At 49.3% G+C, this 69212-nt stretch overlaps 4 protein-coding genes across 7 annotated transcripts in view; 2 read left to right on the top strand and 2 right to left on the bottom strand.

The window, feature by feature from the left end:
• Usp20 (ubiquitin specific peptidase 20) overlaps window positions 1-4150 on the bottom strand; it is a 26515-nt gene extending 22365 nt beyond the window's left edge. The window contains exons 1-2 of one of the 2 annotated variants that reach the window (XM_032902827.1): window positions 3194-4150; window positions 757-852 (exon numbers count right to left, since the gene is read on the bottom strand). In XM_032902827.1, the coding sequence (XP_032758718.1) occupies window positions 757-837 (81 nt within the window). In that variant the 5' untranslated portion in view covers window positions 838-852; window positions 3194-4150. The remainder of the gene's footprint in view (window positions 1-756; window positions 853-3193) is intronic. The other variant, XM_032902828.1, reaches the window with a different exon arrangement.
• A 6229-nt stretch (window positions 4151-10379) lies between these two features.
• C5H9orf78 (chromosome 5 C9orf78 homolog) lies at window positions 10380-18236 on the top strand. The gene is made up of 9 exons (XM_032902830.1): window positions 10380-10548; window positions 10827-10886; window positions 11669-11720; window positions 12410-12480; window positions 13393-13470; window positions 15221-15418; window positions 17120-17256; window positions 17342-17440; window positions 17760-18236. The coding sequence occupies exons 1-9, from the start codon at window positions 10466-10468 to the stop codon at window positions 17849-17851; spliced, it is 870 nt and encodes a 289-aa protein (XP_032758721.1). The 5' UTR covers window positions 10380-10465; the 3' UTR covers window positions 17852-18236.
• A 6524-nt stretch (window positions 18237-24760) lies between these two features.
• On the top strand, window positions 24761-31496 carry Tor1a (torsin family 1 member A). Of its 2 annotated transcripts, none has more exons than XM_032902832.1 (5): window positions 24761-25018; window positions 25371-25636; window positions 28211-28386; window positions 28483-28602; window positions 30911-31496. In XM_032902832.1, exons 1-4 carry the CDS (start codon window positions 24838-24840, stop codon window positions 28592-28594), a joined length of 735 nt encoding a protein of 244 aa, XP_032758723.1. In that variant the 5' UTR covers window positions 24761-24837; the 3' UTR covers window positions 28595-28602; window positions 30911-31496. The 2 variants fall into 2 exon arrangements, with proteins under 2 accessions (XP_032758723.1, XP_032758722.1); XM_032902831.1 differs by having other exon boundaries at window positions 24771-25018; window positions 28475-28602.
• Window positions 31497-32878: 1382 nt separating this feature from the next.
• On the bottom strand, window positions 32879-38910 carry LOC116901173 (torsin-1B). 2 transcript variants are annotated; one of them, XM_032902833.1, is made up of 5 exons: window positions 38522-38833; window positions 37757-38022; window positions 35887-36062; window positions 35296-35423; window positions 32879-35058 (listed from the first exon to the last, which is right to left on the bottom strand). In XM_032902833.1, exons 1-5 carry the CDS (start codon window positions 38718-38720, stop codon window positions 34817-34819), a joined length of 1011 nt encoding a protein of 336 aa, XP_032758724.1. In that variant the 5' UTR covers window positions 38721-38833; the 3' UTR covers window positions 32879-34816. The 2 variants fall into 2 exon arrangements, 1 of the variants encoding a protein (XP_032758724.1); XR_004387964.1 differs by lacking the exon at window positions 32879-35058 and having other exon boundaries at window positions 35317-35423; window positions 37709-38022; window positions 38522-38910.
• Window positions 38911-69212: the final 30302 nt, after the last annotated feature.

The following is a 69212-nucleotide window of genomic DNA, read 5'->3' on the forward strand; positions in this document are numbered from 1 at the left end:
CCTTATTCTGGAAATCTCTGGGTATCCAGAGAGAGGCTGAAGACAGACCCAGCTGATCCTCACACTCAGATCCCTTACTTCCTGCTCATTTGAAGAAAAACTTTCTAGTCTGCTCACTTCCTTTGTTTTATTTTGAGACAGGGACTCACTATGTAGCCGGGGCTGGCCTGAAACTCGCTCTGTAGATCAGGCTGACCTGGAACTCCTAAAGATCTACCTGTCTCTGCTTCCCAAGAGCTGACAGCCTAGGGCCTTGCTTTCCCTCCAGCATGGAGTTACACCCTCAGTCCTTGGACTTTTTACAGAATTTCAACTCAGCAATCAGAAGGCAACAGTGGCTATGTGTGACTTAGGGAGGAAGCTCATCTTCCCCTGCAGATGCCCCAAGCAACGCAGGGTCTACATCTGTACACATGGAAGGCTGGGTGTGGCTAGGCAGTACTGCACTTGCCCAGAGTGCAGGAAAAAAAACAAGAACCACCTCTGTGCACTCTTCGATGCCTTAGGAAGGCTGTGTACCCAGCCAGGGGAAATGGATGGAGCCATTAGTGGCCCTCAGGGGGTTTTATCTAAACTGATTAATGGTAGCAGGACCCAGTGTCTGGAAGAAAGCTTCAGAGCAGATGCCAGCAGGGCCATTACATAGAGAAGGCTCTGCAGAGCTGGGGGCAGGGCCATACTGCCCTGCCTCATAAAGGTCCCCGAGCACAAGACAGCCCTAGGCTGGGCGCTAGATCCTGAGGACTGTTCCTCTACCTTAGATTTAAGCAGCAAGTCCTCTTTGGTCACCTCCCCTATGGAGTCCAGGTGAGGGCAGATGTCTCTGGCGTCCCCCATTCTGGCCAGCCTCCCCTGTAAGGAACAGAGCAATCCTAAGTTAACAGCAGCCCGTGTTGATGAGACCACAGGGGATGGGATAAGAGGTTCCTGGCATGGCATGGTTGGCTTGGTCTGAGGGTCCACAAGGGTAAAGGGTGTCAGAGCTGGACTCGGCTCAGCAGACAATGTACTGGACCATGCTAGGTGTGAGGCTTAGACTCGCTGGTGGAGAGACATTGGAGTCCTGCCCATCCCTCAGGAACTCCAAACCACTTTTCCAGATCTGGGGGGAGGTGGGACTCAGGTGTTTTAGAAAGAGGTCAACTCCACCAAGTGGACAGGCAGAGGTATAGCTGACTCTCCATGCTGCCTTCTCTGATCAGGGAGTCTGAGGGTCCTGAGCCACAGTCTCAGGAGAATCATAACTATAGGTCACACACCAAAGTGCACTGCCTTCAGGAACCTCTGTGGACAATGACTGAAGTGGCTGAGCACTGACAGACTACTTGTCCAGGAAGCAGGGTGAAAGAGGTCACCAAAGTGTCACCAGCAGGGGATCTGGGTGACAGATGTCAAAGGATAGAAAAAACTTTGCTGCTTCAGTTTAAGTGACACTCATGAGAAAAGCAAACTGGGATATTCTACAAGTACTAGTGCAGAGTAGCGAAGTCCCTCCACATCTGACAGATGTGATGCTCTTCTGTTTATTCTTTTTCCTAAATTATTTTCATCCCAAATACTGTCCCCTCTCTCAACCTCCAGTCCTTTGTTTCTTTGTCTTTAAATCAGAAAAGGAAAGAGCCAGGGCTAGAGAGATGGCTCAGGGGTCAAGAACACGGACTGCTCTTCCAGAGGTCTTGAGTTCAATTCCTAGCAACCACAGTGGCTCACAACCATCTGTAATGGGATCAGATGCCCTCTTCTAGTGTGTCTGAAGACAGCTACAGGTACTTATATACATAAAATAAATAAATTTAAAGAAAAAAAGGAGAGAAAAAGGGAAATCATCTGGGAAAAACCAATGCTTTCCTGAAGGAGGGGTTGCACTGTGACCACCCAGGCTATGATCTGGTCACTTGGCACATGTGCTACACTGGGCAGGCTGGGAAGGGAACACAGGACATTCTAGCACATGTTTGCAAAATTCTGGGAATCTGGTTATTTTAAAAGGAGACGCCAGGTCTGTGTAATCCAGCACTTGGGAAGCAGGAGGATCATCAGGAGTTAAAGGGGCTGGAGAAATGACTCAGCAGTTAAGAACACTGGCTGCTTGCTGGGTTGGGGATTTGGCTCAGTGGTAGAGCGCTTGCCTAGGAAGCGCAAGGCCCTGGGTTCAGTCCCCAGCTCCGAAAAAAAAGAACCAAAAAAAAAAAAAAAAAAAAAAAAAAAAAAAGTCATGCCTTAAATCCCAGCACTGGAGGAAGAGGCAGCGGATCTCTGAGTTCCAGGACAGCCAGGGCTACACAGAGAAACCCTGTGCTGAAAAACCAACAAAATAAAATAGAGGCCAGTAAATCTCTATGATCACTACGATTGGAGGCCAGCCTGGGCTACAGAGTGAGCTCTAGGGCCAGCCAGGGCTACACAGAGAAACAGTGTCTCAAAAGAAAGGGAGGGAAATAAAAAAGGAAGGAAGGAAGGAGGGGGAGGGAGGAAGAAACAATTCAAAGTAAATAACACAAAGCCCACAGAACACCCGCCTCTACTCCACCATTTCAACAGACTCGGTTTGGGAAGTCGACAGCTGACTCTGGCTCAGCCGCTGCCAGACCAACCAAAGATGCACATGGAGCTAAGCGCGCCCTCGTGGACAGCCAGATACCCTGGATGAAGCACCCACGCGCTCAGCCAGGCACCATGCTGAACAGCTCAGTAAAAGCCCTTCCTTCCTGTCACCTCAGCTGCTGTGACGGTGACAGCAGCACAGAGCAAGAGAGGGTTCTTCTGTGTCAAGTCTTGCCAACAGCCATCTCAGAGTGAGGGCCGAAAGGCAGGCCACAGGCGTCAGGCCTCACTCCCTTGCTCACTTTGAGTTTCACTCCTTGCACTGTGTGGGTCCCCAGGTGGGAACTCGGGTGACTTGGCCCGCAGAGCCACTGTGCTGGCCCTGGCTCTCTAATTCATAGAAAAAGTGAACAAAGGCAAAGCTTCGCTGTGAACTCCACCCCGCCACCTTTTATCCAGTGGGTTCCGGGGCCCCTGAGGCTTCACCCTCTTCTGTCTCAAATGGCAAATGCCCAGCACAAGAGTCACGCGTCATTAGCAAAAGCAGCTGTAAGTATAACCGGTGGCCTTCTGGAGAGCCTGCTACTCCCCCCACCCCACCTCCCGGCAGCACTTGAGGGGTGCATCTTAGAGGAGGAGGTGGGCCTACCTGACTCAGCAGCACACAGAGGAGGCCGATGAGTACATTTTCTGTGGACAGTGACCGGCTGACAAGGGGCTCAGCAGTAAAGCCTCTGGCAAGGCACCTGGGGGTAAATAGAACATTTTGTACAGAATCTACTTCAAAAATTGCTCAGATGAAACCATCCCCATGCCTCCTAGGGGAAGTCATGCATAACGGGCTATCTGACAATTCCACAGGCTTTGCGTTCCTCATGCACAGTGACACCCTGCTTCTAGGACAGGTATTAAACTGGCAGATGGCCTTCTGGACAAGAACACTTGACATCTCTGCGCTTGCCACCGAGTCCCTCGGATCACCTTTTAAGCCTTTCCAAAACCCTGAGCTGCTCAGAGCACCAAGTCTTCAGCCACCAGGGGCTACAACACTACAAGTTGACTGACTGAGTTGCCTCTTCCCTCCCTAGGGTGGGCCACAGTCTCCCAGATGCGGGCAGTTCAAAGAGGGAGGGGCAGTTAGAAGGTAACTTTTAAAATGGCCACATGACAACAACAGGGTTCAAAGTTCTAAATTCCAAACCTGACTTGAAGTCAGGTTTTGTTCCTCAGTCGGGAGGCCAAGTGCCTGCTGGCACTGGCCCAGGGTTATTTTGGGCAGGGGTGGGGTTTAGAGCTCTTGTCACAGTACCACCATTCCAGAGGGATGAGATGAGGTTTGGGGAGCCTGGTTATGATTCTGGCGATCAGAACTGAAGGGCAATGACAGGTTTTTTTTGTCATACAAAGTCTCACTATGTAGCCTAGGTTGACCTAGAATTCACTGTACAGACCAAGCTGGTTTCAAACTCACCTCCTGCCCCAGGCCCCATGGGAGAATAAAAGCCCAGTGGCTAAGAAGCCTCAGAAGCTACTCTAGAAGAGACAGGAGAGGCTTCATTGAGTTTGTCCATGGCCGAGCACCTGGCTGCTTGCCTGGTGGTCAGCTTCATCAACACACAGGTCAGCATGGAACCGGGCTTAGTCATCGGGCAAACTGTCCAACAGAGCCGACATGAGGAGCTTGGCCTTTCCTGGCCACATCGGGCTGCTTCGTTCACAGATCCTGCAACCCCACTGCATCTGTTGCTAGCACCTGTTGGTCGTTACTATGGCATCTGGTATGGAGGATGGGCATGCGGTCCACAGCCGCACACGAGGAAGTTTAAATGAGAGTCACCCCACAAGTAATGGCGCACGCCTATCACCTCAGCACTCGGGTTACTAAGGCAGGAGGATTTTGAGTTTCAGGTCTGTCTGAGCTACAGAGAAGAGCAAAAGAAAAAAAAACAAAAACAAAAAAACAAAAAAAAAACAAACAACCAAAAACCCAGCCGAGAGGGCAAGAGTTATGGCTCAGCTGGCACAGGATACACATGCTTGCCTGGCATGCCTGAAGCCCTGGGTTTGAGTCCCAACACCGTGTAAAACTGGGCATAGCGGCACATGCTTTAATCCCAGCATATGGGAAGTAGAGGCTGGTAGATTCTTTGTGACTTCAACGGCAGCCTGGTCTACATTGCAAATTCCAGGCCAGCCGGATTAATATCGAAATCCTGCCTCAAAAATAGACAGACAGGCAGACAGACAGACAGAGGCTAGGGATATGTCTTAGCCATTAAGAACCCTTGCTGCTTTTCCAAAAACCCTGAGTTCAGTTCCAACACTCACAACAGTGGCTCTCAGCCACCTATCACTCCAGCTCCAGAGGAATGCCACATCTACCTAAGAGTGTCCAAACATACACACAGATGTATGCAAACATGCATGCATGAATGCATACACACACATACTTGCACACATGGGTGTGCATACATACGCACACACACACAAAAAGCCAGGAGTAGCGGCATATGTCTTTAATCCTTGAGGTTTGGGAAGAGGGCAGAGGCAGGTAAAACTCTGAGTTTGAGACCAGTTTGGTCTACAAAAATGGATTCTGGTTAGTCAGGATAAACAGTGAAACCTTTTCTCCAAACAAACAAAAATAATAAATAAAAATAAATCTTTAAAAAATAAAAAAAAGCACGCTTTTTTCCTCTCTTCTCTTGCTCCTTATTCTTCCCCTTAGTTCCTTCTCTCCCCGTTCCCCTCCCCCTTCCCTCCACATGCTCATGGTCGGCCTTTACTCCCCTTCTCTTCTACTCCCCTTCTCTTCTACTCTTCTTCTCTCATTAAACCTTTCCACATGGAAAAAAATTTTTAAAAATTAAAAATTAAAAAGAGAGAAAGAAAAACAGCCTAGTGGTGGTGGTAGTGGCCCCTGCCTTGAATCGCAGCACTCGAGAGGCAGAGGCAGGTACGGCTCTGAGTTCCGGGCCAATCCGGTATATAAGAGGTCCAAGAGAGCCAGCCTTACACAGAGAAACCTGTCTCAAAAAAACCAAACCAAACTAAAGAAATCAACCAACCAACTGAACAAACAAACAACCAAAACCCAGAGAAGTTGGGCATGGTAACACATGCTTTAAAACAAAAACTAAAACCCGAACATAGAGAAAGGGAGAGAAAAGGGAGGAGGGAGAGGTAGCCAGCCCTCTTCTCTTAAAAGGTGAGCAAAACATCACTGAACAATTAGAAAGCTAGCATATGGTGGCCAGATTAGATAGTCTTTTTAAGAACTTACCTGGGGTGGGGGTAAGGGTGCACGTGTGCTTGTGTGTGTGGAGGCCAGAGGCCCACCTTGGATGTCACATCTATGGAGCTGTTTGCTTTGTTTCCTGAACAGTTTTTCTCACAGAGCCTGAAGCTTATTGATGAAGCTGGCTGGTGAGGAATCTCCCCTTCTCCAGCGCCAGGATTATAGGCATATACCACACACCCACATCTTCTGGAGTTCTGAGGACTGAGTCGGTCCTCACGCTTGCTGGACAAGCACTGTCCTGACTGAGCTCCTCTCCGGCAGTGGCAACAGCTCTATTATCCGGCAGCACCATTCCTAAGCACCCTAGAACGCAGGGGCATTTGAAGGCAAGGACTTGGGAAAGATAAACAAAAATTGGGCCTCTGTGGTGGGTCAAGTGGGACATAAATCTCTGAGACTGGAGCACAAAGAAGCAGTGGAAACATCGGCAAAGCCACATGAGCACAAGGTGAAGGTGCCCCCCTCTGAAACCACCTTCACCTCGAGTTCTGAGCTCCAGAACTTGAGCGCCTTATTTCTGGTTGTTTCAGCAGGCCCACCTGTTGCACAGTGTCACAGTGGCCTTGGAGGATGGTCACTGTAAAGGTTTTGCAGGAGAAAACCCATGCTCTGCCTGTGTATGATGACATCCTCTTTCTGGCGTTTTGATTGCTTGAGATACTTGGGCATAAAGGGGACAGAATGTCTGTGCTTACTTTTCCATGAGTCAGCAGCAGTGACAGTAGGAAATACAGATATGAGAAATGAAGTAAAGAGGCCAATAATCAGCGAAGGGAGGAGAACGAGGGCTCATCTCCATCAAAGTACAGGATGCTGGGTACAGACAGGCCCCTTGAAGAGCAGCATGGCCCATTGTGAAGCTGCTCTCAGGGACTCACCAGTCCACAACCCCACGTCTAGAGCTGTAGAGTAAGGACGGAGGCAAAGCCCACCTCTCCTGCCCAGTGAGACCTGAGTTAAGATGTAGCACCTGCAAAGACAGCTGGCAGGCAACCCCGGAGCCCCACCCTCCAGGGCCAGCTGGGGGCGGGGCCTTGGAGGGCCAGCCGCGACTGCGCATTCACTTGAAGGCCTGACAGCCCCAGGTGCCTGTTACTCATCACTTTCCCCAGAGCTTCTGGTAATATTCCTCCGCCTCCCAGGGAATCGCTGGTCCCTTGGGATCTGAAAGTGGCCCTGCCGAACCTCCACCCACACAGGTTACCCCAGCCATCACTCAGATCCTTGCACTAGCCAACCATAGCCCCTTCCCAGAACACCACGCCCCTTGCGGACACATGCACCTTCCTTTTCTCACTTTTCCCCCAAATTCCAGATTCCGTCTACCTCCTGGTCTTACTTCCCTTTGACTCTTAAGCCGCGTGGCATCCCTATCCCCTTCTGACATCTCTAGATCTTCCTGCCCACCAGGGATCTTCCTGACCACCAAGGTCACCACCTCTCCTAAGGGTGACCTTGGAGGACCCTCGAAACTACCCATCTATCACCAAAGGTGGGGAAAGGGTCCGAGTCACAGAGCCAGGACCACAGAGCCACAACCAAACCCAGGGGTCCTGCCTTGCAGCCAGTGAGTGCTCTAAACGAACTGTGGCTCCAAAATCCCAAATGGGCCAACCAGTAGGACACTGGGCCAATCTTCACCTCCTAGCTCCAGCAAGGCCCTGTTTTGTTTTTTAAGGAAAAGGGTTCTAGGTTTGGGAAGAGCCCCAAACCTAAACGCACTTTCCTTTCCAGTGACTCGGAGAAGCTCCCGGCCCCTGGTCTGAACCTTAAGCAGTGTGGAGCAGTGAACTGCTCTGTTGCGGATGCCTCAAGAGAGGCTTGGAAGATAAAGCTTCCCTTGGAGCTAGGAGATAGGCCTGGCTGACCTGGCGACTTTCTATGTAGACCAAGATGGCCTCAAACTCAGAGGTCTGCCTGTCTGCCTTTGCTCAGACTCCCAAGTCCTGGGATTAACGGCATGATCACCACATCTGTTTGTCTGCTTGTTTGGTTTTTTTTTTTTTTTTTTTTTTTTTTTAAATAACCCCTTGATGCCCAGGCTGTTCTAAAATTCCCTAGGCAGCTAAGTATGAAGCTGAACTTCTGACCCTCCGAAGGGTTGGGATTTTGGCATGAAACAGACGCCCCGTTTATGCAATGCTGGAGATGGATTCCAGGGTGCCCCACACAGGCTAGGCAAGAACTCTAACCGAGCCACATCCCCAGTCCTTTAAACAAGCATTTTTCCTTATTCACTTATTTATTTTTTTTTTGTTTTTTTTTTTTTTTTTTGAGACATGGTTTTTCTGGGTAGCCTTAGTTGGCCTTGAACTCACTGCCTCTGCCTCCCGAGTGCTGAGATTAAAGGCATGTGACACCATTGCCCAGGTCTAACAAGCCTTTTAGAATGTTTACAATGGTCTGGCCATCCCAGATGCGACTGTTCCCTGAACATCCGCCCAGCTCCCCAGGAGGTCAGCACCCATCCCACTTCCCATAACAGACTAAAATCTGAGACTCATCTTTGAACTAGAAAAGGAAACCCCTCACTTTCCTGAAGGCTCCTTCCAGAGCACTCTCGTGTCTAAGAGCACTGCTCAGAGTGGCTGCAGTCTGTGTACCCAACACCTAGGTCAAATTTCCAGCTGCCACATTCCAAGCAATACTTGGGTCAAACGAGAATCAACTCCAGCTGCCACAGCCCAGGGAGTTGGTATCACCTGGCGTTCTGGCTTCAAGGATGGGAGAAGGACAACTTGTTTATATTGGATGTCCCTTCTCTGTATCTTCAAAAGAGGTCTGTCTCAAAATGCTCTTGACTTTCTGATTCTTTCCATGGAGATACCAGAGTGGCCCAGTACCCTCGTGGTTAAGGGGTAAGGCATGGCTAGGCAGGGAAATTAAGAACCACTTCCGAGCCTGTGAAAATTGTACACCCAAATCCCTGGGTTCACACAGCAGATCCTAAGGATTCTCTTTTTCAGCCAACAGAGACATGGTGTCGAGTGACTGCCATCTACATCTGAAGATGGCTGAACCAATCTCCAGTGTGGTCAAGACTTTGATACTTAACACCTCTTTGATTAAAGCCAAAAGGCTGTTTCAAGATATCCTGAGTTTTCTCTTTGTCCCAGTCTCAGAGGAATGTGACAACTTCAGGAAACATTAACAAACAAAAACCCTGCCATGCCCTCCCTGCTTTAGAATAGTCTTCTAGAAAGTCTCCATCAGCCCCTCCCCCAGCCCATAAGCTGGAACACCAGCTGCAGCAACAGCAGCAGCAAAGACCCACAGAGGCCCGCTGTCTCTGAAGCAAACCCTGCAGCTGTGAAAGCTCTGTCCCCAGCCCAGCTTCACCTCGCAGCTGGGTAACTTGAAGCATGGCTTACTTCTCTTACGCCTTGGTAGCCTCGTTTTTTTTGAAAGAGAAACCCAACTGCATCTACTTTGTGGGATTAGATGGGAGGCTTCTAGAAGAGTCTGCTTACCCCAGTGCCAGCCACAGAGTTAAGTGTCGTAAGAAGCGCTTTGCTCCAGAGGAAACTAGTAATTACGGAGTCCCTAAAAGTCCCATGTGAGCCATTAGGCACGCACTTATCCATCTTATAAGTGTTTATAGATACCTTTAAAAACTAACTACCCTCACAATATTGGGGGGTGTAAGGTGCGTATGGCAGAGCGACAATCCTCCTGGCCAAAGGAGTCATCCCAAGCTATCGAAGGGCAGTCTCGGCCTCTGAACGTCAGTGGTACCCCTTCTAGGGACGAATGGCTGCAGGCCAACCTAGTATGGACAGTCGGCACCGGGACTGATATTCAACCCCGGCAAGGCGGTCAGCTTTTGTGAGTGAGGAATAAATATGCATTATCTGAGACCCGGAGCCCGAGAGGCCTCGCGCTGGCCTTCCTAGCGACGTGCGGCCTGCTCAAAAGCTAGGGCCGTGGTGGTTCGGGGCGGGCACAGGATGCGGTGATGGAAGGGTAGGCGGCGGGGACCTCTCACCAGGTCCCGGCCGCCCCGCAAAGCTAGACCACCCCTGCTCCAGCGGTGGCACGATAATCCCTGCTCTAGCGGCCCAGCCCCCGGCAGCAGGCAGCAGCCGTCAGAAACTCACCTGCCGTCGCAACCGCGCCGCCTGTCAGTCAAGCGCGCCCACCGCGGCGATGCGCATAGTCTTGTGGCAATGCTTGCCGCGCCCCGCCTCCTCACCGTCAGAAGTCCAATCGGGAGAGCCTATGCCAGGGACGGGGGCGGTGTCACAGGTCGCGGCCTACTAGAGGGCGGTACCAAGCACGCCGGAGGCGTGGCCGTGCGAGTGGTGAGTGCCCAAGCATGCCGGGAGTAGGGGGAGTGGCCGTGCTGCTAGGGTGTCGCCTTGTAGTTCGAAGGCTGTCCTGCTGGCGAAGAGCTTGGTCACTCGCTGGGGGCGTGGCCGAGGGTGTGGCCACACGGCGGTACTTGCTCTTTTCTGAGTTCCGAGCGGGCGGCTTCCCTGCTGAGGTTTGGGGTGTGGCCTGGCAAGCCGGAGGCGGGTCTGATTCCAGCTGGCGCTCTGACGACATTTCTGTGCGCCGGAAGAGAAAGAGGTTCCTTGTACCTCGCGTCTGGTAACGCAGCGCCGAGGGTCTTGTTCCGCTATGCGGATCACCGGGAAGACATTCCGTCGGCGCCCCGCTGACTCGGAGTCGGAGGAGGATGAACAAGAATCAGAGGAGGTTCGGTACGTGTTGGGTAGGATCTTCACAGGCCAGGAAGAGGGAGACAGGCTGACCCCATTTACTGGGAGCCAAGGTTGTTGTCTTTCAGAGGCTCCTAGGGATAACAGCCACGTTTCCCGGGCAGCGCGGCTGGGAGAGGTGCCCCGGGGTAGCATGGGTCTGACTGCCGATGACCCACCGTGTCAGAGACTCGGCAGAGAGATACGTCCTCAGAACGGAGTTTGGCATTTGAGTTTCGCAGACGGTCTCTCAACCTGTGCATCACTTTATCTTTCTCCAGGCTAAAACTGGAAGAAACCCGAGAGGTGCAGAACTTGCGGAAGAGGCCAAATGGGGTGAGGTGGGTACCACGGGGGTGGTGGCGGCGTCATTAATGACAAAGAAATATTTCCAGCTAGAGTCACAGTCGAAAACCTCTCCTTTGACATAGTCCCTTCTCTTGACATACACTTCCACTGATCGTAGAGGGGACTAAGGTGTTGTTATTGTTGTTGTTGTTGTTGTAGATTTATTTATTATATATAAGTAGCCGACAGAATCTTACACTGTGATTTCCAGAATATCATGGCTTTGCAGGAGTGTGCGACAGCTGCTTCCTTGCCTCTCAACCCCACTCCCATTCACAGCGTGTGGAGCACTGACTTTTTCTTTGGCCTTTATAACTACTTTCCCACTTTTTTTTCTCAATAGTGCCCATCCATCAGTGTTCCAGCCTGCAAACCTGATTGTCCCAGTTTGCTTCCTACAACTGTGACCATGACCAAAACCAACTTGTACCCCTCCTGATCATACTCAGTTATTGGGGGAATCATGGAGGGACTGAGGCAGAGACCTGGAGGAACACTGCTTACTGGCTTGTTCATATGCAGCTGTCTTATACAGCACAGGAGCACCTGCCCAGGGGGAGGGGCACTGCTCACAGTGTCCTTCCCACGTCAGTCAGGGAAAAGAAGACCACAGGCTTGCCTACAGGACATTGATGGAGGCATTGTCTCAATTGAAGTTTCTTCTTCCCAGATGATTCCAGCTTAACTCAGATTGACAAAAAAGCTAGCCAGCACACTGATTTCCTCCTTGTCTTTGTGTTGTTTCTCTTCCTATGGTTTGGTTTCTTTTGCACAGTGCGGCTGCCCTGCTGGTGGGAGAGAAGGTTCAAGAGGAGACTACTCTGGTGGTGAGTGTTGGCTCCTCTCTGTGGCTGCTTTTCTTAAGGTATAACCGTGGTACCAGAGATAGCTCAGAGTGCTTGTTATGTAAGCAGAAGTGTCCATGTTTGGATCCCTGGTATCCTATTAAAACCTAGGCATGGTGGCACATACCTGTAATCTGAGCACTGGGGAGGCCAAGACAGAATAATGTAGCTGGAAAAGGAAGCTAAGAGACCCTGTCTTGCAGTATAAGTCCAAGGGTTGGGGGAATGGCTCTGTGGCGAAAGTGCTAAAGTTCTTGCTGAGTCAGGCTCACTCCTAGCACCCTCATAAAAGCCATACATGAGAGCTTACATCTGTATCCCTACAGGGGGTCAGTGGAGTCCGATGTATTTCTAGAGCTGGCTGGCCAGCCAGTCCACCCAAATCAATCAATAGCTCCTTGTCTCTGAAATTTAAGGTGCAGAGTGACTGGGGCAGATGCCTGAGTTTGACCTCTTGCCTCCACGACCACACAAAATACGTACACAGTTGCATATACATACAGAGAAGTCAAAAAACCATGGCGAAAGATTGATGAGAACAATGGTGTTAACCTCTGGCCTGCACATGTGTGCACATACGTGTGCATGTGTACCAGCACACTTGCAGATGATCACACTAACTGAGCTGCTGCTGTTCTAGATGCATCCTCTAAGGTGTGTGCTTTCTGCAGGATGATCCTTTCCAAATGGCGACAGGTGGCATGGTGGACATGAAGAAACTGAAGGAGCGTGGCAAAGACAAGTAAGTAGAGGAAGTAGGGTACAGACGCCATCTCCTGGGCCTGAATGCACAGGGACTGGGAGGGACACCTTGCACAGAGCTTAGCACAAGCATGCCAAGGGTACAAACAACCCCCACGAGGGCTCAGAGCCAAGGGAGAAGAGTTCTTTTGTAAAAGGGCCTTTACTGTATGTACTCACATATAATAGATAGATAGATAGATAGATAGATAGATAGATAGATAGATAGATAGATAGATCTTTTCTTTAAAAGCATGCACTCATCCCCCAAAGTCTCAGCCGATGTTGCCTTCTTGATCGCATATGTGTGTAGCAGTCTTTCTCTTTACATACCATCCCAGGTCATATGTTTTCATGTGTGTTCATTATTTCAAACACGGGGAGAACATAGTTAGAAAATAATACACTGAAAACCCAGTACCCCGGAGATGGAAACAGAAGGATTAGATGTTCAAGGTCAGCCTGGGCTTTACTAGACCCTCTCTGAATAAAATAAACATTGTAAGTGTACTTAAGAAACTGGGCATAGTGAGTAAAGCAGGGGGCCCGAGGTGAGATCCCTCATCCTCACATAAAAGCCAAGGGTGGCAGCATGTGTCTGTAACTGCAGCATCAGATGAATGTGAATCGGATGACAGTGAATCCTGAGGACTTGGTGGCCTAGACATCTAGCCAGAATAATGAACTCTGGGTTACTAAGAGACATCTCAAGAGACAATGGGGAGACTCTAGAAAGGAGGGCACCTGACACAACCTTTGCACACCCAGGAACTTAACTACTATAAAAGTTTGCAAAAGAAAGCATGCATTTGGGCTGGAGAGATGGCTCAGCAGTTAAGAGCACTGACTGCTCTTCCAGAGGTCCTGAGTTGTAACTTGGCGTCAATGACCATGACCTGCTCCCTACTCTCAGGGTCAGTGAAGAGGAGGATCTGCACCTGGGGACATCTTTTTCTGCAGAGACCAACCGGAGGGATGAGGATGCAGACATGTAGGTACCCGTGAGTCCAGTTGTCTGTAAGTACTGTAACTCAGCCCCGGCCAGACATTCAGACATGTCTGGTCACAGGTGCCTCTCTCATGTTTTCTTGGCTGTGTCCTCCCTACTTCTCAAGTTTGGGATCTGTGAAAGGTTTCAAAGGTGGTTTTCTGTTTGCATTGATATTTCCTGCCCTCTCTCCTACTTATATCCTCAGCCCTTGCCTTTCTTGATTAGTGATATTTCCTTAAAACACAAGGATTAGTATCATGGATTTATCAACCTTTTTCATCAAGGCCTTTAAAACATGGTACCAGAGTATCCTTACCAGAGTATCCCTTCCTTGAACCTTTCCCAACTAGGAATTCTTCCTCACTTTTCCTTTATCTTGGTAAATCTGAGTTCACTTTGAGAAGGGGGTGAGGGGAGAGGGAGAAAAACATAATGCCATTTTTCCATATTCAAAGAGCCTTTGATATGGTCACTCCAGGAGATCTAGTATCATAATCTCCAATGTACATTGGTGTTTTGAGTTGAAATTTTCAGAACTCAAATGCCTGTAGTTCTACACTAAGGAGACTAAGTTAGGAAGACCTCACATTTGTGATCAACTAGGTCAGACAATTGTGAGACTGTCTCAAGAACTCCCAGATATTTTTATTCTTAGTTTTTCCATGAACTGATAATATTTTCACTGAAGGCAGGTTGTTGACACGCATATTTAATCTCAACACTTGATAGCCACTGGCAGTTGTCTGTGAGTTCGAGACCAGCCTGGTCTACATGAGGAGAAGCTATCTCTGATTTTCCCCCACATTTGTAAAATGGCTAGCATTTTAGAACAATAACCAGTTCTTTTAACTCCCACCAGCTCTCCTCCTAGTTTCTGGCCCAGCCCCTTCAAATGGTTCTCCCAACCGTTCTTCCCTCAGTTCTCAGTCGGCTTAAACAGTCCCTTCCCCAGTTTTCCTAACTCAGCTCAGCTTCTATCTCAACTGTCTCCTCAGAATATCTTCTCCCCCAGCTGCCTTCTCTTCTCACTTGCCAGCCCCATCCCCAGCCAGCCTTTTTATATCTTGTTTTGTTCCCAGAAATCCAAGAGGGAGCCAACACTGAAGGTCTTGGGTCTAGCAGTTCTAACACCTAAGAATTCTTAAAGGGGGCTAAAGAGATGGCTCAGTGGTTAAGAGCACTGGCTGCTCTTCCCGAGATCCTGAGTTCAATTCCCAGCAACCACATGGTGGCTCACAACCATCTGTAATGGGATCTGATGCCCTCTTCTGGTGTGTCTGACAGCTACAGTGACAGTGTACTCACATACTTAAAATAAATTCAGTCTTTTAAAAAAAAGAATTCTTAAAGGGACAGTTGACTGGCAACTGGGCATCCTTTAAAGGGCTGAGGCAGGTGCACAAGATAACACACATCGATTGGTGAAATGGGTCAGTGGGTAAAGATGTCTTCTGCCAGCCTCCAGGACTCACATAGTAAAGGGATAGAAGCAACTCCTCTGACTTCACATGTGTTGTGGTACACATGTTCTCACATATTCATAGATGACATAAAATTAAATGTAAAACATTTTCATTAAAAATGCTGATTAGCGGGGTTGGGGATTTAGCTCAGTGGTAGAGCACTTGCCTAGTGAGCGCAAGGCCCTGGGTTCGGTCCCCAGCACCAAAAAAAAAAAAAAAAAAAATGCTGATTAGCAGTTGCCTTGTTATGGCCATGCTGGCCCCTGAGCCTGTATACCCCCTCACAGGATGAAGTACATTGAGACGGAGCTGAAGAAGAGGAAGGGGATTGTGGAGCAAGAGGAACAGAAGGCCAAGCCCAAGAATGCTGAGGACTGCCTCTATGAGCTGCCAGAGAATATCCGAGTCTCCTCTGCCAAGAAAACTGAGGAGATGCTGTCCAACCAGATGCTGAGTGGCATCCCTGAGGTGGACCTGGGCATAGAGTAAGTCTCCCAACCCTGGCTGTGCCCCCATGCCTGGGAAGAGCTGACGCTTTTCCAGTTCGAGGTTACACAGACAAGGCACAGAGCTCTTGCCCTAGCATTCCTCACACCCTGGGTTACGGGACATGGCTCAGCAAAATGCTTGTCATGCAAGCACAAGGACTTCAGTTTGACCCCCAGCACCCGTGCCAGAAATGGCAGGTGTATCAGGGCACGTGGGCAGCTGGAGATTAGAGAGCCTCTGGGCTCATTGTTTAGCCAGCCTAGCCGATTAGTGAGCCTCAAAGAAATCTGGCTTGTGGCTCCTGAGGAACTACACTGAGGTTGTCCTCTGGCCTGCACGTGCACGCAGAAGCACACACATGCTCACAGAAGTTATGGAAATCCTGTTTGGTATCCATGGAAACCTACAGATATGCCCTCTCAGACAAGTTGTCTCCAGGGTTTTCTTGTCACTTGTGGTCCCTGTGGCTGAAGAGACCTAAGGGCATAAGTGTCTCCTTAGCCTCCACAGCCTCTCATTTCTAATGAGATCCCCTGCTCCCATGTGTAAGAGGCTGGCCCACCCCCCCCCTCTCTCTCTTTTTCTAATTTACTTTTATTTATTTATGTGCATTGGTGCCTGTATGAGGGTATCATCTTAGAGTTACAGACAGTTGTGAGCTGCTATGTGGTTGCTGGGAATTGAAGCTTGATCCTCTGGAAAAGCAGTCAGTGCTCTTAACCGTTGGGCTATCTCACTGCCTAACCTCGCCAACCACATGAGGCATGGTTTCTTGTATGTGTGCATTTCTGGGGATTTGAACCAGGGCCTCTCACAGGCTAGGTAAGTTGCTCTGCTACTGAGCTGCATGCCCAACTATAGATTTCCTTCTTAGTTTTGGTTTGTTTTTGCTTTTCAAGACTGGGTTTCTCTGTGTGTACCCTGGCTGTACTGGAACTCACTCTGTAGACCAGGCTGGCCTCTACTCAGAGATCCACCTTCCTCCTCCTCCTTAGTGCAGGGATTGAAGGTGTGTGTTGCCGGGCACCAGTGTTTCCTCTTTATCCATGTTGAGTGCTCCACAGAGATGACCACAGGGTCAGGACAGGTAGGGTGTCTCACACAGTGCTAGCTGACCCTGGGAGGCCAAGGTAAGAAAGGGTGGCATTTGCATTCCAGACCAACAGGGACTGAGGAGAAACCTTGGCTTAAAAACAAAGTGGAAGGCTGGAGAGATGGCTCAGTGGTTAAGAGCACTCTCCTCTTCCAGAGGTCCTGAGTTCAATTCCCAGGACCCTCATGGTGGCTTATGACAACCTGTAATGGGATCTGATGCCCTCTTCTGGCATGCAGATATGTATGTATGCAGAGCGCTCATACATACATAAATAAAGCAAAATAATTAAAAAAAAAAAAAAAAAAGAGGCTGGCTATGATGGCACCCACCTTCAATCCCTGCACTAGGGAGGAGGAGGAGGCAGGAGGACCTCTGAGTAGAGGCCAGCCTGGTCTACAGAGTGAGTTCAGCCAGGGCTACAGAGAAACCCTGACTGAGAAAACCAAAAGGAAAGGAGCAAAGGCATGAGGTAGGCTGGTACACTGTAGAGTGCTGTGCTTGGGACAAGCTTCTCCTGGTGCACTGGGACTGGCCGGCCTCACCAGTCAGTTCCAGAGATGTGATGGCCTTGTATGAGGTGTGGCTCTCTCTCTTCACATAGCGCTAAAATAAAAAACATCATTTCCACGGAGGATGCCAAGGCCCGGCTGCTGGCAGAGCAGCAGAACAAGAAGAAGGACAGCGAGACATCTTTTGTGCCCACCAACATGGCTGTGAACTATGTGCAGCACAACCGCTGTGAGTGCCCTATCTGTCCTTCCCAGGAGCCCCCAGGAGCCCTGACTCCTGCCTCACACACAGTCCGTGTTCTTCCTCTGTTCAGTTTATCATGAGGAGCTCAATGCACCCATCCGAAGAAACAAAGAAGAACCCAAAGCCCGGCCCTTACGAGTGGGTGACACAGAGAAGCCAGAGCCCGAGCGTGAGTACAGCTCTGGACAGTACTCAGGTGGCCCTGGGAGGCAGAATCATGCAGGGCAGGGCAGGGCAAGGCAGGGCTCAGGCCCTGGCAACCAAGGCATCCGACCCAGAACCCTGCTAAGGACATTTCCGTTTCCAAACTGTGGTTCCTCCTTGATAAAAAGTGTAGAGCAGTTGGTTGGTTGCTCTGAGGCCCCCAAGCTGGAAGCTGGTAGAGACTGAGTTTGAAAGTTTTGGTAAAGGTGACTCCAGCCAAGTTCTCATCTTGAACAGTAATATCTGCTAGTTTCACCATGACAGGCAACTTCTATTCTCCTCAGGGTCCCCTCCCAACCGCAAGCGTCCTGCTAATGAGAAGGCCACAGACGACTACCACTATGAGAAGTTCAAGAAGATGAACAGGCGCTACTAAGGCAGTGGTAGGGGCTGGATTAACGATTCACGTACACGCGTGTACACACACACACACACACACACACACACACACACACACACACACACACACGTTCTCTTGCATAGAACCTGCTTATTAGCTCTTGAAGTTGCCCATCAGACAGTGCTTCTGCTCAGCTGCTGGATTTCCGTTTTGGTTTTGGTCGGAGACTGTGGCTCCCATGTATCCTAGGCCTTGAACTCCCTCCTCCCTCCTACTGGGGTTTTAGAGGCCCCACACTCCTGGCTGGCATTTTAAGCACTAACTTTGTAACTTTTGAAAGAAAACAATGTGTCTATGTCTATATTGTTTCCTACCTGGAGCAAACTATCCTTAAGAATGTTATTAAATAATTTGTAAATATGTTGCCTTTGTCCTAATGTCTGTCCAGGCGCAGGAAGAACTAGCTATGTTCACTGTGGATCAATACTGTTAATGTGGGGGTGGGGAGAGAGTTAAGACTCATTATATGTATATGGGTATATCACCTTCATGTATGTCTATAGCATGTATGCATGCAGTGCCCATAGAGGCCAGAAGAGGGTGTTAGCTATCTTGGAACTGAAATTATAGACCCCATGTGTGTGCCAGGTCCTCTGGGAGAGCAGCTGCCTGTGCTCCTAATGGCTGAGCCATCCAGCCTGTTTGTGTTGTATTTTAGGGTTATATACATAGTCATAGCTTATTTAAAATGGAGTTGAAAAATATATCCGTCCTTGCTGGGTGTGGGGGCCCACATCTTTAATCACAACACTTGGGAGGCAGAGGCAGATCTCTGAGTTTGAGGTCAGCCTGGTCTACAGAGAAAGTACCAGGATAGCCAGGAAAGACCCTGTATCAAAGGAGGGAAGGAAGGAAGGAAGAAAGGGAGGGAGGGAGGGAGGAAGGGAGGAAGGAAGGAAGGAAGGAAGGAAGGAAGGAAGGAAGGAAGGAAGGAAAAGGGGAGGGAGGAAGGGAGGAAGAACAAGACAAGACAAAACACATCTGACCTGTTTAGAGAGTACATTTCACAGCAGAAAAATGGAGGGTGGGTTGGAGACACTGTCATTCCCTGACTTTTATAGAACTGTGAAGTTCTTTTGATGAAGAAGGAAGAGCAAAGGCAGGCGGATCTGAGTTTGAGGCCAGCCTAATCTACAGAGCAAATTCCAGGACAACCAGGGCTGCACAGAGAAACCCTGTATTGAAAAATCAAAAGGAACAGCTTAGGGTGGTGGCACAAGCCGTTAATCCCAGCACACAGAAAGCAGAGGTGGAAGACCTGTGAGATCCAGACAGTCTAGGGCTACATAGTGCGAGCCTGCCTCAGGAGTCAGGTGGGTTAGGAGAACTTAACTAGTAACTACAGATGGGGCCAAGCTGGAGCGTGTAGTTCCTGCCACCGGCTTTAAGCTCCTGGTGGACTGCACTACAAGCCCCATCCAGGTTCTCCCAGATCCAAGGATGAAAGACACACATGCACACAGGCTTACTTTTGATATGTTTTAGCTCAATGCTATTGCGCCCTTCTTTTTACTCACAGTGCAGCATCCTAAATCTGCCCTCAGCATTATTTGCTCAGTTACCTTAGTCCTAGCTCTGCACCCTAATGCCCTTGGCTTTGCTGTGTTCTTAGTCTCTTGCCTGCTACCCAGGCCCAGTCGGAGAAGCGGCTATTGGAACCGTAGAGCGGGAGACATGGTTTTCCAGATGGTGTTACAGGCTAAAATGTAAACATAATTTAGGGATAGAATTATAACTCTAAATTAAAAATGATGATAGAGTACTTTATCTAATTGACAAATATGATAGACTTGATGTTAACTATATATCATACTTTGTAATTTACATGATTATTATGGTTTTGTTCAATTTATGTCTGAGAAGAATTTTTTGTTTTTTATTGGACAGAAAGGACAAGATGTAGGGGGTGGTTCTGATACTCTGATCAGGAATGAACGCTAAAGGTTCTGTTCCTCGGGTTGGGGATTTAGCTCAGTGGTAGAGCGCTTGCCTAGCAAGCGCAAGGCCCTGGGTTCGGTCCCCAGCTACGGAAAAAAAAGAAAAAAAAGAAAAAAAAAAAGGTTTTGTTCCTCAATTGGTTCTTGATTGATCAATAAAGATGCAAGCGGCCAATGGCTGGATGGAAGAGGCGGGACTTCCAGGTCCGTCCCGTCCCCTCCTCCCATCCCCCCAAGGCAGGCTAGCAGATGCAGGAGTGAAGAAAAAGATTCACCCTGTTTCGAAGGGAAAAAGAGCCACCAGCCATGTGAGATCTAGGGTGGAGTGGCTACGGTCCTGGGGAGGCAGGCGGGAGATTAGAAACGCAACTAAGCTGAGGGCAGATTTAGAGTGCTGAGCTAGGAGTGAAAAGAAGGGCTCTATAGCTAAGGAAGGCCCGGCCATTGAGCTAAACATATAAAAAATAAGCTAGTGTGAGTGTATCTGTGTGTGTGTGTGTTTGTGTCTTTGTGTGTGTGTGAATGTGTATGGTGTGTGTGGTGTGTATGTGTGTCTGTGTGTGAGTGTGTGTATGTGGTGTGTGTCTATGTGTGTCTTTTATCCTCGGATCTGGGGAAACCTAGGTGGGGCTGGTAGCATGATCTTCCCAGAGCTTAAAGCGGGTGGTAGAAACCACACATTACACCAAGCTTTCCTGCTAGCCGTGTGTTTCCTTCAGCTATAGATGGTTAAGCCAATAGATAGTCTTTCTCAGCTGGCCAGCAGCTACACTGAGTGTTCAGGACCTAAGTACAGGCCTGAGCCTTTCTCAGTGTGAGCTTGTAAGCACAAAAACCATGTTCTGGGTTCACACTTAAATTAACATGAACAGTTAACCAGAAGTGGGGCTACAAAAGGCAAAAGCAAGGTTAAAACAGTAGAGACTCCTAGAACTGCGGGTTTGGATGCATTAGGTCTTGGTTTTCATTTTGGTGAGTGGTGCTGAGATTTGTATCCTGAATGGTACTTATGTTGTTGTAAAATGTAAAAAATAAAAAAGCTGTCTTTTATCTTGCTTGGTTCAGCACCACAATGCCCCACACTCCATTACACTTAAATCTACACATGAAAGAACACACAACACAATAACTTTGGCCCAATTGATAAGATATAATTGCCCACCTAAACATACAAAGCCCAGTACCATCCATCCCTTAAAAACATTTGTAACAACCTGTAAAGGTGCATCGTGGAATCTTAACGTCACCTGCCATATTGTCCTGCCACGGCCTCTCTCCCTGTCCCTTCTGTCTCTTCCTCCTCTTCTGTTCCAGTCTCCTCCTCTTCCTTCAGACTCTTCTCCTGCCCATCCTTCCTTCTCGTCCAATGACAGGCCTCCTTCTATCCTGTACCTGCCTCACCTGTGACATCATCCCACATACTTTCATCATGGAGTCACTTGTGCTAAAGCGTGTGTGTGTGTGTGTGTGTGTGTGTGTGTGTGTGTGTGTGTGTTAGGGGGTGGTCTGCTACACTCCCACTAGCAGGCAGGATTTTCAGATCCCACAGTTCACTGTGTCAGAGGAGCACGTGGGGCCTGGATGTGTGGCTCACTGAGCAGGGTGCTTGCTTGCCTGTCCATCCTAGGTTCAGCTCCCATCACCACAGAAAACAGTTTGGTATTTGTTTGGCAGAAGTTCAAGGACAAACGGGGTTTAAAAAATAAAAAGGGCCTGGCATGGTGTCCTACACATTTAATCCCAGTCCACCAGAGGCAAGTTCAGGTGGATCTGCATGGGTTAGAGGCCAGCCTGGTCTACAGAGCTAGTTCCAGGGTGGGCGGGGCTCTACAGAGAAGCCCTATTGTGGTGTATGGGGAAGGCAAGGAGAGATAAATCTAGCATTCAGAATTCCAATAAGTGTTTTTTTTTTCCTCCTTTTTGGGCTTAGGTGGTCTAACTGAGTGTGTCCTCGAACTTCTGATCCTATATTTGCCTTGAGTGCTGGGATTACAGTCAAGTGACTTGATGCCTGGCACTGGTGATTTCTGTAGATACATTGTGCTCAGCAAGGTAGGGTGTAACTCCCCCCGCCTAAGTGTGGGCCTTGCACACTGACTTACCAAAGACTCTGGTAAGATGAGAGAGGATCCAGAGGGAACATCACAGCAAGGGAACATGGAGATTTCTTGTGCCGATCAGTTTTTGTCAACTTGACACAAACCTAGACATACCTGGGAAGAGGAAAGCTCAACTGAGAAATTCCCTGCATCAGATTAGCCTGTGGGGCTTTTTCTTAATTATTGATTGATGTGGGCAGGTCCATTCTGCTGTGGGCAGTGCCACTCTAGGCACGTCGACAGGAAGAAAGGAAGCTGAGGGACTGGAGAGATGGCTTGGGAGCACTGACTGCTCTTCCAGAGGACCTGGGTTCGGTTCCCAGCACCCACATGGTGGCTCACACCTGTTTGTAAGTACAGGTGTAGATCTGACTCCCTCACACAGACATGAATGTACACAAAACACCACTGCTCAGAAAAGTGGCTGAGCCAGCCAGCGGAAACCAGTCAGTGAGCCGTGTTCTTCCATGGGCTCTTCTTCAGGCTGGGCCCCCAGGCTTCTACGTCGAGTATGTCTGCCTTGACTACCCATAATGATGGACTGTATCCCATGAGATAAATAAACCCTTTCCTCCTGCAAATTAGGACCGTCCCAGCAGGCAAAGTTTAGAATCAGCGATCAAACCACGCCCGACAGCGTGATGCGTGGGAAACTATGATGGAAATAGCACTTCACATTGGCAACCCCTTTCCAGAACCCTAGTCTAACGGTGAGAAATGTCAAATTCCCATAGAAGGACACCTACGAAGATTTTCAGGACAAGGGTATATATAGCTCAGTAGTACAGCTACACGCAAAGGGCCCAAGGTTCAATCCCCAGGAATGGCAACAACAAAAGGCCAGGCCTATGTCCCAGAACTAGGGAGATGAGGCAGGAGGATCAAAAGTTCGAAACCAGCCTGTACTATGTAGCAAGTTGAAAGAGTCTTGAAGATTTTAGCTTAAAACAAAGAGGTTGCAGAGGTGGCTAGCAGGTTGAGAGTACAGTTCTTGAACAGGACCTAGAGCCTAGCTCCCATCCCCCCACCCCCATCCCAAAGAAATCTTAAAATGAAGTCAAACAAGAAACAGAAGGTCTGGGTTGGGATTTAGCTCAGTGGTAGGCGCTTGCCTAGCAAGCACAAGGCCCTGAGGTTGGTCCCCAGCTCAAAAAAAAAAAAAAAAAAAAAAAAAAACAGAAGGTCTGAGGCATATCTCCATGGAGCATTTGCCTACAATGCACGAGGCCCTGGGTTTCATTCTCAGAACTCCCCTTCCCCAAGTGTCTAGTATTTCTCAAAACTCTCAAAGTCATTTTAAAAAGCACCCAAGAGAAGCTGAGGAGTTAGCACTGTGGAGAGCTTAACGTGTTCCCTTTTAGTGGTAATTTACAAATGTTGCAGCTTTCTCTTAACCCAACTAGCTCCCAAATAATTGAGACAGAATTATTTAACAGCTTTAAAGTACAATAACTGAGCAGTATTCATTTATTTTAATCCTCTAAACTAATCTAACTACTTGATAGCCCTGAGATACTTGAATTTTATTGCTTTCTCTGCTCCAGCTGTTCTTTTATGATTATGATGTTGCCTGGACTCCCCCACCTCATAGCTAAATTCTCACTTCCTCCCTTTCTCCTGCTCTGTCATTGGCTGATCAGCCCTTTATTAACCAATCATGGAATAATTGGGGAGCGATGTTTACACAACATTGATGACAGGAGATTCTCAAAATAAGGATTGCAACCAGGTCTGAGGGCACAGTAGTCAGCATTTGAATAATACAAGGACCATCCTTTTTTTGGGGGGGAGGGGGGACCGAACCCAGGGCCTTGCGCTTCCTAGGCAAGCACTCTACCACTGAGCTAAATCCCCAACCCCTACAAGGATCATCCTTACACACTGCTCAGTACCACCATACCTACAGTTTCCTAAGCAAGAAACTGGGTGAACTATGGGCTTTATTTAATAATTCTGGTCATGGATTCTTTTTTTTTAAAGATTTATTTATTTTTTCCCAGCTCCGAAAAAAAGAACCAAAAAAAAAAAAAAAAAAAGATTTATTTATTTTATTTATGAGGACACTGTAGCCATCATACATACCAGAAGAGGGCGTCGGATCCCATTACAGATGGTTGTGAGCCACCACATGGTTGCTGGGAATTGACTCAGGACTGCTGGAAGAGTAGTCAGTGCTTTTAACTGTTGAGCCGTCTCTCCAGCCCTAGTCGTGGATTTTTAACAAGTATAATGTACAGATAATATACAGATGCCTTTTTTTTTTTTTGATTCAGTCTCACTGTAGAGTCCCAGCTGCTCCTAGAATTCCACAGGGTGGCCTCCAATTCAGACATCGAAGACATCCTGCTGCCTCTACCTCCCAGAGTGTTGGAAGGTGCACACCACCCACCGCACCTGGATCAAATGTCAGATTTTAATAATAGGGAAACAAGTTGGGGACCCACTATATTATACTCACATTTTTAAAATTATTGGGGTTGGGGATTTAGCTCAGTGGTAGAGCGCTTGCCTAGCAAGCACAAGGCCCTGGGTTCGGTCCCCAGCTCCGAAAAAAAAGAAAAAAGAAAAAAAATTATTCATTTACGTTTTAATTTATGCATGTGTGTGTGCCTGCAAGTTTATGAGCGCCACATGCATGTAGATGCCTGTACCATTAAAGAAAATGGTTCTAAAACACTCTTATTTGATGGGGATGGGCAAACAGTCATCATCACCTCATTCCTACAACGTCAATATTATTCCTATAACATCGAGGTTCAGAAGCAGAAAGGACTTTGCCCTTAACAAAGATGGTAGCCACTAGCGTTGGGAGACGGTCTGCCCGGGACAAAGAGGGCGGCCCCGCCAACAGGAACCGGAAACACCAGTCTGGGCGGTGCGCGGGGAACGGTGGGCGCTGAGACGCGCAAGGTGCGCGGGTCCGGGCATGAAGCTGGGCCGGGCCACTCTGGCCCTGCTGCTGCTGGTGCCGTGCGTGGTTCGTGCGGTGGAGCCCATCAGCCTGGGTCTGGCCCTGGCCGGCGTACTCACCGGCTATATCTCCTATCCTCGCCTCTACTGCCTCTTCGCCGAGTGCTGCGGCCAGAAGCGGAGCCTCAGCCGTGAGGGTAGGTGGGCATCAGTCAGCGGGGATGCTGCGGCAGGAGGATGGCGCCGCGGCCAGGCCAGACCTTGGTCAGAGGCCTGGGAGGTGAATGGTCGGGGCCAGGGACAGGATGTCAGCCCTGCGCAGAGCTCACCGGGGCGGCCTCACGGCGCCTCTTCCGCTTAGCTTTGGGGCGCAGCCTGGCAGTAGCCCGAGATGTCCCAAGGCCAACCCCTAGGAAAGGGCAGAGTTCGCAGTACCAGGGTCCTTCCGCGCTCTCCAGATCAGGCTCCGCGGGCCTTGACAGCCTAGAAATGGGGCTGCATTTTGCCAGCTTGTTTCCCTCCTGACCAGAGTGATCTTTCTTTTCCCAGCGCTGCAGAAGGATCTGGATAACAAGCTCTTTGGACAACACCTTGCAAAAAGAGTCATCTTAAACGCCGTGTCTGGTTTCCTAAGCAACCCGAAGCCCAAGAAGCCCCTCACCCTCTCCCTGCACGGGTGGACAGGCACCGGCAAAAACTTCGCTAGCAAGATCATCGCAGAGAATATTTACGAGGGTGGACTGAACAGTGACTATGTACACCTGTTTGTGGCCACGCTACACTTCCCCCACGCCTCTAACATCACCCTGTATAAGGCAAGAGCATTAATTGGCCGCCTTCGTGGATGACCCGGGATTGGGGTTTCTCTGTTGTGGGCTGGGATGTGGGAATTCCACGTCAGTGAGTGAGCCTCGATATGGCTCTGTATGTCAATTCCTCTTTAAAAGGTGTGCACAGAACTGGCCGTGGTCATATCCGTGGGAGGAATGGCAGCTGATAGGATAGGTCTTTAGGAGTCGCCGCCCTCCCCTCATTGTGAAAAGGAGACCTAAGTTTGTTTTGACTCAGCTGTTGCAACCTGCTATTGGAGTTTAACTTTGACGGGCTCACACCTGAATTCAGGTCCTGCCCCTTCCTACAGCTGCGCAGTTGGGGCTGTCACATAACCTATGAAGGGACACTCTGTTTAAAAATGGTGTTTCACCCTCACTTGTGTTCGCGCACTCCCCTTTCTGTTGAGCGTCGTTGTTGAATCTGTGTGGCTTTGTGCGGGTCGTTTAATCTCGGTGTCTGAGGTCAGCTGGGTGTTTTCCTACACACCTGTATTCCCAGCAGGCTGAGGCAGGAGGATCACATGTTTGAGGTTAGTCTGGGCTGCATAGTAAGCCTCCGTTTGAAGACAGAAATGGAGAGGGCAGCAGGTGGAGGAAGAAAGGAAAGTAGGGGCCCGGCATCATTTCCTCAGTGGCTTTGGGGAGGAGATTCTAAATGTTCAAGGAGCAATGCTTGGAAGGGTGTCTCGCTGTAGTGGGTGCTGGCACGCAGTCTGTTACTCTGGTAGATTGGGGCAGGAGACTGGGCAAACCTCTGTTGGATTCTAACAACTGAGTGAGTTTATGGAAATGTTCCCTGACCACATGGTGTTAGCCAGCCACTCGAGGTCTCTGAAGGTTCCTCTACGGACGGAGGTTTCTCAACCTTCCCAATGCTGTGACCCTTTAATTCAGTTCCTCATAGAAGGATTTCAGTGTTACTTCATAACTGTAATTTTGCTGTTATGAACCTTAATGTAAACATCTGATATGCGGGTAGCTGATAAGTGAGCCTCCCAGGGTCTCGGCCCACCGGCAGGTTGAGAACAGCTACTGGAGGAGGGAGGTGGTCCATGCTTGCCGAGTGGCTGCTTACGTTAGATACAAATGGAAACCTGTAAGCTGGTCATGGAGCCGATAGAAAACCCCAAGCTGATGTACAATACAGCTTCCCGTGTGTCCTTTAGGAAGATACATAGCTGCCTGCTTTCTCAGCTCACTTGAGGAGGAGGGTGGGTGGAAATACCCACATGTTAGGTAGAATCGGGGCTCAGTTTTCTGAGGAAGATGCTTAAAGAGGTCTATGTGTCTCCCCTTGATGATCTTGTAAGAACCTGGCTGGGGTTTGCTAAGGGCTGGCTTAGGGTCACTGAGGCCCTGATTTCATTCTTTAGCATCTGCCCACCAAACAACCGTGTACCAATAAGGTGGGTTTGTTTGTTTGCTTCGTTCTTGAGGCAGCTGTCTGTGCTCATGGTTGTAGCCTGGGCAGCCCTGAACTCTCATCATTTCCGTTTGGTTTGTTTTTTTAATTCTGTGTTTGGTGTGCTTCTGAGCCTGTGTGTTGATGGGGGCCATAGGTCTGTCTCTAGGGATGTTCCTTGGGGTCTGTCTCCAAATGCGTTAGTAGAGTGCGTTCCTGGTCAGGGAAGCCTCGCCACACCGCTCCCAGAATGCTGAGCACTTGAGCTCAGACTCCCTAAGGGAGCCTTGTGCAGCGCTGTGACTGAGCTGGTGCTTCTCCAGGCTGGACTGCAGAGGAAGGGCTGAGGCGATGGTGCGTTTGTGGGTTTCTGCCTCTCACCAAGAGGCTGTGGTGCCCAGGATATACGTGAGGATAGCTGGGGCCTGACTGGCACAGCCTCAGTGTGTTGTAGTGTAAAGTCACAAACCTGGAGCTTTGGCATAGGGCAGAGCTAGACTGAGATCCCACCCTGCCCAGCCCAATTCTCTTGTCTCAGACAAGCTGCTGAAGTGCTCTGTACCTCAGGGTCCTCCCTGTGGCATGGGTATGATGCTGTCCATACCGGAAGTGCTTTGAGGCCAAAGGCGTATGTGTGTAATGCTCACAGCACAGTGCTCCAGAAGCCCAGCCATTGTCCTGAGGGGGTAAAGTTGTTCTGAGGGTCTGGGCTTGCTTAACACCAGTGAGGCTCTGGGGAAACTGCACAAAAACAAAGAAACCCAAAGCTGGTAGAATTGTCCCCGCTGGGATCTCTGTAATGTAGAGGGAATCTTTTGTGCAGTGTGTGGAAGCATCACCTGTCAATAAAAAGCTGACAGGCCAATGAGCTGAGGCAGGATTAAGGAGGTGGGACAGAGATACTGAGTTGGGAGCACAGGGAATTCGGCCCAGACCGCAGCTGGAGGGAGACACATGAAACTGAAGGAGAGGTCTTGCCGCGTGGCACTCAAAGTAAAGTGGAATCATTGAGACATGAGCGAGTTGGGGAACAGAGCCGAGGCCCTGGGCCTGGGTTACTCCTCTATACTTGAGTCTCAGGGTCATTATTTCAGAGAACTTGGGCGTGGGTGGCAAAGCCCGTGGTTACACTGAATAGGCCCCTTGTCCTTCAGGACCAATTACAGATGTGGATTCGAGGCAACGTGAGCGCCTGTGCTCGGTCCATCTTCATCTTTGACGAGATGGACAAGATGCACGCCGGCCTCATCGACGCCATCAAGCCTTTCCTAGACTATTACGACGTGGTAGATGAGGTCTCCTATCAGAAGGCCATCTTCATCTTCCTCAGGTGAGGCTGTGGCCGGGACATGGTGGGAGACCCTGGAGCCGGGGGCTTTGGGAAGAGTGGTCCCTCCTCACTGCCGCTCTTTCGGCAGCAATGCAGGGGCAGAAAGGATCACAGACGTGGCTCTGGATTTCTGGAGAAGTGGGAAGCAGAGAGAGGAGATCAAGCTCAGAGACATGGAGCACGCCCTGGCCGTGTCGGTCTTCAATAACAAGAACAGTAAGTGTGGCCGTCCTTCGTATTTCCAACCCCTAACTGCGCATCCTTAGAGCTCCCGGGACCCAGCAGAGTCCCTGAGTAACATCTGTTAAGGAGCTGCAGAGGCCTTTAGAGATGAGTTGGTTGAGACAGGGTTTGCTCTACATCCCTTGGAGAGGAAGGGCAGGCAGTTGAAGCAGAAGGCCACCGTAGATGGCTGCAGGGAGGGTGGTAACTGGTATGGCCTCTCTCCCCCTTTGCAGTGTCCTAGAGCTCTGCCCGTGGGCCTTCCCTCTGGAACAGACACTTGACCTGCCTTGTGACTCTGTTTGTTACCATGTGGGGTAGATAGCTGCCTATTGTCTGTCTTTTACAGAGCACACAGGCTCAGAGGAGGAGCTCGCCCAGCACCAGGCAACTGTACTCAGTTTTTAAAAGTCGCTCAGCTGGGTTCTGTCCTGCTACTGTCATGCAGATCTTTGACCTTGAACCCTAGGCAGCAGACGGCCCTGAGGGTGACTCACTGGTTATCTCACCGGTAGCTGAGGTGATGAAAGACTACAGGAAACATGCCCACCAAGAAATCTGCATTCAAGTTAGGAGACTAGTGCAGTGTGTTCTGTTACTCCAGTGCAGATGGAACACTACTGCGAAAAGACAAACATTTTGCTAAATGTTGGAAAGTCTCTCTTGATGCTACAAAGGATGAGCGCACAGAACAGGAAATACAGACTGATGGGCCAGCAGTCCATCAGAACACTGTTGCGTGCGTGCGTGCGTTCGTGGTGGTGGTGGTGGGGGGGGCGTGTTTGTATATCCAAGGCAGGAGGACCTCTCGCAGGGCTGTAGCAGGGATCAGAGGCAGTTGGGAACTGTCATGGCTGGTGGACAGTAGTGCTGGGGTTGACAATGAGAAGAGCAGTCTTGGGAGGAGGGCACACGTGTTGGGCCACCCTGGAAGGAGACATTTCCGAGGACACACATTGCAGTTGGCGGTATATGGGTTTGGTTCACACTCAAACCCAGGGCCATGCACATGCCAGCTAAGTGCCCTGCCACCAGCCTAGCTGGTGCTTTTAAGGCCATGTGACCAACTGAAGTCACTGCTTCTGCTGAGAGATTGGTGGGTCCCGTGGTTGCATTCTTGTCATTGGGGTTGTGCTCAGGGTCACCTCCCCAGCCAGGCAGATGCCCCCAGCCACATCCTCAGGTCTTGGCATCTGGCACAGAGTAGGCCTTCAAGGCAGAAGTTACACTGGTGACTGCTCCACAGTTGGTTTGTTCTTTGCTGTGGCCACAGGTCCTCCCCCAAGTACTGTATGCGTGGAGCACCATTGGGAGAACACAGACCCCGGGCTCTCTGCACAGCTTCACGGGAGCCAGAGCACAGAGATCAATAGGCTAAGCAGGACATCAAGACGTGACCTGGGCTGTCTGGGGCGTCCTGCGGGTGCTGGGTCGAGTGTTCCAGGACGGGGAGGCTTTTGTAGGGAAGATGTCAGAGCCCAGACTTGTGTGGTGCACAGCCTTGTTGGCGCACCTTACTCCCCAGGAGTCTAGGTGTTGCTTCCAGAATGCTCTGCATTGTTTAGGCACTGGCAGGCAGCAGCTGCCGATGCCTTCATGCAGGCTCAGCTGTGGAAGCTCTAGCTGGAGACTGACTGGTGGAGTCTATGATAGCCCTCCCTTATCTCTTCTTTGTGAACCTCTTCCAACCTGTCCATCAGCTTCCCACCACACTGCCTGGGTCCCAGCACACAGTATGGTACATGTGGCCCTCTGGTCTGCCTCCCATCTCTAAGGCACACTAGAGAGGCCTTTCTAAGCCCAGAGCACCCGTTTGAAAGCTTTTTTTGTGTTTTTCATTATTGTGTGTGTGTGTGTGTGTGGTTGTGTGTGTGGTTGTGAGCAGCCTGAGGAATACTGGAACCCAACTCAGTTCCTCTGCAACAAGGAATAAGTGTTGGTGCTATTTTGTATTTGTGTGACAGGGTTTCTCTATGTAGCCCCTGGCTGTCCTGGAACTCATTCTGTAAACCAGGCAGGCCTCAAACTCCAGAGATCCACCTGCCTCTGCCTCTGGAGTTCTGGGATTAAAGGTGTGCACTGTTAAAGAGGTTCTTAATGAACCCCAAAGGTCCCTTTCTGTCCCCCTGCCCTTGCTGTCACAGCTGCAGCCCAAGGCAGTGTTCATAGGCAGTTGTCCGCTCCTGTCTCCCTCGATGTGTGGAGCATGGTCTCCTCGCTCTGGCTCAGACAGGCCCCGTGAACATGCAGTAATCACTCCGTTACTACTCAGTATAACATGGCGCCTGTCTGTCTTTCGCAGGTGGCTTCTGGCACAGCAGCCTCATTGACCGGAACCTCATAGATTATTTTGTCCCCTTCCTGCCCCTGGAGTACAAGCACCTGAAAATGTGCATCAGAGTTGAGATGCAGTCCCGTGGCTATGAAGAAGATGAGGACATAATCAATAAGGTAGCTGAAGAGATGACGTTCTTCCCCAAAGAGGAGAAGGTCTTCTCTGACAAGGGCTGCAAGACTGTGTTCACCAAGCTGGACTACTACCTGGATGACTGAGCCCTGCTGCCGGGTGCTCTGTAGTCCGCTCCTCTCCCCACAAGAGGCTTGGACACTTCCTGCTGAGGCTAGCGGGGAGCCCATCAGGGGCGGTTTCTGCTCTTTGGAGCCTGCAGGTGGCCATGCTGTAGGGACCACAGATGCAACATGGACCTAAAGCTCCTGGAGCCTCCAAAGGACGAAACCAGCTTCCAGCCTGCCCGTTCTGGGCTCATGATTTTCTTAAAATTATGTTTTAATTTCAAGTGTTTCTGTTTTGAGGCAGGACAAGTGAGTTTTACTGCAAATGTGATAACTTTATTTAAAATGGTTTTTAATACTATGAGAAGCCTTTCGGCTGTTGGCTGTGTGTCTTTTGAAACTGTTGGGTAACATCACCAAGCACGGACATCTGTGGCATGGAGTGGTAGGTATCTCAGGAACCAGGGGGCTGAAGGGCCCTGAGGGGTCATGAGTGGTTAGATGAGACTGCACCACAGATGTGCCTGGACTCCTTAGGAATAAGACAAGTGAGCTTAATGGTCCTGCGTGACGGTCAGGGCCACTCCAGATGCCATGCACAACAGGGCTCTGGATAGGTGTGTTTTGTGCAATTCACGGGCGCCTGCCAGAGCTGGGCTGGGCTTCTGTAGCTGTGGTTGTCACTCACAGCCCTCATAGGGCTGGGTTTAGCAGAGAAAAAAGAACCTAATGTCAAAGCTAGGCCAACTGCTGGCAGGACCACACTCTGCCTCTGCTAACAGCCTGTTCAAGGCCCCTTTTCAAGTGGTCCAGGGCTTCCAGCAATGGTTCCTCGTCCCCAGGGGTCATGTCAGGTCTGACCACTCACCTGAAGATGGAGCCCAAGCACCAAGCCCTGAGGAGCACAGGTTCCTGTCTGGCTGAATTATCTTTGTAGATGTGGCAGCATGAGACAGGGTGGGTGCGCTGTCAGGCTCCTAGGACACCAACGAAAATGAAGGGAGCAGCAGTATGTTGGTGCAGAGGCTCACCCTTCCAGACTGTTCTGTCCTATGACAGCCATGTCTCAGTACTGCTGAGAATCGAGGTTAGCATAGTTAAGCCAACAAACAACTAGAACCAGGTTGTCTGTCACTTCCAGGCAGGAAGACCCAGCACGTTGGTCTCTCCGCTGTGGCCAGGTATCAGACCCTGATAAAAAGGCATCTCTGGTATCAAGGTGCAGCTCATTGCAGCATCCAGAACACCAAGGCACAAGGGGTTGGGGATTTAGCTCAGCGGTAGAGCGCTTGCCTAGCAAGCGCAAGGCCCTGGGTTCGGTCCCCAGCTCCGGAAAGAAAAAAGAGAAAAAAGATTCAAGGCACTAAGTGTAGGCTACGGAGCCTGAATTGGGTTTCTGATCCTGACCCAGCAGTTGTGGACAGCTCACCATTAGGATGCTATGTGGTAGAAAGGCCTGTCTCACTGGTTCTCAGCCCCAGAGGTTGTTAGGAAGGTAGAGAACTAAGGAAGGTGCCAAGTTGGCATATGTATGCATGTAATTGTATGTAAACATACCACACAGAAAAAGCCCTTACCTGCCTGATGAAGCTATCCAGCACCTGATACAGCCTTGACCTATGTTTGTGGGTAACAGCATTTAAAGCAAACATTTTTTGTGTGATGGGGTCAGCCTGGCAGGTGTGGAAGGCAATATGTGGACCACTGCCTTGATTCTGAGCTCAGTTTGCTCCCACACAGACGAGGGGAAACTTAGTGACATCTCACCAGTGCACCACTTTTATTGTTTTGTGTCCAGCTCTGTTCATGACTTCTCATGGGCAGGCTGGGGCAGTTCACACCAGGCCTTTCAAAGTTGGAGATCAGTAACAGCAGTCCAAAGGTGGCCAACACGTGTCCGTATTACATCACTGTAAACAGAAAAGCTTGTTTCTTGACCAGGAGCCCAACAGGTTAGAAACGGTAACTTGGCTCAGGTCCAAGAATATGGCATAGGAGTCAGCCTGGTGAGTTTTGTGTGCTTCCTGCTTTGAGACAGGGTCTCTGGGCATAGTTAACTTTAAGCTCTTCTTCCTAAGGGCTGGCATTACAGGCATGCACACCACCGCCTAGTGTCCGCTTGTCTGATCCAGGCTGGCTTCAAAATTGGGACAGTCGTGCCATGGCCTCCCAGGTACAGGGACTAAAGGTGAGCACCACCACGCCCAGCTCACCTTGACACTTTTAAAAGACTAGATGTGGTTCTCTATGAGGCATTTCCATGTTATAAAAAGTCATTCCCCCACGTTCTATACATACATGGCAGTGTTTCCCTGTCTGCGACTGCATTGCGACTGTAAGGCAGAGTGACTGCAGGCTCGGTTCCCTACAGTCAGAGCAGCTCAAGGCGTCATCCTGAGGTTGTACACAGAACTCACAAACGGAGGACTTTGTGGGATCTACAATTGCGCCCATATAGTTCTACACTCTACACATTTAGCAATAAAGCCTTTCTTTTGAGAGTTGTGTGTAGCTCAGGTTGTTCTCATCCCAAGATAGCTGAGGAGCCCTGAACCCTGACCTTCCTGTGGGATCATGGGCATTGTGCCCCTGGACCCAGCCACAATAAAAACCTGAGAATTGGCCTTATTCTACTTTATGTCCTTCCTAGGTTTTTGTTTGTTTTTTTTTTTGTTGTTGTTGTTGTTTTTTTTTTTTGGAAAAAAAAAAAAAAGGTTACTCTGTGTTGCCTTGGCTGCCCTGGAACTCACTGTGTAGACCAGGCTGGCCTTGAACTCAGAGATGCACCCGCCTCTGTCTCCTGAGTGCTGGGATTAAAGGTGTGCACTCATGGCACTTCCTAGGTTTTAAAATGCATGGCATCTTATATTACCTAAGCTTTAGAGGTAAAGACATAACTTTTAAATATGTGCATGTCCTTTTAAAAGACCGGCATCTCTGGTGTGCGGCAGACACTCCTTCCGATGGGGTTTGGCCAGGGCAGCTCCGGCCTAGAGCTCTTCCTATGTGGTTACTGGTTCTGCACAGCAGCGCTTGACCTTCAGAGCAGGTGTAACAGGCAAACAGAACCAAAGACCTCCCTTTAAAATGACAGCTCATCCTGATTGGAGCAGGCATGAGGCTGGGGTGAATCTAACAGAGATAGGGAAAGTACAAGGCACACACAGTAGGAAACAGGAGAGAATTCCACAGCCAGGGCTGTGAGCAGCAGCGAGCAAGGTAGTGTCCCAGTGCTCCAGGGGCCTCAGAGGGAGCCCCCACTGCTCACGCTGACACTTCAGCCAAGGTCAGGCCCACATGCTCCCCTCCAACAGCGAGCATCTGTCAGTACCACCAGCTACTGAGTTCCAGCTCAAGGCAAAAAAGAAAACAGCACAGTAGGCGCCCCTGTCAGGAAACCCTGCTTCCCCAAGACTGCAGCAGGCGCTGCAGGCTCTTAGTGGTATCTGAGGCATGGGCATTGTTGGCCACACAGGACCTTGGCCTGCGTTCAGACGTTTTTTAGGCACTTGATTCACAGTAAGAGTGAATGTTCTAAAAGTTCATCTTCAGACGATACACGGACAACGTCCCAAGTCCACAGGTGCAAATGTGCAAAGCCCCAAGGGGGGGCTTTCAAAGTGCTTCTCCATGGCAAGGCCCTGGTGGGGGTGGGAGGCTCCTCTGAATCATCCCACCTCACTGAGGGAAGAGCTCAGTGGAAATCCAGCCGTGACTGCACTGTCTTGCAGCCCTTGTCCGAGTAGATCTTCTCATCCTTGGGGAAAAAGGTCATTTCATCTGCCACACTGGTGACAATGTCTTCATCCACAGCAGCCCCTCGGGCCCTCATCTCTGCCCGCACACACATTTTCACGTGTTTGTACTCCAAGGGCAGGAAGGGGATGAAGTAGTCGATGAGGTTCTTGTCTATCAGCCCACTGTGCCACAGGCCACCTGGAGAACAAGACACAATGGGTCTCCTGTCACTGCCACCTAGCCAATCCCATCCTTCATGCCTTCACCCTTCCAGAGACTCTCTGTAAAGTGACATGTGCCCTCATAATACCCTAAGGGATTTCCCTATGGCACCAAAGCCACAAGCAATGGTGTGGCTGGCTTCGGAGGGCCCACCGCTGAGGATCTGCTCAACGCCAGCAGAGCACCGGGTCCCCTGCTCCGTAGTGGACTCACTGTGTTTGTTGTTGAAGACACCCACAGACAGCACAGGCTCCAGGTCCTTCAGCTGGATCTCCTCCCTTTTTCTTCCTGCCCGCCAGAAGTCCAGGGCCGTCTTGGTTATCAGGTCCCCTCCTGCATTGCTGAGTCGGCCAGAGATGCAAAGACCAATGTCACATGCCGGTTATGCCTGTCTCCTTGCCAGATGCACCCGCCCACGGCTTTATTCCTGACCCTGGTGTCAGGGCCTGGTAAGCAGGTGCCACCACAGCACTGTGAGACACCCCAGCTCCCAGGTGTGCTACACTGCTAGTGCTCCAAAGCTTTAAGTCAGGACTGATGCAATGTGTTACCAGGCAAAGACAAAAGGTTTGTCTGTCTGCAAGGAATGGAAATGCAGTGTTTAGAACTCAGAGTGGCTGGCAGGGGCACCGAGCTCCGGGCCAGAGGATCACTCTGGCTCATCCCCAACTCCCTTTCTATGACACTGGGAGGTAATAAATGACAAGTGGGCCTATGGCTTGCCAAGCTGGCACTTCAGTCCCCGATGGCCAGGGGAACCTTGTTCTAGCACTTGGAGGTCCCTGAGAAGCCTCGTTGGCTGACCTGAGGAAGATGAAGATGGCTTTGCGGTAGGAAATCCCATCCACCTGCTCATAGTAGTCCAGGAAGGGCTTGATTGCATCAATGATTCCAGGATGCAACTTATCCATCTCGTCAAAGATGAAGACGGAGCTGCCGCACGCGCTCACGTTGCCTCGGATCCACTTCTGGAGCTGGTCCTAGACCAACCTCAAAGAGAGACGAGGCTCAGAAGACGTTCCAGAGGATGAAGGGGAGAAGCTGCCTGGGCCTGGGGAAGCCACCATACTGCATACACAGCAGACAGACACTTTCCCAAACTTTATCACAAGTGGAATGGCACTAGTCATTGAAGCCTGGCCATTTGAGTTCACTCCCTAGGACCCAAATGGCCAAAGGAGAGAACCTACTTCCAAAAGCCACCTGCTGGTCTCCGTATACGTGCCCATAGCATGGCCTGTGCATGCCTCTGCAACCTCAGCCTTCCTGCAGCACAATGGGAAGCAGGGGACTGCCCAGATGCTGGTGGGCCAACTCACCCACAGCATGCAGTACTGAAGCCCCAAACAAGGCAGAAGGAGAGAGCCCCTGAGTAGCCTCTGTCAAGGTATCACAGCAACAGGGAAAGAAACCCAGACACCAGGCACACAGAAATGACAACTGAATTCAGATCTGCACAATGCAGGGGACCAAGGCTCTGGACTGACGTGGTAGGTAAAGATGCTGCCCCGGCTGGCATGGAAAGCCTGAGCTACATCCCCAGGCCCCTTGTTCAATAGAAACACCCAAGCAACAACCTCTCATCCCCTATGGGAAAGGCCACGGTTACAGACCACTCACTGCAAATACTGTATTTCAAGACATCTGTACTAAAATCTGAAAAGCATGGACATTACGTCACGGTGGGCACTGTAGCTTGGCACAGCCCTGCCTCGGCACCATCAAATGAGCCCGTTCTTCCTTCTGGCACTCCTCCCTGCCTTACAACAGACACTCAGTTTCATTTCCTTCTTCCACTGGGTTTCTGTTTGCTAGCTCCATCCACCAGGAGGCCGAGTACCAACAAGCAAGACAGTCATTTAAGTCAGAACGGGCGGATGAAATGTGCAGAGATCTCAGAGGGAGAAACAGTCTGGAGCTTCGCTTCTGTGAGACACGGGCAAAGCCGTGGCTGCCGCAGAGATAGCAAGTTTTAGACAAGGCCATGCCCAAGCAAACTATTTAAGACTGCCCTACCTAACACCCTGTGCCCTGCTACTGGAAATGTAAATCCCTTTATGGGTGCCTAAGACAGAGGCCTGGAGATAAGAGGTGAGGAGGTCGGGCTGTAAGGGATGAGTCACCTTGCCTCTCTTGCCCACTTTCTCTTATTCCAGTTCCCTCCCCTAAACCCTCCCCCGACCCCCACCGCCCGCTGCTAGACTCCATCTTTAAATGCTTATAATATCCCCTACCTCACTGGCTCCCAGCACTTGGAAGGTGAAGGTAAGAGGATCAGAAGTTCGAGGCTAGCCTCTGCTATTTAGTGAATTTGATGCCAACCGGGACTGCATTAGACCCTAAGACCACTCTCTCCCCCACATACCATAAAATGGGCAGATTGGTAGATAGATGCCTGCTAATCTCAGCCCTCAGAAAGTTGGATCCCTAACACCAAAGCCAGCCTGGGCTACACAATAAGTTCTCGACTCGAAAAGCATAAAGAAAGTCTAGGCATTGAATCCCAGCCCCAGAAGGCAGATGCAGGTGGATTTCTGTGAGTTCCAGGCCTGCCAGACCTACACCGTAGAACTCAATCAACAAACACATAGCAGAAAGCAAAACAAAGCAGAGAGACCAGAGCTACCGAGCAGGTGCCCCAGGCATCCGATCAGAGAGCAGTAGGTTTCCTTGCCTGGTACAGTTTTATCTTCTGCTCATGAGGGAAGTGCAGAGTAGAGACGAACAGGTGGACAAAGTTACTCTTCAGGCCTTTTGGATAAAGGTTTTCAGCCACAATCTGGCTGACAAAATTCTTGCCCGTGCCAGCCCAGCCGTGCAAGGATAGAGTCAGTGGTTTCTTGGGATTTTTGTTGTTCCTGAAGCCAGTCAATGCCTTGAGAATCACTTCGGTGGCAAGGTGCTGTCCGAACAGCTTCTCTTCCAAGTCCAGCTTGAGGGCTGCGGAGGCCCGCCCAGGAAGAGAGAAAAACACGCGTTAAAAAAAAGTACCTGAAACTGGTCAGAGGCACAGTTAGCGACCGATCCAGCAGGGAGTCTTGGCCAAGCGTCAGAGCCAGAACCATAAGGATCTACAGTCAGACCCTTAAGTGGCAGTTCTCCTTATATCTAAGTGTCAAACAAGCTACACAGATTCATTCATCCAGGGAAGAACCATCTCGTGGCTGTGCTCCGGACTAGCTTTCCCACCACCCCTGATGGCACGGAAAAAGCAAGAGCCAAGGCGGGCTTTCTGGATGGAGCTGCACGCCTGACACCCACTGACGGGGCACACCAGCTGTCCCCTCTGCGTTCAGTTCTCAAGGCGGCCATCTGAAGGACTGCGAAGGTGTGGCGAGATCCTGGCGGTGTCTGTTTCCCGCGGCGCCGCATCCAGCTGGAGAGAGAGCCGAGCTCCCGGCGCCCTCCCGCCCGCCCCGACCGGCCCGCGGGCACATACCCGACGTGTTGAGGGGCCGTTCCTCATGGCAGCACTCGGTGAAGCGGCAGTAAAAGTCGCTATAGGACAGGTAGCCGGTGAGCGCCGACACAGCCCCGATGGCGATGCCCACGCTCACGGGCTCGAACGCCGCCGCCACGTGGGCGGCCAGGAGCGCCCATAGGGCCGTGGAGCCCCCAAACGCCCCGACTCGTCTCATGGCACTCAACGAAGTCCACTGCCACTGCGCTCCGAGCGCGGGATTTAGTCGCAGCGGAGCAGCGGACCCCACTTCCGGTATGGCGCGTCACTTCCGCTTAGCCAGAAAACCGCCTTGTTGGAAAGGGGCGGGGAGACTATAGGCGCCAACCTTGTGAGTGTCAGGAAACCCTCTAGAGACCATTAAAGGACTTTCACTCCTATCTTTTAGAGGTCTTGTTTGTCTGTCTGTCTGTTTGTTATACAAACACACATATATGTATATATGAGACGGCGGGGGGGAGAAGAGAGGAGAGAGAGAGAGAGATTGCAGAGATGGATCAGTTGTTAGGAGCACTGATTTGCTCTTCCTGAGGACCTGGGTTCAATTCCCAGCACCCACATTCCTGTTTCCCTGTTTCGTAATGGTCTCTAGCCAGTTCCAGGGGCTCTGCCACCCACTTCTGACCTCTGGAAGCACTGCACACACACGGTGCACAGACATACATGCGGGCAAAACAATCATACACACAAAATAATAAAATTATTGGGGCTGGGGATTTAGCTCAGTGGTAGAGCGCTTGTCTAGCAAGCGCAAGGCTCTGGGTTCGGTCCCCAGCTCGAAAAAAAAAAAAAAAAAAAGAAAAAAAATTATTGGAAAAATACACACACATAAAAATCAAAAGCCAGGTTGTACCTCCAGACATCCTCTTCCGGTTTTGTGGGCGCCTCTACATATACAGTGCCTATAACTCAGGCAGACACATACATATAAAATAATACATAAATAAAATCACAATCGCAACAATAAGAACGTGTGTTTGTGGCGAGAGAGAACATGTGTGCACATGTATGTGTGTGTACATAAAACGTGGAGCTAGGGTTGTGGTCCCTGTCTGGAGGAGTGGGTGTTACACTTGGCTATCCTACCTACAGTTTCCTATGGATGCTGGGGACTGCACCTCTGATCCCCATGCCTGTACAGCAAGGGCTGACATACAGGCTGTGGGGGGTGGGGAGGAGGGGAGAGGCAAGCAAGGGGATAAGGACTAATATTGAGTCATCAATGTCCAGGGACCTTTGCCTAAGCTGGAGATTAGAGGTATTATTCAATCAAAAACCTAAGGAGTTGGCCAAGCAAAAAACAAGCAGTGGTGCGTTCTATGTAGAGAGTAGAGTTTGTAACAGGCCAGTCTGGGATGTTGGGATCCCTCCTCCACACACAGCTATTATAAGAACTTGCTATAGAGTTTGGAGCCACAAGCTTTTAACAGGAACAACGTAGCCAACTTAGAGATCATTCCCCAAGGAAATAGATTGTCCCAGTGGTCCATATATACTTGGTCCAGGTTTTGCCAGACTTGGTTGAGTTCCTCCCACAACCATTCTGCAGCAAATAACTCATGAACTCTGGCTGTGCGTGAGACCCAGCACCACATACAGCACACATACCAGGCTTAGAGGCAGGGACAGGGCAGGTGTGGTTCCTGACCTCACAACAGAGCTGCTGACCGTGACTGCCCTTATTTCTGGGGGATGAGGGCAAAAAGTTAAGGTTCCCAGACCCCCAGCAGGCTAATCTCAGTCCCTGTCCCAGTGCGCTAAGCAAAGCAATGCTTTTGAGTGAAAAGCAGATAAAAGAGTTTCCATAAAGGTGTCACATTGGGAGTAGGAGCAGATGGGGGTGGGGGCAGGTGAGCCCAAGTCCATCTTCTGGACACTGACATGAGCTTCAGGTTTATATAGAGGAAGAATTGGGACAAGGGACAAGAGGCCTGCCTAGGTAAGCAGTCCTGGTCAAAGGGTGGTCTGGTTGATCATTATCTCTGTTCGAGTTTTGGATGATGGCTCACAGGAGTCCATACTGATTGAAGAGAAAATCAGTTCTCAGAAGATTGTTCTAGCTGCCCCATCAGAGAAAGCCACACTCACAGGATGGCGTGTTTGCTCGCCCATGCTTGGGGTTGCTGTAGGTCCCTTGTCATGACGTAATTGATTGATCAGTCCTGCTTCAGGAATCCAAGGGGACTGAAGGGTTTTGGCAGTCTGAAATAGGACACTGTGAAAACCGACAGAAAGCACGTGCCTTTAATCCCAGCACTCAGCAGGCAAAGATGGACGGATAGGGTAGCCTGATCTACAAAGTGAGTTCCAGGACAGCCACGGCTAGGCAGAGAAGCCTTGTCTTGAAAAACAGGCCAGGGGTTGGGGATTTAGCTCAGTGGTAGAGCGCTTGCCCAGCAAGCACAAGGCCCTGGGTTTGGTCCCCAGCTCCGAAAAAAAGAAAAGAAAAAAAAAAAAAAAAAAAAGTAGGGTAAGAAAAACAGGCCAACCAAAACAGTGTAGCTACCTGTAATCTCAGCAACTGAGAGACAGGCTACAAGATGGGGGTTAAAGGCCATCCTTGGCTACACAGTGAATTGGAGGCCAGTGTGGGCTACATAAGATCCTGTCTCCATGCGCACAGGTATGCATGCACATACACAAACACACACACACACACACACACACACACACGAAGGAAGGAAGGGAGAGAGGGAGGGAGGGAGGGAAGGAGGGAGGGAGGAGACAAGAGAGGAGAAGCAATGGAGGCAGAATTGTCAGGTTTCACCATGCCTTTAGCTACTTCATGGAACTGCCTCTAAGCAAGGAGACAGTACCTGTTATGCTCTGATCATTTTGGACCTACAATGAGCTAGCAAAGGTCAAGTCCATAGAAAGAAAGGGACCAGTTCTATGGCTGAAACAATGTCCCAGAGGAAGCAGCCAGTGACCTGCTGCTCGAAAGCAATGGAAGGCAAAGAAAGAGACTTGAGAGTGCCCAGATGTGGAGCCAGGCCAGGCCGGGGTGAGATTCCTGAGGGGTGAGTTTCCTGAGGGGCCAAAACACCATGGAGACGGGTGGAAGGCAGGTGGGTGAGGTGTTCAGGTCCCATGGTCTTGTCTGTTTTGGTGGTTCTGGTAGCTAGAGTAACCAAGACCTGAGCCACAGATTCAGCATCAAGTGAGGATGCTTGCTTCCAAGATGGCACCTTCCTGCTGTGCTCTCCATGCAGAAGGTTTGAAAGGACAAGGAGGAGACTCCCCAGTGTTAAGCCCATGTGTGACAGTGACAGCTGTGGAACTAGCCATCCCAGCCATCCCACTTCTTCTCCCTCTCCCTCCCCCTCCTCCCTCCTCCCCCCTCCCCCTCCCCCCCTCCCCTCCCCCTCCCTCCTCTTCCTCTTCCTCTCTCCCCTTCTCTCCCCTCTTCCCTCTCCCTCTCCCTCCCTCTCCCTCTCCCTTCCTCCCTCCCCTCCCTCTCCTCCCTCCCTCTCCCTCCCACCCCTCCCTGTGCATACATGTATCTAAGTATTTGTGTACAGGTCAATAGTTGGTGTCTTTGTCAAGTCCCTCTCCACATTTTTTCAACGCAGCAGCTCAGTACATATCCCTGGCTGCTCTGGAATTAACTATGTAGCCCAGGCTGGTTTTGAGAACTCAGAGATCTGAGATCTACTTGCCTCTTTCTCCCCAGTACTGAGACTAAAGGATGTCACTCCTGTGTCTGGCCTTCTGCCTTCTCTATTTGGGGGGTGAGGGGGGTGCTCCACCTTTTCTGTCCTTTGTCTTCTATTTTGAGACAAGAGCTCTCTCAGACTCTGAAGCTCATCAGTTTGACTGGACAAGCTGGCCAGTGAGCTCCAGGGATCCACCTGTCTCCATCCCTCTATCCCCCATTGCTGGGGTTACAGAGGCAGGCATGCACCAATGCCTTACATTTTTATGTAGGTACTGAGGGTCTGAACTCAAGTCCTTTCCATTGGAGCTGTCCCCCAGCCTCCACAGTCTTAACGCTTCTGCAGAGGAGCAATGGGAGAGCAGCTTTCGAACCACAGCAGCAATCCACCTTAAACGAATTATCTTTAATATAAATATTAGCAAGGAATTAATCCAGTGGCTATATTTCTTTACCTTATCCTAGTTCCCAATAACTACATAGAAAAACCAAGATTTATTTAACACTGCACCTTGATAGGTGCAGTGTTAAATAATCTACCTTAACCTCCTATGCTAATCTGGTCACCTCCCAGCCCCATTCCATGATACTTGGATGTTACTTAAATACTTGGATCTGGTTCTTCAGGTGTGCTTCCATGGACTTGTTTCTCATAGCTTCAAATCCTCCATCTTCCTTCCTGATCTCCTCTCCTCTCCTCTCCTCTCCTCTCCTCTCCTTTCCTCCTCCTCCTCCTCTTCTTCCTCCTCCTCCTCCTCTCCTCCTCCTCCTTCTCCTCCTCCTTCTTCCCCTCCTCCTCCTCTCTGGCAGATGTTCTGCCCTAATCTCTATTGTGCCCAGCCATTGGGTGATCAGCATTTATTGACGAGGCAGAGAATAAATGATAAGAACTGTTTACACAACAAACTTGGTACAGGCAGCACAATGCCATGCTGGCATTGAAACAGGATGTGAGGACAGACAATCAGTGTTTGAATAGCAGAAAGGTAAACTTTACACAGTGCACATTATGCCTACAGGACTCCGTGTGCTTCATGGTTTCACCAGTCATAAATACCAGTGGCCAAGCTTTCCTGACTCCAGAATACAACTGCAAATCCTTCCAGAAATTCTGGCAACCCAGAGAACCAGCAGTGAACCTTCTCTTTCAAACAGGCGTAGACTGAACGTGCTCTCAGAACTTGTGAAAAGATCGGAGCTGGTGGCCGCATGTGCTGCTTCCTCTGAATGCACTAGTCATGCACAGAGAGGGAAATGGAGGCACAGGACGGTGATATCACATGTCCAGAGCCCCTCAGATAGGAAGAGAGGAATCAGGGCAGAGGACACAGGCTCTGGGCTGCTCCTTCACCTCTGTCTTAGAATTTTACTGCTGCGAACAGACACCATGACCAAGGCAATTTCCATAAGGACAACATTTAATTGGGGCTGGCTTACAGGTTCAGAGGTTCAGTCCATAATCATCAAGGCAGGAACATGGCAGCATCCAGGCAGGCATGGTTCAGAAGGAGCTGAGAGTTCTACGTCTTCATCTGAAGGCTGCTAGCACAATACTGGCTTCCAGGCAACTAGGGTGAGGCTCTTAAAGCCCACACCTACAGTGCCACGCAGACTCCAACAAGGCCACACCTCCTAATAATGACACACATACTTCAATAGGGAGACTCATTCTAATAGTGCTACTCCCTGGGCCAAGCATATACAAACCATCACAATCTCCCAGGACTGCACTCCAAGGGACACGCTAGGCTTCCCCAGCTGCATGCCTGCTCTCTGTCCCTGCACCAGCTTGGAACAGATGGTTGTTAGGAACCTTCCACCTGCAGTCAGGTGGCCCTGGAACCAAGATGCTACCTCAGGGATGGGGAGACAGTAGGGGTTGGGGAGCAGTGGGAGTGTGGAAGGAAGTCTTTCGGTGAGCCTTTTCTTGATTTAAGCCAGTTGTCTGAAGTTCCGAGATAGAAGACTTCTCAAGAGCAGCATGAATGAACCAAGCTGAGAATCTTGGTTCCAGAGAAACTCAACGTCTTCCTATTTCCCAGTGGCTTCTGGCTCTACAGAAAGAGGAACTGTCACATGGACACTTTCTCCATGGACATACAATGTGACTGGAATAGGAAGTGAGAGCATCACCCACCCGTCTCACTGAGATACATGCCAAGGGTGAGTGCAGTAGCTCAAGCCTTTGATTCCAGGAAGAGAGGACAGGCTATCTAGTGTGTATAAGGATATCCTAGTCTGGGCTGGAGAGATGGCTTAGCGGTTAAGAGCACTGACTGCTCTTCCAGAGGTCCTGAGTTCTAAATCCCAGCAACCACATGGTGGCTCACAACCATCTGTCATGAGATCTGATGTCCTCTTCTGGTGTCTGAGACAGCGACAGTGTACTCACATAAAATAAATCTTAAAAAAAAAAAAAAAATGATATCCTAGTCTACGACGTATGAGTTCCAGGCTAAACAGAGTTATGTGGTGAAACGCTATCTGGGAGAGGGCACGCGGGAGATATTTATGGCAAAGAAATGGCTCAGCAGCTAAAGGAATATGCTGCTTTTGCAGAGGACACATTTGGTTCCCAGGACCCACATCAGCAGCTGCCCACAGCCACCTGTAGCTCCAGCTGGAGAGATGGCTCAGTGGTTAAGAGCACTGAGTGCTCTTCCAGAGATCCTGAGTTCAAATCCCAGCAACCACATGGTGGCTCACAACCATCTGTAATGGGGTTTGGCGCCCTCTTCTGACCTGTAGGCATACATGCAGACAGAACATTGTATACATAATAAATGAATAAGCATAAAAAGAAAATCTAACCATTTGACTACCAAGAATGACTAAAGTAACATTTATACTGTGTTACTGTTGTTTGTGGGCAATTGGATGCTAAAAGTATTCCCAAAATACATTTAAACACTGATTGCTCTGTGGTCACAGAAAAAAAGTATATCATAAGTTTCAGAGTGTGCCTGTGATCCTACGGTGTAGGAAGCTGAGGTAGGAGGATGACCATAAGTTCAAGGCCAGCATGAACTACATGCTAAGTGCCAGGACATCCTGGATTGCAGGTGTTTGCTTGTTTTGTGACAGTGTCCCACTATGCAGCCCTAGCTGTCCTGGAACTCACTATGTAGACCAGGCTGGCTTGGAACTCGCAGAGATCTGTCTGCTTCTGCCTCTGGAGTGCTGGAATTAAAGGTGTGCACCAGCATGCCCAATTCATCTGGGCTACAAATAGGCCCTAGCTTTAAAAATAAAATCCAGCCAGGATTGCAATGGATCCTTTCTCCCAGCACCGAGAGAGGCAGAGATAGACAAGCTCTCAGGGAGTTCTAGGCCATCCTGGTCTACATATCAGTTTCCAGGGCTTATCGAGTTCCAGGGCTGCATAGTGAGACTCTGACTCAACAAACAAACTCATCAGGCAAGATGGCTTAGTGGGTGGAGGCGCTTGGCACCAAGCCTCGACATCTGGATTTATCCACTAGGCCACATGGTGGAAGCAAAAGGCCAATGTCCGTGAGTTGTTCTTTCACTTCCATGTGCCCACATGGCAGGCTCTGTCTAACACACACACACACACACACACACACACACACACACACACACGTAAATCTAATGAAAACACAAGTCTCTGCAGCCTGTCAATCTGTCAGTTCTGAGGAGATAGCTCAGCTGGTAGAATGCTTTCTTAGCATTCAATAAACCCTGGGTTCAATCCCCAGCACCACATAAAATTGGACCTGGTGACTGCAAGTTGGGCAGGAAAGGGTTTATTCAGCTTACACTTCCACATTGCTGTTCATCACAAGAGAAGTGAGGACTGGAACGCACACAGGGCAGGAAGCAGGAGCTGATGCAGAGGCCATGGAGGGATGTTACTTACTGACTTGCTTCCTCTGGCTTGCTCAGCTTGCTCTCTTATAGAACCTAGGACCACCAGCCCAGGGACGGCACCACCCACAAGGGGCCCTCCCCCCTTGATCACTAATTGAGAAAATGCCTTACAGCTGGGTCTCATGGAGGCATTTCCTTACGGGAACCTCCTTTCTCTGTGATAACTTCAGCTTGTGTCAAGTTGACACACAGAACCAGCCAGTGCAGTGACACATGTCTGTAATCTGAGTACTTTGGAGGTTGAGACAGGAGAATCATTCTTGACTACACAATGAGCTGAAAGCTAATGAATCAGAAATTTGGGCTTGGGGTGGAACTCAGTTTGCCTGGAAAAAAATGAATCTATGATCTGTTTGACTCTAGCCCAGGCTTGCCATGAGCTTTATAATTCTCTCACTTCTGCTTCTCAAGGAACTGTGCTTTGTGTGTGTGAATGTTCATGTGGACAGACATATGTGCACAAGCATGTAGAGGCCAGAAATCAACCCTGTATGTCCTTCTTTGGGAGTCATCCAACTCTCATTGGTTTGTTTTTGTTTCCATGTGTGTATGCATGTGTGTGTGTGTGTATGTCGGCGCCTGCACCGACACGGTACCAAGTATCGGGCGAAAGCCTGTGGGATGAAAGAAACACACACACACAGGTTATTCGTGTCAAGCCAGAAGAGGAAGAGAGCCTCTGGTTTCTTTATTGACCAACTATATATCCAAAGTACAGCACTTAGCAGGAATCTGCCAAGCACAGTGGGGAACCCTGGCTGAGACTTCGGTAACAAAGGACCGGCTATGTGACCTGAATAAATTAGGAAAATAACCGGGAAGGCCAACTTAATTCTGACTCAGGTGAGAAGTACCTGGCCAGACGGCTCCCAGTTGGGGACAAAAAGCTTCCACATGTAAGGGCAGGGCTCAGCAGGGGTCAAACCTTGCTGGAGACCCAGAAGGGTCTTGTTCCCGCTGGAAACATTCCATGAATGCAAACTTCTTGTGCATTACAGGGAGAGGCTTTTGATCCTACAATCTAAGACAAAGGCCAAACAGTGATAGAGCAACCAGGCCCAAATCCAATACGGCTCCCACATGTGTATACATGTGTGTTTGCATGTGAGCATTGCTATGTGAGCCAGAGATGGACATCATACCTCCTCCTTGATTTCTCTCCACTTTATAATCTGAGACACAGTCTTCATCGTGTGTTTGCATGTGTGTGTATGCATGTGTATGTATGTGTGTACATGTGTGTTTGAGCATGAGCATTGCTACGTGAGCCAGAGATGGACATCGTAGCTCTTCCTGGATCCCTCTCCACTTTATAATCTGGGATGCTCTAGACTGGTTGGTCAGCGGGCATCAGGGATCGGCCTGTCTCTTCCTCCAGCTCTCAGTGCTGAGATTACAGACACAGCCTACTGTCTCTGGCTTTTACATGGGTAGCAGAACATCTTCCCAGTCCCTCCCTTATTATCTGAGATAGGGACTTTCACTGGCCTGGAACTCGAGGGTTAGGATAGGCTGGTGCCCCAGGATCCCCCTGCCTCCACCTCCCCAGAACTGGGCATACATGTGCTACCATGCTCTACTTTTAGACAGGGTCCCACTATGTGGCCACGGATAACCGAGGATTCACAGAGATCCACCTGTTTCACATCCTACATACTTAAAGGCGTGTGCCACCGTGCCTGGCTTTACACTGCTTTTGGCTGTTTTGTTTGTTTGAGACAGGGTTTTTTCCTCTGGGTAGCCCTGGCTGCCCTGGAACTAACTCTGTGCACCAGGCTGGCCTCGAACTCACAGAGACTTGCCTGCCTCTGCCTCTTGAGCGCTGGGATCAAAGGTGTGTACCAACAATGCCAGGCGATCCGCTGCTTGTCATGCGGATGCTGAAACAACTCATATTGTCATGCTTGTATGTTATGCTCCGTACCTACTGCTACATCTTCCCCAGCCCATTTACAGGCAGTATGTTTGGTTGTCATGAGTTTCCCAAGCCTATGGTGGACGGCAAGCTTCTTTCTCATCTTCCTTGGCTCTCTTTGTTGCACTTCCTATCATGGCTCTCTTGAAGCACCGCCTACTCCAGCAACATCCCGAGGGACCTCTGGGGGCCTTCATAAATTAAAAGGAACAACAATAACGAAGGCCTGGAAGACGACTCTGCTTTGGACAGGACTCTAAATTTGGTTTGGACGCTAGCTGAGAATTTTCAGGACCAGAGACAGCGCTCCGTGATCCTCACCTGTTTGCCAGGAGAGCAGGGGATGTGAGGCTGTTGGGAAGATCCATGTACTTCTACCCAACGGGCACTAGGTGGGGGCAGCGAGCTGCAGGTCTGCGGCCTCACCGATGTTCTCAAGTCTCGTTCACACTGGAGATGCACAGGGTGTGGGAGTGTGGCTGTAACGTATGGCAAGGCCCTTGGAAATCCCTGTCCACTTGAGCCCTCCTGGCTCTCACTGTATTCACTCTTATGGTAATTTTAGTTTCGCTTTGTTAGTCATGATTGCTGAGTTTACGACGAAGCTGGAGTTTTTTCTTGGAACACAGAAACCGGTTCTCCTGGCTGCCTCTGTAGTCATCTGGGGAAAGCAGGAGGAAGTACTAAGGTTAATGATCCTTACTTAACTGGGTTCTTTTGTTTTTGTTTTTGTTTTTTTTTTTGTTTTGTTTTCTGTCTATTTGTTTGTTTTTATTTATTTTTTCTTTTTTTGGAGCTGGGGACCGAACCCAGGGCCTTGCGCTTGCTAGGCAAGCGCTCTACCACTGAGCTAAAACCCCAACCCCTGTTTATTTGTTTTTTAAAGAGAATTGCATACCACGAACTTAGGAGATGACTTTGAGAACGTATGGAACATATAAGGGCATAAAAGGTCAGACATCCATCCAAGGCCAAAAACTTGACAAAGGAATCTTAATCTCCTAGTCCCTTTGGAGGTGAAAGTAGAGAAACTGCCAGGAAGAATAGAAACTTGGTCCCAGCAGTTAAGTCAGGTATCAATCTTACCATTCTGGAAATGTATAAGCAAACACACACAGGACCATAGCTAAAACCACCGCTTACATAAAAGTCATACGGAGACTATTTAGAAATTATTAGATTTACACCTGGATAATATTATTTTAGGTATCCTAACATGCCCTCTGCTGACGTCAAAAATGCTGTGAAAGACTAACTACGGGGCATGAGTGTCTTTGGTTTTGTGACCACGTGTCTGCCGCCGGCCTGGGAACAGTTCGAACAGGGTGTGTGCTTGGTTAGATAAGATCGTTTGGCTCACAGTATAAAAGTCATGTTTAGATTCGAGCTAAAGGCTAATGATGCTTAGATACAGAGTAAAGGTCAATTAATGACGACGACGAGGGAGTGGGGAAGAGGGAAAGAAACTAAAATGTGTATATGCTTATTAATGCAATTTTATGGGGTGGGTGGGGTTCTCATTTAGCTCCTGAATAAAAGACACAGAAACCTGGTATTTTATCACAAACTGCTGGCACTGGGCTGGGCAGGTTCTGAGCTAGTGTAAACCTGTAACTCAGTCATAGGCCCCGTGTTACTTGCAGTTTGAGTCTTGCCTGGCTTGCTCTGTTCCATGTGTGTCCTCAGGGCGAGCTTCTCTTGGTCACGTGTTCAAGTTCTATCCGGGCCCCCAGACAACCTCCTTCTCCCGCTACCTTTTCCCTTCTCAGTGTGGTCCCTACCTGAGACCCACTACTCAGTCTCAGTCCCGCCTTTCTCTCTCTTCTGCCCAGTTACAGTCGGGCGCTAGCCTTTTGTTGCCCAATCAGAGATCATCGGGAAGCATTCTTGGCAGTACATTGGTTAAAACGAAGCCCATGTCCAGACTGTAACCTGATCTTGGGGCACAGAACTCAGCATCTGAATACAGGGCGCTTGCTCAAGACCAATCCCAACAAATGTTAATGATTTTTGGAAAATGATGAAAGGAATGAATTGAAACTGCTCGTGCTCGAATATTTTGGAACTTGTATGAAGACGGCTCGAGCTATTCTGGGCCGCTTGCTTGAAGGTCAACTGGTGGTCAATGTCTTCATTCTCCCAGATGCTGCACCTCCGTCCTACATCCTAGAACTCCATTGAAGCTGGACTCCGGCAGGTGCAGAAATATAAACAGTGATTTAGCAGGAAAAAAAAAATCAAGTCCCAAATGATTGTTATTGTGTATGTGAATGTGAATGATGTGTGGGTGGACATCCATGCTGGGGTGTGCCTGTCGGAGGTCTTGGAGTTGGTTCTCTCTTTCTGCCTTTAAACGCTGCGATGACTTGAACGAGATGCTCCCCGTCCCCTCTCCCCTCCATAGGCTCGGATGTTTGAAGCATAGTCCCCATTCGGTGGCCCTGTTTGGGTAGGTTTAGGGGGCTTGTTTTGTCTGAAGGAAGCATGTTACTGGGACAGACTTTGAGGTTTCAAAAGCCAATAGCCTCTCCCAGTAGGTTCTCAGCTTCCAGGTCTAGCTACCTTCTCCAGTGTCGTCCTGGCTATTATAGACCACAGCTGTCTAGAGTTAAAAGGAAGAAAACCGGGGTTGGGGATTTAGCTCAGTGGTAGAGCGCTTGCCTAGCAACCGCAAAGCCCTGGGTCGGGTCCCCAGCTCGAAAAAAAAAAAAAAAAAAAAAAAAAAAAAAAAAAAAAAAAAAGGAAGAAAACCCTTCCTTCTCTAACTTGTAATGGTTGTGGAGTTGTCACAACAAAAAGCTAGCTAATACCCATGGACTCCAGGAAGTCAAACAAGTCAGGCTTGCACGACAATGCCTTTACCCACCAAATCATCTTTCTGGCCTCCCAACTTGATTTAAAAAAAAAAAAAGATTTACTTATTTACTCACTGTAGCTGTCTTCAGACACACCAGAAGAGGGCATCAGATCCCATTACAGATGGTTGTGAGCCACCATGTGGTTGCTGGGAATTGAACTCAGGACCTCTGGAAGAGCAGTCAGTGCTATTAACCACTGAGCCATCTCTCCAGCCCCAAATGTATTTATCTCTATTTTTCAGATTTAAAAAATGCCAGCTGTTTCCCATTAAGCTCTTAATGTTAATTTAGGGACTCATGGGTGTGTGTGGCATTTGTACTACCTTGAACCTTGATTGCTTCTGCTGTGATGCTGGGCATGGGACCCAGCTCATGCACCTGCTAGGCAGGCGCAACATCTCTGAGCTCCATGTGCCAGTGATACACAGGGTTTTGCTTGTTTGTTTGTTTTAAAATTTAACCCTCAGTCACAGTGCAGTGGGTGTCTCATACCCACCTGCAGCTCCAGGGTTTCTAACACCCCGGCCTCTGTAGGTCCCTGCACTCATATGCACCGTACACACGAGTTATAGAAATAGAATAATTTTTAATGTATTTTTTATATGTTTATATAAGTGTGTGTGTGTGACTGTGAGTGTATACATCACATGTATGCAGGAGCCCACAGAGATCAGACCTGAGGGTCGGTGTTGGGGTCCAGGAGTTGCCTTACAAACCACACGAACACCGGTCTCAGTCAGACAGATAACTTATGAGCATTTACTCCAGGGCTGATGGATCAGGGCTGCAGACCAGACTCGGGAGCTGACTGCAACCCCCAGCCAGAACCCTACAGAGCTTTTAAGCCTGAGATCCACGAACATCTGTGCCAAGTTATTCTACCAGTCAGGACTCAGGGGTAGGGACTTCCTTAGGAACACGTCTTTGTTGTACATGGATCCTGTCCTCGTTGGTTGGCGTATTCAACTGTGACAGAGGACTTGCCTTGCCTAACGTTCATGCCTTAACTTGCCAACCAGGGTGTCAGTCACCCATGTACGTGACTCTTTCTGCCAAGTAGGAGGTCAATTTCCAGGGAAGTCTCAGGTAAAATGTTACTGGAACCCTACTGGAAATGGAAGTCTTACTTGAAACGGCTTCTTATATAGGTGTAGGTGTTTCTCTTATGTTGGGGTCCATCCCAGGGGCAGCTTCTGAAGGCAAAACCATAAAAGCTCAAACACAGGTGCAGGAAGTGTTGCTGGGTGGTTGGATCAGGTCCAAGCTTATTGTGGGTAACCATACACAGCAGTTCCAGCTGACCTCTATTGTGATTAGTTTCCAAGAGCACCAAAGCACAGCACGTAACAGAATCTGCAATCCACTCAGGCATGAGAAAGCTTCCTAGTAACAGCACAGGAGAAAGCTTCCTGATACCATTGGTAACAGCACAAAATGGCAGGCTAGATAGGTAACAGCTGTCCAGGCTTTAACAATCAGGTTTTCTAAATCTGGAGTTACAGGTGATTGTGAGCCGCCATGTGGGTGCTGGGAACAGAACAAAGCAACAAGTGTTGAATGATTATTATATTTATTTTAATTTTATTTTAAAAATTTTTAATTTTTAATTTTTTTAATTTTAAATTTAAAAAAATTGTAATTGCCTTAAGCCAAATACTGGGCAATGATTACTCCATTCTAAACCTCCAAGCTGGTCAGGCTTTCTCTCAGACAACATTCCCATCTTACTTGCAGGTTTCCCCCCTTTTCTGTTCCTGCTCTCTTCTCCTGAAACTTCCTGGACCTGTCCTCAGGGCTCTCCTTCCGTCACTTCCTGTCTCTTTCTCCACCCTTCCTAGAATCGGAAGTCCCACCTTATTCTCTCTAAAGCTCTGTATTGGCTCGTTGACTTTTATTGGCAAGGCAGAGAACGAATGAGGAGCAATGTTTATACAAACGAGCCGGGTGTGTGTGGGTGTGTGGGTGTGTGGGGGGGGTGTGTGTCTAAGACTAAACATAACAAAACCGGTGTCCAGATCTAAACCAGGTAGTGGGTTAGCGAAATCAGCATTTGAAATAACACCTGGGGTAACATTACACCGTGCACCCGAACATTTTGCCAAAAAACAAGTGCTTTGAACTGCTGAGCCATCTCTCCAGCTCCCATTTTTTTTTTTTTTTTTTTTTTTTTTTGGTTCTTTTTTTCGGAGCTGGGGACCGAACCCAGGGCCTTGCCCCTCCTAGGCAAGCGCTCTACCACTGAGCTAAATCCCCAAGCCCCAGCTCCCATTTTTTTCTTCTTTTAATTACATTCGGCCAAATGTGGTGGCACGTGTAGAAGTAGGAGAATCTCTGTGAGTTCGACACCAGGCTGGTCTACATAATGAGTTCCAGACAACCAGAGCTACAGACAAACAAAAAAATATTACATGTATTTATTTTACTGTGTATGTGTATGGGTATGTGTGTCATGGCGCCAGTGTGGGGGTTAGAGGACAGCTTTTGGGAGTCCGTTTTCTCTTTCATGATGGCCGCTCTTAGTCGTCAAGATGACTACATGTGGAGTTAACTAGAACCCCGGCTGCTGAGTATACCTGTCAGGGACTTTCCTTGACTGGATAATTTGAGGTGGGGAGAACCACCTTAAATCTGGGCCACACCTTCTGGGGCAGCCTATTCAAAGGACGTGAAAGGAAGAAGCATTTGCTCCTTGCCTGCTTGCCCTCTCTCTCACTGGCAAATCCACTTTCATTCCTTCACAGGCATCGGAGCCGACTTCTTCGGTATTCCAGCATGCACTGAAGACCAGCTGGGACAGCCCCATGGACGGAACAACTGCTGGATTCTTGGACTTTGCTTTGGTGGGCAGCCATTATTGGACTAGTGTAGTAAGCATGATGCTTTTGCTCACTGTGTAAAGTTTACCCTTCTGCTATTCAAACGCTGATTGTCTGTTCTCACATCTTGTTTCAATCCTGACACGGCACCGTGCTGCTTATACCAAGAATCTCCTGTCTCAAGTTTGTGTAAACAATTCTTAACCTTACTTTCTGCCTTGTCAATTAATGCTGATCGTCCAATGGCTTGGCAGAGAGAGACTAGGGTGGGCGGGGCTTCCGCCAGCCGGGTTGAGGGGTTGAAGCCTCGAGGGAGAGGTCTGGAGAAAGACCATGGAAACGCCGGAATCCCGAAGAGCCAGACCAATAAAAATAAAATAATAGCATAATAAAATTTTATTATAATAAAATAATAAAAGATCATGGAAATCTGGCTGGGAGGTGCCCAGATTAGCTTAGGGGTTTATATAAATCATTAGGACTGACCAGATATTGAGGTGAGGCTTTAAAATAAATCTCGGTCTCTCTACTTAGTTACTGGGAACCAGCGAGGATAAAGGTATACAGCCACCAGATTAAATCGCTGATTACATTTATATTAAAATAATTCATTTTGGGGTTGGGATTTAGCTCAGCGGTAGAGCGCTTGCCTAGCTTAAGGCCCTGGGTTCGGTCCCCAGCTCCAAAAAAAAAAAAAAAAAAAAAAAAATTCATTTTACGGACTAGTCAGATAACAGCCTGAAGGCGCTCTCTAACAAATCCTCTTTATACTAAGCCATTTTTCCTTCGTGTGGGCTCTGGGGATCAAATTGTCACTTTAGAGGCAAGTGGCTCTCCCTGCCCAGGTTTGTTTCTAAAGTATCTTTTCTGTTTGTTTGTTTGTTTGTTTGTTTGTTTGTTTGACACATCTCAGGTAACCTAGCCTTGAACTCACTGTGTAGCTGAGGATGGATGACCTTCGATTTCTGATCCTTCTGCTTCCACCTCCCTAACGGCGGGATTGTGGATATGTACCACACCTATGTCTCTAAAGGCTTAATGGTTGTAGATGAGCCTTCTAACTGCTTTGTTGATCTATAACCGGTCAAGGACTGCACTCAATTGATGTGTACCCACCCCCCACCCCCACCCCCCCCCCACCCCTGACCCCTGACCCCCCCCCACCCCTGACAGAATTTCTACACACAAGACAATGCTATGACCACCCTCTAGTGGCTTCCTTCTGCCATGCCCGTCCCTCCTCCGTCTGTCCCCTCTCTGTCCCTGTCAGCAGGTGCTCTGTTCTCTGTCCCTATTGCTTTGTGTGCTTGGCACTTGCCACTGTATCCTCGAGGTTTTCTTGAGGGAGAGATTCCAGAATGAACACCAACGACCACGCTGGTTAGCGAGAGTTAACTTGACACAAACTGAAGTCATCTGGAGGAGCCAACCTCAGGAGAGGGAGGGCCTCCATCAGACTGGCATGTTGGCTTCTCTGTTTGGCTTTTACTTGCTTGTCAGAGGGTGGTCCTGTCACATCCAGATTTCTATGCTATGAAGCAATCATTTTACCTACTGAGCCATTCCATCTCTTTCTCTCTCTCTCTCTCTCTCTCTCTCTCTCTCTCACACACACACACACACACACACACACACACACTTTTTTTTGAGAATAGCATCTTACTAGGTAGCTTGGGCTGACCTTGAATTCTCAGAAATTCTCCTGTCTCATGCCTGAGTGGAAGAATTCACCACACCTTGCTCAATTTTCCATTTATTTATTTATTTATTTATTCATTTATTTGGCGTACACATGTTTTTTTTTTGTTTTTGTTTTTTTTTTTTTGAGGCAAAGTCTAGTGTAGCCCAGACAAGCTCCCAACTCCCTGTGTAGCCAAGGACACTTTAGCCACTGAGCCACCTCTCCAACCAAGCTGTAGTCATCTTGACTAGTAACTTCGATGGTCCATGGCGACCGTGAGTAGCAATGCCCACCTCCCAGAACAGTTTCTTTTTTCTTTTTTCTTTTTTTTTTGGAGCTGGGGACCGAACCCAGGGCCTTGGGCACGCTAGGCAAGCGCTCAACCACTGAGCTAAATCCCCAACCCTACCCAGAACAGTTTTTAACAGTGGATACTAACATGCAAAAGCCTGTGGCCTTCTTACTCTGGCCTGGCCCAGGGGATGTGGCCGACTTTGGCTAACTGTGGTGACTCAGGACCACGCAGGAGCAGAAAGTCACACTGCACTCTGATGATGCTACAGGGACTCCACAAGGCAGCACTGTGTGGAAAGAGTGGAGAGGACAGGACCTTTCTCTGTTGTCTGGGTTAGCATTTGAATGCAAGGCCCTTGCTCCATTTCCTGCTGTCCGAATGTTGCTGCTGTGCAGAGGAACCAGAGTCAGGAGCTTGGCCAAGCCATTCCCGAACCCTGCCTTCTCGGGCTTTTCCAGCCCCAGCCTCCAGTTTCGAGGCCTCCCCTGAGCCCCAGGACTCAGATCCTTCCTGCTGTTTTTTTTTTCTCCCCCTGCATTTTTTATTCCCCTGAAAGCTGAGGTCCCTAGGGTTCAAGCCCCAAAGGCCTTCTCCAGTTTTAAACCAGATCACCAGCCTGGTCCAGAGGGCGATTCCTCCAGATTCCATCGGAAAGTGTGTATGTGTGCGTGCGTGTGTGTATGTGTGCACTGATGTCTGGTGTGTCCAGTCCTTTCTGCTGCAGCTTCTGAAGAGAGCTTTGTTGTTTTTGTTTGTTTGTTTGTTTGTTTGTGTGTGTGTGTGTGTGTGTGTATTGATTGGATTTGGTTTTTGCTTGCTTTGTTTTGTTCTGAGACCCTGACAAACTCCACAGGACTCCCACAAAAATACAACCCCAAAAGAGCTGACGTCTGGCGAATCTGGCCGGAGTGTCTCTATTCCTATTTTCATGGTTCAGGAAATGGTCTCAAAGCGTCCCCTTCCACACTCAGGCAGAAGCGGTGATGTACTTCCCAGGCCTATCCACTAGATGGCAGAGCAGGCACAATTAAGAATAGGACTCGGGCTGGAGAGATGGCTCAGAGGTTAAGAGCACTGGATGCTCTTCCAGAGGTCCTGAGTTCAATTTCCAGCAAACACATGGTGGCTCACAACCTTGGGATCTAGTGCTCTCTTCTGGCCTGCAAGTAAAGTATACACACAGGCAGAATATAGTAGCTAAAAAAAAAAAACAAAACCTAGTGTTCTGCAGGGTGGAACGTTGGTTCATCGTAGATTTCTACCCAAAGCTGGAGAGGCTGAGAACTGGTGAGCATTAGTGACAGGTCCTGCCTGAGAAAAGACAACAGCCAAGAACCCCCAACTGAAGCAGAACCACCATTCTCAGGTGTTAACTACCTCTCCCGAGTCTTTAGAAATCACCCCCAAACACAGCTGTTATGCAGCAAAAGAGATGTCAACAAGGGGCTCAAGGAAACCCCAGTTCCTATCCTGACGTCTGCTAGCATTCCAGTCCTGCTCCCTGAATGACCCAGAGGTGCGCTGACTTGCTAGGGCTCTGACTGCTAGCGTGCCTGGGTTTGTGTACAAAGGTTCTAGTTAATCTAGTTAATCCTAGCTCTGTCCCTATCAGCTGTGCAACTCCAGGCAACTGTTTAAACCTCTCTGAACCTCCATTTTCTCATCTGTAGACTAGGCGTAACAGAACAGCTAGAAACCCCATAGTGACACATCATGGCATGCTGTGTATATTCCTTCTTGGTTTTTGAGAACCAGGGCCCTGCACGTTCAAGGCAGAACACACGCTTCATGGCTGTGCCACCTCTCAGCCCCATCAAACAATGGTTTGTGGTGTTTAAAAAAAAAAGTCAGTCTACAGGGCCCAGGGAGATGGCTTCTTCAGTAAAGTCCTTGCCATACAAGTATGAAGACCTAAGTTCGAATCCCGGGTGCCAGCACACGAAGCAAGAGACAGTGTGTGCAGCTCTGGATGGCTGTCGATACTCAGGGGAGGGTGGTGTAGTAAAAGACTAGAGTCGGTAATTGGACAATGAAAAAGGAAGCCGGGGCTGAGAGTTTCAGAGACAGAAAACTGGGGAACAGAGGACAGAAGGACAGAGAAGATGGAGGAAGAAGAGGACAAACCGATCCACGTGGCTTTAAATAGCCACAGGTAGCTATGGATAGCATAGAAGACCGTAGAATAATATAGGGCAATTTGTCCAATCTAGGTGGGCAGCTCATATCCACATATATTGGCTCTGAGTTCATTGTTTCATGAGTTGAGAATTTATTGATATAAATCAGACTGATAAATTATAAGCCTCTAGAGTTTTGATTTACAGGGTTACGAGGATTTGTGACAGCTTGCTGCAGGTGGCAGATGACTGGGAATGTGAGCGGGTCTGCTGCAAGGAGTTGGGCGGATGCCACATGGGGTTAGCCCTGGAGGTGGGGAGACCGCTGGGGCCAGAGAATAGCTGTCTATAGCGTGGATTTTTTTTTTTTTTTTGTTTTTTTTTTTCTTTTTTTTTTCGGAGTTGGGGACTGAACCCAGGGCCTTGCGCTTGCTAGGCAAGCGCTCTACCACTGAGCTAAATCCCCAACCCCGGCGTGGATTGTTTTTTAATATTACATGCAACACACCTCTATTTCCAGCATGGAAGGTGGAGAAAGGAGGATCTCCGGGGACTATTTTTTTTTAGGATTAATTAATCTATATATTATATTTATTATGATATTATTGAAATATTTATTATATTATATCAATATATTATATTTATTATGTATTACACTTATGTACACTATAGCTGTTTTCAGACATACCAGAAGAGGGCATCAGATCCCATTACAGGTGGTTGAGAGCCACCATGTGGCTGCTGGGAGTTGAACTCAGGACCTCTGGAAGAGAAGTCAGTGCTCGTAACCACCGAGCCATCTCTCCAGCCCTCCCTGGGACTATTGAACCAGATAGCTTAGTTGACTCAGTGATCCGAGCTCCAGGTTCAATGAGTGACCTTGTCTCAAAACAAGCAGTGAGCCCAGCCAGGCACAGTGGCCCACACCTTTGTTTCCAGCACTTGGGAGGCTGAGGCAGGCAGCTCTATGTGATCCAGGCCAGCCTGGTCTACAGAGAGACTTCTAGGACAGTCAGGGTTAAACAGGGAAACCCTGTCTCAAAAAATACTAACACTACTATTAATAATGTGAGAAGTAACTGAGGAAGACATCTACACATACACACTCACACAGAGACACACACATACACACACAGAGTCAGCAAACCAGGCATAGTAATATATGCTTGAGATCTATTTAATTTACCTAGTGAGAATCTTGTCTCCAAAACCTTTTTTTAAAAAAAAGGGCAAAAAAGGCAAAAAATACAAAGTAACGGGGGGGGGGACTGGAGAGATGGCTCAGTGGTTAAGAGCATTAACTGTTACTCCAGAGGTCCTGAGTTCAATTCCCAGCAACCCCCAGGTAGCTCACAAGCATCTGTAATGCGATCTGATGCCCTGAGGACTGTGACAATGTACTCACATACACAAAGTAACAGGGGAAACAAAAAACAAAACACAAGCAGAAACATTCCATCCCTGCTCTGCTGCGTCATTCCCAGCCCAGTATCTCAGCACAGCACCAGCCTTGCGGCCTTCAAGCCTGTAGCAGGTGTGTCTGTGCCCACAGGTGGCATCTGGGCTCAGTTTTCCAGTGTCCTGGGGCCAGAGTACATGAGCACGAGGAGCTGAGCTTCCGTCGGAGGTGTCGTCGTCCTCAGCCGAGGTCACGTAAGGAGACTACTGCGATCATCATTTCTGTAACAAAACATGTGGTTTTGTAAACAATGACTTCACATTTTCCAGCGCAGAGCATTCTCGTCTAGTATAGAATGAAGCATGGTGGCCTCAGAGCTTGGTGAACCAGAGAATCCAAATCAAACAGAGTCTTACTAAGCCTGCCCCCATCAAGCCCGCAGCCACCCTTCACAGCCGGCTTATTCATGTGCGTCTTCTTCACAGGCCACGTGTCGTTTCTGCTGTGGGACTTCAAGAACCTCGGAATGACTGAGAACCATCACTGTGACTCATGTTTGGTGTATGGAAAGTCCCATCCTACAGAGTGGACTCTGGCTGCTCCAGGGCGTTGGTCAACCTGTGTCCCTGTGGTGGTTTGAATAGTTTTGGTCCCCATAGGCTCATGTGTTTAAATGCTTCCCCATAAGGGGTGGTGCTATTAAGAGGTGTGGCCTTATTGGAGGAAGCGTGTCACTGTGGAGGCGGGGTTTTGAGGTCATATATTTGGAAGATGCCACCGCCAACCAGTGTGACACACTCCTCCCCTTTTGCTGTGTGGGGATCAAGATGTAGAACTCTAGGCTCCTCCAGCACCGTCTGCCTGCCTGGATGCCGCCATGCCTCCCTCTATGGTGATAGTGGACTGAACCTCTGAAACCGTGAGCCAGCCCCGATTAAATGTCCATTATAAGAGTTGTCTTGGTGTCTCTTCACAGCAGTAAAATTCTAAGAAACGCCCCTTGGGGCTGGAGTGATTAACAGCACTGACTGCTCTTCCAGAGGTCCTGAGTTCAAATCCCAGCAACCACATGGTGGCTCACAGCCATCTGTAAAGGGATTTGATGCCCTCTTCTGGTGTCTGAAGACAGCGACAGTGTGCTCACATACATAAAACAAAAAAAACAAACAAGCCTTTAAATAAATAATATGTAAAAGTTTTAAACAGAAAAGGAAAGACAAAAAGGCTCAGGAGATGAGCCAGCAGGTCATGGGTCACAGAAGTCTGACAACTCAAGTTCTGTCCCTGGAACCCCTGTAGTGCGTGCAGATGTGGTCCCAGCACCCCACGGGAGATGGAAGGTGAGACAGGTTCACACTGCTGCACAATAGAGAAGAAACAACAAGAGAGCCTGTCTCTAACCAGGTGAAGAATTCCCCCCACTCCCCCACTCCCACATTAGTAAATAATCGTTTTAAAGTAGAAGGGGACGGGAGAACTGTCCGGCTGCTCCTGCAGGGGACTCAGGATCGATTCTCAGTGCTCACACCATGCAGATCAAACCCCCTGTAACTCCACTTACAGGACACAGGGGTTCGTTGGCGTCTATGTATCCATCCATAGGCTGTCTATGTATCCGTCCGGAGGCTGGAGGTTAGAGCACAGCTTGTCAGAGTTGCTTCTTTCCTTCCCGTGTGTGAGTCCAGGGACGGAACTCTGGCCAGCAGTCTTGGTGGGGTTAAGTCCTTTACTAGCAGGCTGTCTTCCTGTTTGCTTTTTTGCAAACAATCAAAAGAAAAGAGACGGACACATAGCTATTGTTTGAAGACATGAAACGGTGTGCTGTGGTCATCTCTCCTCATCACTGCATACAGATAAGGCCTGAGCTACAGGCCAGCCATCAGCCAAAGTCGCTGGCAGACTTTGTCATGGGCTGTGGCCTCTTGTCACTTCACAGTACCAGGCCTAGGGCTTGGGGAAGGGACAGACTCTGATGTGGAGAAAGTATTCCTAAGACATATGTTGTATATGTTATGTATAGTGCATATATTTACATAGTTTATGATGTATCGTGCTGGGGATAGAGCCCTGGGCCTTGTACCAGGTTGTTAAATGTCAGCCTTTAAAAGGCTGTGGTGTGTGTTTGTGTGTGTCTGTGTGTATATGTATGAGTGTGTGCGTGTGTGTGCATGTGTATATATGTGCATGAGTATGTGTGTGTATATGTGTATGAGTATGTGCACATGTGTCTGTGTGTATGAGTATGTGTGTGTATGTGTGTGCATGTGTGTGTATGTGTATGTGTGTGCATGTGTGTATGTGTGTGTGCATGTGTGTGTTGTGTGTTTATGTGTGTGCATGTGTGTTTATGTGTGTACATGTGTGTGCATCTGTGTATGTGTGTGTATATATGAGTATGTGTATGTGTGTATGTGTGTGTATGTTTGTATATGTGTGTGTATGTGTATGCATGTGTGTATGTATGTGTATGAGTGTGTGTATGTGTGTGTGTATGTGTGTGTGCACGAGTGTGTATGTATGTGTGTGTATGTGTGTGCATGTGTGTGTGCATGTGTGTGTGTGCATTTGTGTGTATGTGTGTGTGTATGTGTGTATGTGCGTATGTGTGTGTATGTGTGTGTATGTGTGTGTGAATGTGTGTGTGTATATATGTGTATGAGTGTGTATGTGTGTATGTGTATGAGTGTGTGTGTATGTGTGTGTATGTGCGTGTGTGTGTATGTGTATGAGTATGTGTGTACATGTGTATGTGTGTGTATGTGTATGAGTGTGTATGTGTGTATGTGTATGAGTGTGTATGTGTGTGTATGTGTGTATGTGTGTGTGTATGTGTGTGTGTGCATACAGAGACTGGAGGTCTTTAATGGGAACTTCCCTAGCCACTTCTCCACCTAATTTTTTGAGGTTGGGTTTCTCACTGAGCAGGAAGCTCATTTATTCCACTAGACTGTCTGGCCAGCAAGCCCTAGGGACCCTCCTGTCTTCATTTCCCCAGCATGGGGATTATACGGGCATGCCATCATTGGACAGCTTTTCACAGAGGTGTTGGGATTAGAACTTGGATCCTCATGCTTGCGTGCAAGCACCTTACTAACTGAGCCACCTCCGCAACTCTAGAATGTCTTTGCTAAATAGCAGCGTCTAAAGTTTTGAATTTGAGCTCTGATTAAAGAAACCAGGGAGTCTCTATCCAGGGAGGATCTGGGAAAGAGGATTGAAGGATGTTCTAGACCATTGCCAGGCAGACACCTGAGCCTGTCACTGCTCCAGGCTGAGGTTCCCCCAAAAGCTCCCTGGAGCCCTGAGGAAAGTTCCGTCTCTGTGGAGTCTGTCCTCACCCCCAACTGCCCTGGGCTGGGTTCTGACAGACAGCACTTTGGCTGCAGTCTCACACTGGCTCAGTGGAGGTGTGAGGGTGGAGGTGTGTTGATGGGATGTCACTGGTTCACAGTGGCAAAGGTGACTCTGTAGAGCTGGGATCCACACATCTTGTTCTACCTCTGAAGTTGTGATTAGATCATTGTCAGAGTCTCACTATGTTGTCTGCTTGCTTGTCTTTTTTTTTTTTTAAGATTTATTTATTTATTATATGTAAGTACACTGTAGCTGTCTTCAAACACACCAGAAGAGTGCATCAGATCTCATTACAGATGGTTGTGAGCCACCAAGTGGTTGCTGGGAATTGAGCACAGGACCTCTGGAAGAGCATCCTGTGCTCTTAACCTCTGAGCTGTCTCTCCAGCAAAGATTTATTTCTTTTTATAAATGTGTTTTGCTGTGTGCCAGGTGAATGCAGTGCTCTCAGTGGCCAGGAGGGGGCGCAGCTCAGAGCTGGAATATCTGTGAGTTACCATGTGGTGCTGGGTTTTTAAACTGGTCCGTTGGAAGAGCAGTTAGTGCTCTTAATCACCGGCCACTTGCCAGGCTCTTAGACTCAAACCCTTGGTCCTTCTGCTTTCACCTCTGAAGTGCTAGGGTTGTGGGTTTGTGCTGCCATGTCTGTCTGAATACATGCTTTTATATTTATTTATTTATTTGGTTCTTTTTTTCGGAGCTGGGGACCGAACCCAGGGCCTTGCGCTTCCTAGGCAAGCTCTCTACCACTGAGCTAAATCCCCAACCCCGAATACATGCCTTTTTTTTTTTTTTAAGATTTATTCATTTATTATATATAATACACTGTAGCTGTCTTCAGACACCAGAAGAGGGCATCAAATCTCTTTACAGATGGTTGTGAGCCACCATGTGGTTGCTGGGAATTGAGAGCAGTCGGGGCTCTTAACCACTGAGCCATCTCACCAGCCCCGAATACATGCTTTTAAACTGCTCTACTACCGATGGATGGATGGATGGATGGATGGATGGATGGATGGATGGATGGATGAGTGGATGGATGGAGGATGGATGGATGGATGGGTGGGTGGATGGATGGAAGATGGATGGAATGATGGATGAGTGGATGGATGGGTGGATGGATGGATGGATGAGTGGATGGATGGATGGATTGATGGAAGGATGGGTGGGTGAATGGATGGATAGATAGATGGATGAATGGATGGAGGATGAGTGGATGGATGGAGGATGGATGAGTGGATGAATGGGTAGGTGGGTGGATGGATGGATGGAGGATGGATGTTGTTTTGTTGGGTGGATGGTTGTGTGAGTAGGTGTATGCATGGGTGGGTAAGGTAGATATAGATGGGTGGATGGGTGGGTGGGTATGTGAATGGATTGATGGACGCATGAATAGATAGGTGATATGTTTCAGGCTTTCTTTTTCTGAAACATGGCCATTCCCTGGAAAATCCATATGTCCCATCACTGCCTGGGCAAATTTGGTTATAAGGCGAGTTTTGTGTTTAGAGAAGAGAAACTAGGAGGAGGAGATGGGGGGTGGGCACTGGTGGTGGTGGTGGAGAGACAGGGGAGCAGGACACGTGGACAGAGCAGCCCCCGAGGGAGCATAGGTGTGCAAACCACAGGGCATCTGAGGAGCGCGCCCTCCTGAGCCAGGCAGAGGTATGTCTCTGGGCCCAGGTCTGAAACCTGACCCTCAGGTGACTGGGAGCCTGGGGAGGCCCCCCACAGAGCTGCAGTTCGAATGAGGACAGTGATTGTGCAAGAATGGACAGCCTTGCCCCAGCCTGTGTCTCCCGGCCTGAGTCATACTGAAACAGTGAGAAGGCTGAAGCCCCTTGGATACCACACCGCTAAGGCCTCCAGTGTGACGTGAGTGACGTCATCACGGATGAGCTCAGCAGAGACCTGGGGACCTGGTTAGAGGCCAGCAAGGGCTGTGTGTAGGCTCGGTCTTGGAGAGGCCCTGCGCTCCTCCTGTTGGAAGCTCAGCCTTTCAGTGATTGCTCCTCAGCGGTTCTCATTTCTTTGGTTCCCTTCAAGGACCTGCCCGGCTTTCCAGTTGGTGCCTGCTGTCTTTACTTCTCAAGTGTACATGCTCAGTGTGGGTGAAGCTGGGGAGTGCTAATGGCCGGCTACCACTACCACCTTCAGCCAGAAGGAGGAAGAAACTTTTCTTCTGGAATAAAGAGAAGTTCAGAAATGCAACGGCCCCCTTCCCCAAGTCCCTGAGGATGAGATTGAGGCAAACCTTGACACTGTCCAGCATTTGTGTCTGGGTCCCCAGCTGTCCATTGTACTTTGGGTGGCAGTGTGGATGACAAAAGATATTGGCTTGGGTAGGGCTAGGGCATGGCTCGTTGGATAGAGCACTGGCCTAGCATACGTGTGGCCCAGAGTTCCACCCCAGCATCTCATAAAAGTGTCACAGGATTGAAATCCCAGTACTCGGGATAGCAAGATAGGAGGCAGGGGTTCAAGGTCTTTCTTGGCTTCACAGCAAGTTCAAGGGCTGGCTGGGGAGCTCCATCTGAAAAAACAAAACAAAAACAAACAAATAAAGCCTTAAAGTAAAGCCAGCCTGGTGGTAAGCACCTTTCATCCAAGCACCGAGGAGGTAGAGGCAGGCAGATGTCTGTGAGTTCAAGGCCAGCCTCATCTACGTAGCCAGTTCCAGGCCAGGGCTACATAGTGAGACCCTGTATCAAAAAAAACAAAACAAAACAAAACAAACAAACAAATAAAAAAACAATAATAAAAGCCCAACCCCACCCCACCCCCATTAAAGCGTGGATAAGAGCAGGTTGGATACAAGAACTGAGTGAATACACTCAGCGCTGGGCAGGATGTCCGTTGGCTAAAGCTGGGCTTTGGTCTGCTCGTACCAGTGCATGTATGCGACAGTCATTACCTCGTGCTTGGCTGCTCTCTCAGGGTGCCCAGTGCAGCAGTTCAGTCATTTATGTGTCCCGAATGCAAAGCCCCATCTCCCGCCAGGTCTTCTACTGGGCCAGGAATCCCTTATGCCTGCTCAGCCCCTCAGCCTGGTCCCCTCTCTGGACTAGAAAGTGGTCTCTTTTCTCTGCTGCTGCTACCAACAGGCTTAGAATGTGACACCCATCGCCAGTGGTGGCTCTTGTGACCAGGACCATGTTTGGGGAAGAGCCTGATTCCAAGTACAATCAGAGGCAGCCAGGGGCTCATCCGGTCGTCACTGAGACCTCTGTGCTGGGAAGGGACAGGGTCTTGAGACAGGGTGGACTGTAGTTAGGGGATAGGGAGCTGTGTACATAGAATGTCTTAAAACCCTAAGGTAGCCAGAGAAAGTATGGTCTCCAAGCCTGGGGTTGGAAAGAGTCTGTGAGTCCCCTCTGGTTTGTGACAGTTAACAGTTGCTCTGCTGTGGCTGGGGTCAGAGATGCCATGAGGACACTAGGATAAGAAGGCTTCTAGTGGGCATTCACAGCACGGCAGGCAGGGGAGGAGCCAGTCAGCATTAAAAGCAGATTTCCAGAGTCTTTTGTCATGCCCAGTTTAAAATTTCTCTCTCTCTCTCTCTCTCTCTCTCTCTCTCTCTCTCTCTCTCTGTGTGTGTGTGTGTGTGTGTGTGTGTGTGCACGCACAGAGACCAGAAGAGGGTGTCAGATTCCCCTGGGGCTGGAGTTAACAGATGTTTGAGCCATCATATGGGCTCTGGGAACTGAACCTACGTCCCTCTACAAATAAGCCAGTGCTCTTAACCGCTGAGCCGTGTCTCTAGGCCTGAGGGAAACGTTCGTGTACCAGCTGCTCACGGCTCTATTTCCTCTTGGTCTGTTTGGACCCCTCCTGCCTACCGTCCCATCAGTTCTCCAGAGGCCCACTGGGTGCTGCCATCGGTACCCACTGGCAACCTGTGATCAGGAGCTCTCTGCCATCAGCTGCGCCAAGATGGGGGGAACATGAGTCCTTAAAGGAGTAATTGTTCATGGCTGCTGGTCTGGGGGGACATGCGTCCATCTGTGTATATGAAAGAAGTGACATTTAAAAGGAATGTGGATGAGACCTGTGTTCTGGGCTTTCTCCAGTATATGGTTTGGCTGCCTGCTGGCTAGCCAAGTTCTGGGAGACCCCTGAAGTCTTCTCTGTCTTTTGCTTCCCTAGTGCTGCATTGTGTGTGATCATGAGAACCACACATGCATTCCCAGCCCCTTGGTCTCTGTCAGTTCTGATCATGTGTATTTGCCAGATGACCCTGTGAGAAGGGCGCCAGCCTCACCCAGCTAGGGGAGTGAGGTGTTGTGTAACTCCCCCCCAAATTTCCCTCCTCTGGCTTGCTGCTGAAGATTTGAAACGTAGGGACATTCACAAATGAGCCAACTTCCTGAGTGTCTAAGTGGTTGAGTGTTTATTGGTGCTAAGTAAATGTTGGGGACTCATTTCCGGCCCCCTGTAGCTGGCTAGATTGAATACAAGCTCATCCTTTGAGTAAGAGCTTAGCCTCAGGAAGGAACCTGGTCTAGTTGAATCTCAGTTCTTTTTTTTTTTGGTTCTTTTTTTCCGGAGCTGAGGATCGAAGAATCTCAGTTCTTAAAATAGCAACAGCGGAGTCTGGAGTAAAGGGCTCGCCACACAGACATGAGGAGCCAAATTAGATCCCGGGTGTCTCTATGAAAAACCAGCACTAAGAGGGGGAGACAGACAGATTCCTGGGGATCCCAGGAGCTCGAGGCAGCCAGCCACCTCGAATCACTCCAGGTTCAGTGAGAATCCCTGTCTCAAAAAATAATGGGGAAGGGCTGGAGTGTGGCTGGTGGGTGAGAGCATTTGCTGCTGTTTCACAAGAACTGGGTTTGGCACAGAGGGCTTACAACCATCTGTAACTCCAGCTCCAGGGGACCGTATGGCCCCAGCAAACACAGTACACCCTCAGCCAGATACGGGCATATAAAATTTAAGAGGAAAAACAAAGTGGAGACCAAGAGAGGAAGACACCCAACTTCAGCCCCTGGCCTCTGCATGCATATGTGTACCACGCATGTGTGTGTGTGTGTGTGTGTGTGTGTGTGTGTATGCATACATGCATGCGCACACACAACAACAACAACAACAACAGCAGCAGCAGCAGCAGCAGCAGCAGCAGCAGCAGCAGCAGCAGCAGCAAGAATAGCTAACCCTTAGTTCACACAACTCCTGCAGTCTGGAGCATCCCAAGAGAGCAAGAGGCCAGCTATTTTCATGCATGTTTTATAGACAGAAGCTGAGACTCAGAGGCACACGTGTAAAACAGGAACTAGAAACGCTGGCTCTGACGTGGGCTCCTTCTTGCTTCTCAGTCAATTCAAACCCAACAGCTTGAGTTTGATCCCAGACCCACATGGTGGAAGGACAGAACTCCTGTAAGTTGTCTTCCACCCTCCACCCTCCACCCTCCAGCTGTGGCATGCACCCCGCCCCCCATAAAGTAAATAAAAATGTAGACTTAATGCATGTTGTAGTCAGAGAAAAATAACCTCACACTGAAACACCTTCTAGATGACACAGTTATTACTGATGGGCATTTTGGAGCCTCTGTTTGTCACTATGGGTCCCTGCACTGCCCATGATGGCCATCACAAGTCAGACATGGTCACTGAGTACCCAAAATACGGCCAGTCCGGGAAGCCAGTGGAGATGTGCAAGCATGAAACTTAATGCTGGGTTTCTGGACTTTACATTAAAAAAAAAAAAAAGCCAAGAATGTCAGAACCCAGGAGGCTGAAGCAGGAGGATTGCTACAAGTCCAGGCCACTTTATAATAAGAGAATTGCAGCCGGAAGGCCCCACTCATGGACAGCACTGAAACAGGAAGACCACCTTGAAGACTCAGTGGCAGCTCCCGCCAGCAGGACGGAGACAAGGCTCACTCACTAGGTTCTGCTCTGAGTCAATATCGAGGGCAGGAGCAGGAGTTGACCGTGGTCGCGGTTCATCTGTGTCGACTGGATCTAGGTCTGAGCGACAATCACACCTCTGTGTGGGTCTGTGAGAGCATGTTCTAGAAGGATTGTTCCAGTTTGGTGCTGATATAAAGGGGTCTGGGAAGAAAGCTACCCTCCTTCCACAGGACGCTATGCTTGCGGGAATGCGTTTTGTCACTACTTTCCCTGGCTAACATCGGAACCTGGGTGAGTCTACCTTCCCACAGGAACTGCTTCCCAGAAACCTCCAGGCCTTCAGCACAACCCTCACAGATGGAGATTCTTCAGTCCCAGTTGGACAACCCAGTCCATGTTAAGTAAGCCAATTCAATCAATCCCCTTGGTCATATGCGTTACTCTGCAGGTCTGTTCCCCTAGACAGCCTGACACGTACAACCAGTGCGGGGTAAAGGGCTGGACCTGGGTGGAGGACTGCTTTCTGCAACCCAGTGACCTACTTACTGGCAAAATGCTTGCCCTGCTGTTCTTTCTGAACTCCTTGAAGTTAGCTCCGGAGCAGGGGTGTATGACAGTGACTTCATGGAACTGGATGCTAACACACTTCTGAGTCAGCAGGAGACAAGGGGAATCATGGCACCAGCTGGGGTGACTACCCAGAGCAGCAGAGCACTCTGGCCTCTCCAGGATGGGGAAAGCTGACCCTGTTTCTCAATGGAGGCATCTGGTAAAGGAGCCCCAGTTGGAGGAGCTCTTGGTGTTTCTACATCCTGTGACTAAAGACCATGG

Source organism: Rattus rattus, chromosome 5 (assembly GCF_011064425.1).
Source record: "Rattus rattus isolate New Zealand chromosome 5, Rrattus_CSIRO_v1, whole genome shotgun sequence".
Lineage (NCBI taxonomy): Eukaryota > Metazoa > Chordata > Mammalia > Rodentia > Muridae > Rattus > Rattus rattus.

Bases quoted from the DNA above. Each gene is read 5' to 3' on its own strand.
- C5H9orf78 (XM_032902830.1), top strand. From the start codon at position 10,466: ATGCGGATCACCGGGAAGACATTCCGTCGGCGCCCCGCTGACTCGGAG. The intron at 10,887-11,668 runs GTGGGTACCACG...TCTTTTGCACAG, and splicing joins AAGAGGCCAAATGGGGTGAG to TGCGGCTGCCCTGCTGGTGG. The intron at 12,481-13,392 runs GTAAGTAGAGGA...CCCTACTCTCAG, and splicing joins AAGGAGCGTGGCAAAGACAA to GGTCAGTGAAGAGGAGGATC.
- LOC116901173 (XM_032902833.1), bottom strand. From the start codon at position 38,720: ATGAGACGAGTCGGGGCGTTTGGGGGCTCCACGGCCCTATGGGCGCTC. The intron at 38,023-38,521 runs GTATGTGCCCGC...GGGCCTCCGCAG, and splicing joins ACGGCCCCTCAACACGTCGG to CCCTCAAGCTGGACTTGGAA. The intron at 35,059-35,295 runs GTGAGTCCACTA...CTTGTTCTCCAG, and splicing joins TGTCTTCAACAACAAACACA to GTGGCCTGTGGCACAGTGGG.
- Tor1a (XM_032902831.1), top strand. From the start codon at position 24,838: ATGAAGCTGGGCCGGGCCACTCTGGCCCTGCTGCTGCTGGTGCCGTGC. The intron at 25,637-28,210 runs GCAAGAGCATTA...CTTGTCCTTCAG, and splicing joins CTAACATCACCCTGTATAAG to GACCAATTACAGATGTGGAT. The intron at 28,603-30,910 runs GTAAGTGTGGCC...TGTCTTTCGCAG, and splicing joins GGTCTTCAATAACAAGAACA to GTGGCTTCTGGCACAGCAGC.